This window comes from Mustela nivalis (assembly GCF_964662115.1).
Source record: "Mustela nivalis genome assembly, chromosome: 3".
NCBI classification, from domain to species: domain Eukaryota; kingdom Metazoa; phylum Chordata; class Mammalia; order Carnivora; family Mustelidae; genus Mustela; species Mustela nivalis.
Genome location: NC_139022.1, coordinates 30281610 through 30353698, shown reverse-complemented (window position 1 = coordinate 30353698; position 72089 = coordinate 30281610). Strand labels below are relative to the sequence as shown.

General features: G+C 41.3%; 2 protein-coding genes across 2 annotated transcripts; one reads left to right on the top strand and one right to left on the bottom strand.

Moving 5' to 3' along the window:
• Positions 1-4092: 4092 nt before the first annotated feature.
• Positions 4093-5040, top strand: LOC309861050 (olfactory receptor 2V1-like; the record flags this gene model as incomplete). The annotated part of the gene is made up of 1 exon (XM_082723496.1): positions 4093-5040. One exon carries the CDS (start codon positions 4093-4095, stop codon positions 5038-5040), a length of 948 nt encoding a protein of 315 aa, XP_082579622.1.
• A 20082-nt stretch (positions 5041-25122) lies between these two features.
• Positions 25123-60170, bottom strand: PGBD2 (piggyBac transposable element derived 2). The gene is made up of 2 exons (XM_082723457.1): positions 59716-60170; positions 25123-28592 (listed from the first exon to the last, which is right to left on the bottom strand). The coding sequence occupies exon 2, from the start codon at positions 28304-28306 to the stop codon at positions 26840-26842; it is 1467 nt and encodes a 488-aa protein (XP_082579583.1). The 5' UTR covers positions 28307-28592; positions 59716-60170; the 3' UTR covers positions 25123-26839.
• Between the last annotated feature and the right edge of the window lie 11919 nt (positions 60171-72089).

Below are 72089 nucleotides of genomic sequence, written 5' to 3'. Positions count from 1 at the left end.
TCGCACCCAAAACCATAAGATAGCCAGGAATAAACCCAACCAAAGATGTAAAGGATCTATACTCTGGAAACTACAGAACACTTATGAAAGAAATTGAGGAAGACAGAAAGATATGGAAAAACATTCCATGTTCATGGATTGGAAGAATAAACATTGTTAAAACATCTTTGCTGCCCAGAGCAATCTACACATTCAGTGCAATCCCTATGAAAATGCCATCAGCATTTTTCACAGAGCTAGAACAAAAAATCCTAAAATTTGTATGGAACTGGAAAGCACTATGAATTTCCAGAGGCATGTGAAAAAGAAAACCAAAGCTGGGGGTATCAAAATGCCTGACTTCAATCTATATTACAAAGTTGTGAGCATCAAAACAGCATGGTGCTGACTCGAAAACAGATAGGTCAATAGATCAGAATAAAGAGCCCAGAAGTGGACCCTCAACTCTATGGCCAGCTAATCTTTGACAATCAGGAAAGACTATCCAATGAAAAAGACAGCCTTTTCAATAAATGGTGCTGGAAAATTGGACAGCCACATTCAGAAGAATGAAACTGAACCATTCCCTTACACCACACACAAAGATGAACTCAAAATGGGTGAAAGACCTAAATGTGAGAGACGAATCCATCAAAATCCTGGAGCAGAATGTGGTCAGTAACTTTTTGACCTTGGACACATAAACTTCTTGCAAGACTGGTCTCCAAAGGCAAGGGAAACAAAAGCAAAAATGAACTATTGGAGGGGCGCCTGGGTGGCTCAGTGGGTTAAGCCTCTGCCTTCAGCTCAGGTCATGGTCTCAGGGTCCTGGGATTGGGCCCCGCATCGGGCTCTCTGCTCAGGAGGGAGCCTGCTTCCCTTTCTCTCTCTCTCTGCTGCTGCTCTGCTTACCTGTGATCTCTGTCTGTCAAATAAATAAATAAATAAAATCTTTAAAAAAAAAATGAACTACTGGGATTTCATCAAGATAGAAACTTCTGTACAACAAAAGAACCAGTGAACAAAACTAAAAGGCAAGGTATAGAATTGGAAAAGATATTTGCAAATGATGTATCAGATAAAGGGATAGCATCCAAGATCTATAAAGAACTTCTCAAACTTAACACCCAAAAAACAAACAGTCCAGTTAAGAATTGGGCAGAAGACATGAACAGACACTTCTCCAGGGAAGATATACAAATGGCTAACAGACACATGAGGAAATGCTCCACAACACTTGTCATCAGGGAAATACAAGTCAAAACCATAATGAGATACAACCTCATCCCAGTCAGAATAGCTAAAGTTAACAAGACAAGGAACAACAAATTTTGGCAAGGATGTGGAGAAATGGGAAACTTCTTACACTGTTGGTGGGAATGCAAGCTGGTACAGCTACTCTGGAAAACAGTATGGAGGTTCCTAAAGAAATAAAATATAGAGCTACCCTACGACCTAACTATTGCACTACGGGGTATTTACCCCAAAGATACAAATGTAGTAAAAAGAAGGACACATGCCCTCCAATGTTCATAGTAGCAATATCCACAATAACAAAACTGTGGAAGGAGCTGAGATATCCTTCAACAGAAGAATGGATAAAGAAGATGTGATTCATATTTAACATGGAATATTACTCCGCCATCAAGGATGACCACTTATCATTTACATTGACATGGCTGGAATGGAGGAGATTATGCTAAGTAAAGTAATCAATTGTGAAATAATAAATTAATAATTGTTAATAATTATTAACAATTAATAATTGTGAAAGACAATTATCACATGGTTTCACTCATATGTGGAATATAAGGAATAGTGCAGAGGATCATAGGCGGAAGAGAGGAAAAATTGAAAGGTAAAAAAATCAGAGATGGAGATAAACCATGAGAAACTCTTTTGACTCTGGGAAACAACTGAGGGTTACAGAAGGGGAGGGACTTAGGGGAAGGGGATAAATGGGCAATGGGCATTAAGGAGGGCATGTGATGTAATGAGAATTGGGTGTAATAAACAACTGATGAATCATTGACCATTACATCTAAAACCAATGTATCATATATTGGCTAATTGAATTTAAATAGAAAATAAAAATTTATAAAGCATTAAATGATTTATAAGGCATTTTAGAGGAATAAGGAGAATCTTAAACAACTTTGTGTCCTGGAACTGGTACAAACATGAAGAATTAGACCCACGTGGATTCAAAGTGATTTCCAGCAGCTGATGACAGTTTGTGATAGAGTGGAAAAAAGGAAGGGATTTCCACTAAAGTTACTGAATATTGGTGCGTCCTGTCCATCACCTATCAGTCAGGCTCTCTCCCCCCAAATACAGGTTGCCTTCCCTAGGTTATCCATGTCATAAGACCCTTAGTCTGATCTGATTATGTCTTAGTATATGAAATGGTAACATTTTTTGTTTACTTTCATGAACCAAAATCATCTGTTACTTGTGAAATCTCAGTTAATTCAGGTTAGATTAATATTAGCTATTTTGTGATACACTAGACTTTCGAAAATTCATCATAACCCAATTGTGGACAGGTGAGGTATATTGTTCACACCTTCACATGAATTGTTTCTTTTAACTGACAATAACCCTATGTTATTGTTATGTCCAAGTTGTAAATGAGGAAACAGAAATGAGGGAGTTCCTGGAAACTGCCCAGATCATGCAGGTAGTAAAAGGTAAGTCTGTGTTTAAATTTTGCTTTTCTCCTTAACCACCATGATGCAGAAGAGAGGATTGGGTGATTTTTCTTCCCAATGAATTCAGTCATACCCCCTAAAACCTGAGCTAATTATCTACTGGAGCAGGACAGAAACAAAACACTCCCCAGAGATCTCATGGCACAGCGCTGTATTTAATCTCTGCTTCATGCACCAGCAGAGATACCCTGGGTTGGCTGTGAGTGTGCAGCACCAACTTCACCAAAATCATCAGCCAAAAGGCTTTATTGTAAACAGCTTAATGTCTGACTTAATGAGCCACAGAATACAAAGGAAAATGTTGAAGAATTGAGACTCCTCAGAAGGTGACAAAAATGGACACATGTAATGACCAGGTAGAACACAAATGAAAGAAGTCATTGTCCTAGGCTCCAGTGGGGAGACATAAGGGTTAGAAATAATTTGTGATACTCTATATGTGGTAATATCTTCAAGGCACTTTAGAAAGAAACTCCTAGATGTATGTTTAAACCCTCATAGCTCTGGGTGCCTGAGTGGTTCAGTCTGTTAAACATCTGCCTTCAGCTCAGGTCATGATCCCAGGGTCCTGGGCTTTAGCCTCTGGAAGGGCTACTCAGTGGGGAGAATAGGGAATTCTCTCTCTGCCTCTCCCCATGCTGGCACTGTCACTCTCTTAAATGAATAAAGTCTTCTTTAAAAATACAATAAAACCCTCACTGATAACTTAATAGTTGCATGAGAACTCGGTGAATGATGAGAACCCAGGACAGATTATATTGTTGATTGTTACATAGATCAATTGTGTTTATTGTTACACAGATTATAATGGTACAAAACCTATCAGCTACCAGTCAGTAATTTGTCTCAGCAAGATAGTTACACTCTTTGTGTATAAACATAAATGAAATCCTTGTTTCCCTGAGACGTATTTGAAGGCATCTTTGTGTTTTTAAAGGAAGACGTTCTAACAGGACAAGTTTTTTTTTTCTTTTTCCAAAACATGTCACATTATTCAATACATATCACGAATATTTAAAACATTGGCTGCAGATTGACAGATTAAATGTATTGTTTTTTGTTTTGTTTTGTTTTGTTTTTTTTGTCAGAGAGAGTGAGCACAGGCAGACAGAGTGGCAGGCAGAGGCAGAGGGAGAAGCAGGCTTCCCGCTGAGCAAGGAGCCCGATGCGGGACTCAATCCTAGGATGCCGGGATTATGACCTGAGCCGAAGGCAGCTGCTCAACCAACTGAGCCAAAAAAAAAAAAAAAAAGTTAAATATATTGTGACATATTTGGATTTGCTCAGTAATTATGCAGGTTTCCAGAGTAGATTCAAATCAGTAGTGCATTTATACTAGAAGAGCAGTGACACTCTATGTTTTTCTTCCATGATCCTCCAGATCAAACCAGTAGACTAAGGCATGGAGCAAGGAAATGAATCTGTCACCACAGATTTCATTCTCCTTGGCTTTTTCTCTGACTCCCAGCATCCTAAACTCCTCATCTCCATTGTACTTCTGAGTCTTGGGGTGGCCATCACAGGAAATTCCATCCTGGCCCTGCTGATCTGGGGTCATGCTTGCCTCCACACTCCCATGTACTTCCTGCTCAGTCAGCTTTCCCTCATGGACCTAATGTTAATCTCCACCACTGTCCCCAAGATGGCTGCCAACTTCTTTTCTGGACATAGGTTTATCTCTCACATTGGCTGTGGAGTCCAAATCTTTCTATACTTAATGCTAGGAGTGGCTGAATGTGTTCTTCTGACTCTCATGGCCTTTGACCGCTATTTGGCCATCTGTAGCCCCCTCAGATATCCGGTCATCATGACACCCCGAGTCTGTATGCAAATGGCCACTGGCTCATGGGCTGGGGGTGTGCTCATCTCCTTAATGCACACTATTTATGCAATGCACTTCTCTACTTGTGGCTCCAGAAAAATTCACCATTTCTTCTGTGAGGTAATGGCCCTTCTGAAGCTCTCCTGTGAGGACACTTCAACCTATGAGAAAGTGGTGTTAGTGTCCAGCATTGCTTTCCTTCTTATCCCTTTTGGACTCATCGTGACTTCCTACATCCTCATCTATTTCGCTGTTCTCCACATGAACTCCCCTGAGGGCAAAAATAAAGCTCTAGCTACCTGCTCCTCCCACCTTGGTGTGGTAAGTCTTTACTTTGGTCCAGCCATGATTATCTACACAACTCCACGTTCCTCTCTCCCCTCAGAAGTGGACCAGCATCTCTTTGTGTTTGATGTAATCATTACCCCCATGCTTAACCCCCTCATCTACAGCCTGAGGAACAAGGAGGTGTTGGGGGCTCTGAGGAAGGTTCTGTGGAGAAAGCTGATGTTTAAACAGAAAAGATGATGTCACTTGTTTCTTTAAACACCCAGATTCTTTATTGTTCTCCTAGTTAATGCTAATGCTATTATGAAAAAATAAACTCTAGATTTCAATTTTCAACCCATATTACAAAAGTTATACTTCCTTCCTTTCAAATTTTAAGTAATGTGTACTATACTACAATGGGGTAGGGAGCTCCTATTTAACAGTATTACTTAAACTAACTGTTAGTTCCCCTATAAATCAAATTCTGAAAAGTGACCGAGACATATATATATAAACAAACTTCACATGATTTAAGATATCCTCCTAGATAACATGGTCCTAATGTTCCTTTTTAACCTCATGGTCTACACTCATCATCAGTACACTCAGACATGCATCATTTTGGTTTATTCAGCCTTGGACTTTTCGTATGATTTCATGAGTCATCATTTTTTAGACACAGCTTGGTGTTACCTCTGTCACTTGTGTCCATCTATTGAAATGCCACTCTTCCATGAACCGTCTCAAAACTCTCTCTTTGATTTCCTGGCTTCATTGCAGATTCTGCTAGTTTCCCATTACTTACAACTTAGCAAATTTGTGTCAGGTCTGAAAAAAATATTTATTAATAATATGATTACTTACTCTAGAAATTTTCAAAAAATACAATGAAAGAGGGAGGGAAAGTCCATATTCTGACCAATCAGAGGAAAATACTATCAAGTTTGTATATAAAATCTATTAATTACTTTCTATGTGACATATTTTCTTTTTAAATTATTTTTCTTTTAATCTGAAATATAGTTGACATAAAATTATACTAGTTTCAGGTGTACAACACAGTGATTAGACAATTGTATACATTACAAAATGCCCACCACAGTGAGTAGGGTTATTGTCTGTCCCCATAGAAAGTTATTGCAATATTATTGCATATTTCCTATGCTGTGCTTTTCATCTTAGTGAGTTATTAGTGTTACAACTAGAAGTTTGTATCTCCTAATCCACCTTCACCTATGTTGCCTATTCCTCTCCCATCCCCTCTGGCAATCACCATTTTGTTCTCTGTATTTATGAGTTGTACGTTTTTGGTTCACTTTGTTCATTTGTTCTGCTTTCTGAATTCCAAATATCAGCAAAATTACATGGTATTTGTCTTCTCTGTATGACTTATTTCACTCAGCAAAATACTCTAGGTCCATCTAGGTGATCAGGAATGGCAAAATTTCATTCTTTTTTATGGCTAATATTGCATTGTGCATATATATACACCACTCTTCTTTGTCCATTCATTTATCAATGAACATTAAAGTTGCTTTTGTATTTTGGATATTGTAAATAATGCTGAAATAAACATAAAAGTGCATATATCTCCTTGAATTGGTGTTTTCATTTTGGGGGAGAAATACCCAGAGCAATGGAATTTACTGGATCATATATGGTAATTCTATCTTTAATTTTTTGAAGAGCCTCTTACTGTTTTCCATAGTAGCTACACCAATTTGCATTCCTACCAATAGTGTACAAGTTCTTCTTTCTCATCCTTATCAACACTTGTTATTATTTTTTTTTTATTACCAGCCATTTTGGATGAGGTAAGGTGATATCTCATAGCAGTGGTTTTTATTTGCATTTCCCTCATGATTAGTGACGTTGAGCATCCTCTTATATGTCTGCTGGTCACCTGAATGTCTTCTTCAGAAAAATGTCTTTTCAGGTCTTCAGCTTATTTTTTTAACTGGAATTTTCTGGCATTGGTTGTATGAGTTCTTTACATATCTTTGATATCAACTTCCTATTGAACATATCATTTACAAATATCTTCTCCCATTCAGTGAGTTGGCTTCACTGTGCAAAAGCTTTTTAGTTTGATATAGTCTTAATAGTTTAATTTTGTTTTTGTTTCCCTTGCCCGAGAAGACATATCCAGAAAAATATTGCTAAAGTCAATGTCAAAGAAATTACTGTCTAGGGATCTTTTAAAGGAGTTTTATGGCTCCAGGTCTTAAATTTAGGTCACTAATCCATTTCATTTTGTAGATGATGTAAGAAAATGGGCCAGCTTCAATTAGAGCTTGGAACAATGGTTGTGTGGAAGGACGCTGAGCTCACCTGGTCTCATGTGCACAAGATATCATCCATGTACAAGGCAATAAAAGGGAAAGTGATTAAAGACTGACGGAACAAAGTAAACAACTAAATATAAAGAAGAAGCTGCATCTGAAAGATTTAGGAAGGTCAGAAATGGAAGCAGGCTGCCCCTAGGAAGGAGGAGCTTGCACTTGTGGAAAAGGCAGGAAAAGAAATATGCCCTTGCACCAGGAAGCTCACACAGAGAAGAATAATCCCCATAACGTTTGGCTTTAAAAACCGGAGGGACAGAATTCCATGGGTTTGTAAAACCAGTGGGACATGGAACCTGGAGCTTGAAAAGTCACCCAGCACTGGGTGAGCGGAGAGGGCCAATGAGAGCTGGGTTGCTGCCTTCAAAGACACACCCAACTGCAGACACACAATGCTGGAGGCAAATAGGAGACAGATTGTTCATATTGATTTTGGAGCATATTGAGGGAATTCTTTGAAAATGAGGGAAGTTGCAGGTGCCATTTTCCTGCCCTGCCACTCAGCTTAAATACAGAACAACTTGCAGGAGGCAGGGCTACACAAACACCTGTAGCCTCAAACCAGGGCTCCGGGCAAATTTTGTTAAAGGTGCTATACATGCCATTCAGCCATGCACTACCATCCACCATCATGCCTCCTGCCCAGCTGCTAGGTGCACAACTGTTACCATGTGCAGCACCCAGGGGCAGTATTGAGCCTAGCCACATGCCCTCAACCACTCATGCATGGACCAGACTTCACCCAAGCATCCTTGGGTATTTCACTGAGCCTCATGCTCCCAGCCACACCACACTTCAGGGCAATTTGCATAAGACTAATGACACGACAAATTTTGCCAACGCACTACTGTCCTACTCCCAAGTTATTCATTGGGCATGCCCCCTGAGAGCTGGTCTGCCTGTGTCCCACTAACACCACAGAAGCAAACACAGCCCGTAACAGGCAGAGAATCAGTACAGGCCACTGCATGGGTGGGTTTTTCCTTTCAGGTGACTGAAAGGAAAAACAACTCAGACACAAGGGCAGGGCATGAGCAACACACTTCAGGAGCTCTTCTTCATACGATCGCCACATTCAAGAACAGGAGACATAGCTAACTTCTTAAACATAGACACAGATGCAGAGAGACAAACAAAATGAGACAAGAGAAAATTATTCCAAATGAAAGAACAAGACAAGGCCACAGCCAGCAAGCTAAGCAAAACAGATATAAATAACATGCCTAATAGGGAATTTAAAGCAATGGTCATAAGGATAGTCACTGGATATGAGAAAATGGAAGAAGATGTGAGTGAGGCTCTTAACACAGATACGGAATAACACAGCAGAGAAAAGGTGCACCAAAAAGAGAGAGAGAGAGAGAGAGAATGTTTGAGGAAATGAAGAACGGGATAGTAGAAGCAAAGGAATGAGTTAGTGACCTAGAAGACAGACTAATGGAACATAATCAGGCTGAACAAAAGAGAAAAAAGAATCATGAAAATGAGAATAGACTTAGGGAATTGAGTGATTCCATCAAATGTGATAACATTCATATTAGAGGAGTCCAGGAAGAAGAAGAAGGAGGAAGTGGAAGAGAAGGAGGGGGGGAGGGGGAGGAGGAGGGAGAGAAGAGAGAAAAGGGGACAGAAATTTTATCCGGAAAAATAGTAGCTGAAACTTCCCTAATCTAGGGGAGGAATGGATATCCAGATCTAGAAGGCATAGAGAACTCCCCACAAAATCAATAAAAGAGACCCACACCTAGACATATTGTAATTAAAGTGGCAAAATAGAGTGACTAAAAAAAAATGTTAAAGTAGAAAGACAAAAGAAGTCGGCAATGCACAAGATAAAATAAGGCTAGCAGAAGATTTTTCAAAAGAAACTTTTAAAAAGCCATTAGGGAGAGGCACGATATGTTCACTGTGCTGAATGGGAAACTACTACAAAGGTACCCTAATCAAAGCTGTCATTCAGAATAGGAGACATGAAGAGATACCCCAGAAAAACAAAAACTAAAGGAGTTCATGACCACTAAACCAGATCTGCAAGAAATATTAAAAGGGACTCTGGATTACAGAGGAAAGGAGGAGTTAAGATGGTAAAAGAGCAGGGGGACCATGAACTTGTTTTGTCCATTGAACACAGCTAGATAGTTACCAAATCATTCTGAAAACCTAAGAAATCAATCAGAGGTCTGAGAGAACAAAATCTACAAATCTCTAAGTAGAGAAGTGGCCACCTTCTGGAAGGTAGGAGGTGTGTAAGTTCACTTGGGGGAGATACAGCTGTGGATTTGGTGGGAGGGAGGAAGCCTGGTCACAGAGGCTGTGGCAAGGTATTAGAAGCAGCAGAGCATAAAATCTGAACTTTTGGAAGTCCACTACTGTCTGATATGTTTAAGGTGCTCAGGTGACAAAGAGAGGGGGAGGCAGAATCCCAGGAGTGACAGGGTGGTCTGAGGATCCCCTGGGTTGCAGGAGAAATGGGTGATGCCAACATGGTCTAGGCTCCTGGGCAGAGGAACCAGGAAGCCAGAGGAGAACGGTGGGTCTTGGTGCCAGCCTTCTGCTATAAACCGCAAACAGTCGCAGGGTCGTGTGCCTGTTTTCCTGGCCGGCAATCTTGGCAAGACCCTTTTCGGGAAGAACAGTGTGGGTCCCCCACCTTGGAAGTCCCTGGAATATGGAGTTTTGCAACTTGGTCGGACGCATGAGATTACAAGGCTCAGACACAGGCAGGGTGAATATAGGAATCAGACGGAAACAAGGGACACAAATAGGGTGATGGGTTGCTCTTCTCTGAGGGCTCCCTGAAGAGTAGGGGGCTCAAACTTCCAGCTCTGAGGCTAGAGCAGACAGCAATTTTCATCCCACGCCTCAGTGCTAAGAGCATTCAGGGAGCAAACAGTGCCATCTAGTGGAGGCTAGAGCTCCATACTGGGGGCCCTGCCCCCGCTGCACCCTGGAGCTCTATTTCCAAAGAACAAGAAGTCAGCCTAAGAATCAGTACATCAGGGCCCCCCTACAGAAACTGGCTCAAACAACTAATTTCCACCAAATTTTTTTATCATAAAGTGCTGCACAGCTTCATCTCGAAGGAAAATAGAATCTGCTTCCTTTCTATTTTTATTCTTATTTTTACTTATTTTTTTATTTATTTTCATATATTTTCCAATATATCTTCTACTGTTAATTTTTTAAATTTTATTTTTACATATTACTTTTAACATGTATGTTTTTTCGTTTTCATTTTTAGTTAATTAATTAACTTTTTAAAAGATTTTATTTATTTATTTGAGAGAGAGAGCACAAGCATCACTGAGCAGAGAGCCTGATACAGGGCACGATCCCAGGACCCAAGCTGAAGGCAGATGCCCAATCAACTGAGCCACCCAGGTGACCCTTTATTTTTTAATATAAATTCTATTAGTCAACATATAATACATAGTTTCAGATGTAGTGTTCAATAATTTGTCAGTGACTTGTAATACCCAGTACTCATCACATCATGTGCCCTCATTAATGCTGATCACCAAATTACCCAATTCCTTATCCACCTCCCCTGCAGCAAACCTGTTTGTTTCTTATACTTAAAGGAGTCTAGTTTTTCTCCCTCTCTGAAGACTTCCCATTTAGTTTTCCCTCCCCTACCATATGCATATCCATACCAATACACAGAGCCTTATGTTCCACATATAAGTGAAACCATATGATAATGTCTTTCTCTGACTGATTTATTTCACCCAGCATAATACCCTCTGGGTCCATCCATGTTGACGTAAATGGTAGGTATTCATTTTTGATGGCTGAGTAATATTCCATTCTATATATACATATACCATATCTTCTTTTTCCATTCATCTGTTGAAGGACATCTAGATTCTTTCCGCAGCTTGGCTATTGTGGACATTGCTGCTATAAACATTGGGGGGCAGGTGCCCCTCTGAATCACTAAATCTGTATCACTGGGGTAAATACCCAGAAGTGTAATTGCTGGGTCACAGGGTAGCTTTACTTTTAACTTTTTAAGGAACCATGATACCATTTTCCAGAGTGGCTGTACCAGCTTACATCCCACCAACAGTGTAAGAGGGTCCCCCTTTCTCTGTATCCTCACAGCATTTGTTGTTTCCTGTCTTGTTAATTTTAGCCATTCTAGCTGCTGTAAGGTGGTATCTCATTGTGGTTGTAATTTGTGTTACCCTGATGACGAGTGATGTGGAGCATTTTTTCATGGGTCTGTTGGCCATTTGGATGTTTTCTTTGGAGAGGTGTCTGTTCATGTCTTCTGCCCATTTCTTGGCTGGATTGTTTTTTGGTGTTGAGTTTGAGAAGTTCTTTATTGAACTTACATACTAGCCCTTTATCTGTTATGTGATTATCGAATAGTTTTGTTGACTGTTTCCTTTGCTGTGCAGAAGCTTTTATCTTAATGAAATCCCAAGAGTTATTTTTGCTTTTGTTTTCCTTGCCATTGGAGACATGTCTAGCAAAGAAGTTACTGTGACTGATGTCAGAGAGGTTACTGACTGTGTTCTCTAGGATTTTGATGGATTCCTGTCTCACATTTAGGTTTTTCACCCATTTTGATTTTATCTTTGTGTATGGTGTAAGAGACTAATCAAGTTTCATTCTTCTGTACATAGCTAGCTGTCCAATTTTCCCAACACCATTTATTGAAGAGACTGTCTTTTTTCCATTGGGTATTCTTTCCTGATTGTCAAAGATTAGTTGACTATAGTGTTGATGGTCCATTTATAGGTTCTCTATTCTCTTCCATTGATCTATGTGTCTGTTTTTGTTTTAGTACCGTACTATCCAGATGATTAGAGCTTTGTAAGCTATCATGAAGTCAGGCATTGTGATGTCCCCAGTTTTGGTTTTCGTTCTCAAAATTCCTCTGGCTATTTGGGGTCTTTTCTGTTTCCATCCAAATTTTACGATTATTTTAGTTCTAGCTCTGTGAAAAATGTTGATGGTATTTTCATAGGGATTGCATTGAATGTGTAGATTGTGCTGGGCAGCATAGATATTTAAACAATGTTTTTTCTTTCGATCTATGAGCACGAAATGTTTTTCCATCTCTTTGTGACTTCCTCAATTTCTTTCATAAGTGTTCTGTAGTTTTTAAAATACAGATCCTTTGCCTCTTTGATTAGGTTTATTCCTAAGAATCTTGTGATTTTTGTGCAATTCTAAATGGAATCAATTCCTTAATTTCTCTTTCTTCAGTCACATTGTTGGTGTATAGAAATGTCACTGGTTTTTGTGCATTGATTTTGTATCTGGTCATGTTACTGAATGCTGTATGAGTTCTAGCATTTTTGGGGTGGAGTACTTTGAGTTTTCCACATAAAGTATCCTGTCATTGGCAGAAAGAGAGAGTTTGACTTCTTCTTTGCCAATTTGAAGAAATTTTATTTCTTTTTGTTGCCTGACTGCTGAAGCTAAGACTTCTAGTACTATACTTGACAAAAGTAGTGAGAATGGGCATTCCTATTGTATTCCTGACAATAAGGTAAATGCTCTCAGTTTCCCCCCATTGAAAGTGATATTCCTGGGTGCCTAGGTGGCTCAGTTGGTTAAGTGACTGCCTTTGGCTCAGGTCATGAACCTGGTGTCCTGGGAACAAGTCCCACATTGGACTCCCCCAGCTCTGTGAGGCACCTGCCTCTCCCTCTCCCTCTGCCTGCTACTCCTTGCTTGTGCTCTCTCTGTGTCAAAAAAATAAGTAAAAAATCTGGAGACAAGATGGCAGGGAAGTAGGAGGAGGCACCATTTCAGCCTGTCCCCTAAAGTGAGCTGATTACCTACCAAAGAACTCCAATCACCCATGGTATCAGCCTGAGATCAGAATTATACATGTCTGGATCTCTACGGGGGCAGAAGATGCCAGTGGGCAAGTAAAGCGGAGTAGGAATGTCGGACTGATATAGGAAGATAAACAAAAGGGGGAGGGAGTCACCAGAGGCAAACGACTGGAAAGTAATACACCAATATGAGAGTGCCCTGCGACTGGGGACCAGTATTAACTTGGAGTCTGGTTGAAAGCACTCAAAAGAGCAAAGGATCATGGGGGGAAATTGTGGGAATTGGGGCAGTTATGGACAGGGGCTTATGTCTCTGGACCCAGGACAGCCTCCCCTAGGACTGAGCCAGAGAGAGGGTGGCGGGGAAACAAGGTCTTGGTCCCTGAGCCATCAGCATGCCGGAGAATGCATGGGGTCCAGCTCTTGTGAGGGGCTGGGCGCCTCGCCAGTCACAGAACGCCACGCCATGCTATCAGAGCCTGAGAGGCACACACCCCACACCTTCCCCTGGGAGAGTGCGCACAGGTACCAGCCCAGTGCTCTCGGACCTGGAAAGACCAGGCACTCCCAGCCCGGGCCAGCAGGAAAATCTCAGTGTGTGATCGCTGCTTGGAACCTCTTTGGCCATCTGGAGTTGCCCAGACAGCCGCCGCTGCCGTGGTTTGGGGTACAAGCAGGAGATCCTGCATCCCCAGGGACTGCGACTTGGAAACTGTTCTGCCAGCAGCTCTGCAGCACCCACAGGGGAGCAGACTGACACTTCTCTCTGAGAGGGAGGTCGGGGTGCAGTTTGCTTTCCTCTAAACCTCCAAAAACCATCAAAAGCTGTCAAGGTGAGATGAAAAACAAACAAACAAAAAAATGAACAAACAAACATAAAACCTCCAGAGAACAAAAGCCTGAAAAACTGGTTTCCTCAGAGCCCATGCCTTTGAGGGGGGGGCGGGAGGACTTATCTCAGGGAACATCATTGACTGAACACCCACGTGGCAAGCCCCTCCCACAGAAAACCAACCAGGAAAGAAACAAACAAACAAATAAAAGACGACAAGAGAAAAACCACCACTACTTCATAGATACAACTTTTATTTTTAACTTGTTCCCACTATTCTGGCTCATTTTTTTAATATATATATATAGATAATTTTTTAATCCTATTTAACATCACAGTGAGATATCCAGTACATCAAATTCCATAATAACCTTCTAACCTGAACTTTTTAATACATACACCTGTGTTTTTCTTTTGCTTTTCTTTTTAATTTATTTTTTTAAATTTTAGTTTAGTTTAATCTAGTTTATTCTTTTTTTATTTTTATTTTCTAATATTCATATAGAGTTAAAATTCAAGGTAACCCCCTTTCCCCAATGAATGCTACCCCCTATAGGTAAGCGAATTTTTAATCCTCCTTTATCTTAGGAAAGTTGAGTCCTTTAACAAAGATATCAAGATACATCCAGGAAGAATCAAAATAACCTTCCTCGCCCACACTGAGAATTTATAACCACTCTCCCATCTTTTTCTTCTGCCAGTGTTTCTGTGTATTTGTGTTTGTCCTGATAGTATATAAATCTTATACTTGGGGTTCTTTTGACGAGGTTCTTCCTTTTTTTGCTTATATATATATATTTTTTTCTCTTGTCATATATTTTTATCAGTCTTTTTTTTTTTTTTGTCTGTTTTTGTTTGTATGCTTTATGAATCTTACCTTGGGGCCCATTTGGGTTGAGCCTTCTCTTTTATCTTCCCTTTTTTACCTGGAGAAAGCCATGGATGACCAAATGGAATTGATTAGGACAGAACTGAAAGTCACCAGGGATGAGGTTCAAAATGCTCTCAATGAGTTCCAATCTAATCTAAATTCTCTAAAAGCTAGGATAACTGAGACAGAACATAGAATTAGCGATCTGGAAAACAAACAGAGAGAAAGGATCAGGAGGAGCCTGGAACAAACAGCTTAGAAGCCATGAAAACAGAATCAGGGAAATAAATGATGCCATGAAATGTTCCAACCACAGAATTATTGGAATCCCTGAAGAGAGGAGAAAGTAAGAAGTCTAGAAGATATAGTGGAACAAGTTGTCCATGAAAATTTTCCCAATCTTGCAAATGGAACCAGCGTTCATGTACTAGAGGCAGAACGGTTCCCACCCAAGATTATACATTCTCAAAAGTCCTCGAGACACCTAATAGTAAGAATGAAGAATTATAATTGTAGGCAGACCCTCTTGAAAGCAGCCAGGACAAAGAAGCTCCTTATGTACAGAGGAAAGCCCATCAGAATAATATGAGACCTGTCCACAGAGACCTGGCAAGCCAGAAAGGGCTGGCAAGATATACTCAGGGCACTAAATGAGAAGAACATGCAGCCAAGGATACTTTATCCAGCAAGACTGACATTCAAAATGGATGGAGAGATAAAGAGTTTCCAAGACCAGCAAGGCTTAAAAGACTATGCAACCACCAAGCTGACACTGCAGGAAATATTAATGGGCGTTCTAAAAAGAGGAAAAAAAATCCTAAAAATATCATTGAACAGAAATATAGAGACAATCTACAGAAAGAAAAACTTCAAAGGTAACACGATGTCAATAAAAACGTATCTATCAATAATCACTCTCAAGGTGAATGGCCTAAATGCTCCCATAAAATGACACAGGGTTGCAGATTGGATAAAATGACAGGACCCATCCATATGTTGTCTACAAGAGACCCATTTCAAACCTAAAGATACACCCAGACTGAAAGTGAAGGGATGGAGAAGCATCTTTCATGCCAATGGGCTTCAAAAGAAGGCCTGGGTAGCAATTCTCATATCAGATAAATTAGATTTCAAACTAAAGACTATAGTCAGAGATACAGAAGGACACTACGTAATTGTTTTTTCTTTTTTAAAGATTTTATTTATTTATTTGACAGAGAGAGATCACAAGTAGGCAGAGAGGCAGGCAGAGAGAGAGGAGGAAGCAGGCTCCCTGCTGAGCAGAGAGCCTGATGCGGGACTCCATCACAGGACTCTGAGATCATGACCTGAGACAAAGGCAGCGGCTTAACCCATTGAGCCAACCAGACGCCCAACACTAAATAATTCTTAAAGGGACTATCCACCAAGATGATCTAACAATTGTAAATATCTATGCCCCCAATAAGGGAGCAGCCAATTACATAAGAAAACTATTAATCAAGATAAAGAGTCATATTGATATGAATACATTAATTGTAGGAGATCTTAACACACCTCTCTCAGTAATAGATCATCCAAGCACAAAATCAATAAAGAAACAAGAGCATTGAATGACACATTGGACTAGATAGACCTCATAGATATATACAGAATATTCCACCCTAAAACAACAGAATACTCATTCTTCTCAAGTGCACATGGAACCTTCTCCAGAATAGACCACATACTGGGTCAAAAATCAGGACTCAACTGATACCAAAAGACTGATATTATTCTCTGCATATTCTCAGATCACAATGCTTTGAAACTGGAGCTCAATCATAAGAAGAAGTTCGGAAGGAACTCAAACACCTGGAAGCTAAAGACACCTTGCTTAAGAATGATGTATCAACCAGGAGATCAAAGAAGAACTTATAAATTCATGGAAACCAACAAGAATGAAGACACTTCTGTCCAAAACCTATGGGATGCAGCAAAGGTGGTCCTAAGGGGGAAATATATAGCCAACCAAGCCTCCCTCAAAAAAATTGAAAAACTCAGAATACACCAGCTGTCTCTACACCTTAAAGAACTGGAAAACCATCAACAAATCAAACCAACTCCACACATAAGAAAGGAAATAATCAAGATTAGAGCAGAGATCAATGAGGTAGAAACCAGAGATACAGTAGAACGTATCAATGAAACTAGAAGCTGGTTTTTTGAAAGAATCAATAAGATCGATAAACCATTGGCCACACTAATTTAAAAAGAAAAGAGAGAAAGCCCAAATTCATAAAATTATGAATGAAAAGTGAGAGATCACAACGAACACCAAGGAAGTAGAAACAATCATCAGAAGTTATTATCAACAGTTATATGCCAATAAGCTAAGCAACCTAGATGAAATGGATGCATTCCTGGAAAACGATAAACTCCCAAAATTGAACCAGGAAGAAATTAACAACATGAATAGACCAATATCTAGTAATGAGATTGAAGCAGTGATCAAAAACCTCCTCTGGAAAACAGCATGGAGGTTCCTCAGAATGTTGAAAATAGAACTGCCCTATGACCCAGCAATTGCACTATTGGGTATTTACCCTAAAGATACAAATGTAGTGATCCAAAGGGGCACATGCACCCGAATGTTTATAGCAGCAATGTCCACAATAGCCAAACTATGGAAAGAACCTAGATGTCCATCCACAGATGAATGGATCAAGAAGATGTGGTATATATACACAATGGAATACTATGCAGCCATCAAAAGAAATGAAATCTTGCCATTTGCGACAACATGGATGGAACTAGAGCGTATCATGCTTAGCAAAATAAGTCAAGCAGAGAAAGACAACTATCATATGATCTCCCTGATATGAGGAAGTGGTGATGCAACATGGAGGCTTAAGTGGGTAGGAGAAGAATCAATGAAACAAGATGGGATTGGGAGGGAGACAAACCATAAGTGACTCTTAATCTCACAAAACAAACTGAGGGTTGCTGGGGGGAGGGGGTTTGGGAGAAGGGGGTGGGATTATGGACATAGGGGAGGGTATGTGCTTTGGTGAGTGCTGTGAAGTGTGTAAACCTGGTGATTCACAGACCTGTACCCCTGGGGATAAAAATATATGTTTATATAAAAAAAAAAAAAAAAAAAAAAAAAAAAAAACCTCCTCAAAATCAAGAGCCCAGGACCTGACGGATTCCCTGGGGAAATCTACAAAACTTTCAAAGAAGAAATAACACCTATTCTCCTGAAGCTGTTTCAAAAAATTGAAGCAGAAGGAAAACTTCCAGACTTTTTCTATGAAGCCAGCATTATCCAGATCCCCAAGCCAGGCAAAGACCCTACCAGAAAGGAGAATTTCAGACCAGTATCACTGATGAATATGGATGCTAAGATTCTCAACAAGATCCTAGCCAACAGGATCCAACAGCACATTAAAAAGATTATCCACCATGACCAGGTGGGATTCATTCTTGGACTACAAGAATGGTTCAACATTCACAAATCAATCAATGTGATAGAACAAATTAATAAGAGAAGAGAGAAGAGCCACATAGTTCTCTCAATTGATGCAGAAAAAGCATTTGACAAAATCCAGTATCCATTACTGATTAAAACGCTTCAAAGTATAGAGATAGAGGGAACATTCCTGAACTTCATCAAATCTATCTATGAAAGACCCACAGCAAATATCATCCTCAATGGGAAAAAGCTTGCAGCCTTCCCGTTGAGATCAGGAACACGACAAGGATGCCCACTCTCACCACTCTTGTTCAACAGAGTATTAGAAGTCCTAGCAACAGCAATCAGAAAACAAAGAGAAATAAAAGGTATCCAAATTGGCAAGGAAGAAGTCAAGCTCTCTCTCTTCGCAGATGACATGATTCTTTATATGGAAAACCCAAAGGACTCCACCCCCAAACTATTAGAACTCAAACAATAATTCAGTAATGTGGCAGGATACAAAGTCAATGTACAGAAATCGGTTGCTTTCTTATACACTAATGATGAAAATACAGAAAGGGAAATTAGAGAATCGATTCCATTTACAATAGCACCAAGAAACATAAGATACCTGGGAATAAACCTAACCAAAGAGGTAAAGGAACTGTACTCGAGGAACTGCAGAACACTCATGAAAGAAATTGAAGAAGACACAAAAAGATGGAAGACCATTCCATGCTCTTGGATCGGAAGAATAAACATTGTTAAAATGTCTCTACTGCCTAGAGTAATTTATACTTTTAATGCTATTCTGATCAAAATTCCACCAGTATTCTTCAAAGAGCTGGAGCAAATAATCCAAAAATTTGTATGGAATCAGAAGAGACCCCGAATCGCTAAAGGAAATGTTGAAAAACAAAAATAAAACGGAGGGCATCACGGTACCTGATTTCAAGGTTTGCTACAAAGCTGTGATCACCAAGACAGCATGGTACTGTCATAAAAACAGACACATAGACCAGTGGAACAGAGTAGAGAGCCCAGATATGGACCCTCAACTCTATGGTCAATTAATCTTCAACAAAAACAGGAAAAAATATACAGTGGAAAAAAGACAGTCTCTTCAATAAACGGTGCTGGGAAAATGGACAGCTATATGTAGAAGAATGAAACTCGACCATTCTCTTACACCGTACACAAATATAAACTCAAAATGGATAAAAGACCTCAACGTGAGACAGGAATCAATCAGAATCCTAGAGGAGAACATAGGCAGTAATCTCTTCGATATCAGCCACAGCAACTTCTTTCAACATATGTCTCCAAAGGCAAAGGAAACAAAAGCAAAAATAAACTTTTGGGACTTCATCAAAATCAAACACTTCTGCACAGCAAAGGAAACAGTCAAGAAAACAAAGAGGCAACCCACGGAATGGGAGAAGATATTTGCAAATGACAGTACAGACAAAAGGTTGATATCCAGGATCTATAATGAACTCCTCAAACTCAACACACACGAAACAGGCAAACATATCAAAAAATGGGCAGAAGATATGGACAGACACTTCTCCAATAAAGACATACAAATGGCTATCAGACACACGAAAAAATGTTCATCATCACTAGCCCTCAGGGAGATTCAAATTAAAACTACATTGAGATATCGCCTTACACCAGTTAGAATGGCCAAAATTAGCAAGACAGGAAACAACATGTGTTGGAGAGGATGTGGAGAAAGGGGAACCCTCTTCCATTATTGGTGGGAATGCAATTTGGTGCAGCCTCTTTGGAGAACAGTGTGGAGATTCCTCAAGAATTTAAAAATAGAACTTCCCTATGACCCTGCCATTGCACTCCTGGGTATTTACCCCGAAGATACAGATGTCGTGAAAAGAAGGGCCATCTGTACCCCAATGTTTATAGCAGCAATGGCCACGGTCACCAAACTGTGGAAAGAACCAAGATGCCCTTCAACGGACGAATGGATAAGGAAGATGTGGTCCATATACACTATGGAGTATTATGCCTCCATCAGAAAGGATGAATACCCAACTTTTGTAGCAACATGGATAGGACTGGAAGAGATTATGCTGAGTGAAATAAGTCGAGCAGAGAGAGTAGTTATCATATAGTTTCACTTATTTGTGGAGAATGACAAATAACATGGAGGACAAGGGGAGATGGAGAGGAGAAGGGAGTTGAGGGAAATTGGAAGGGGAGGTAAACCATGATAGACTATAGACTCTGAAAACAACCTGAGCGGGGGTGGGAGGTTGGGGGAACTAGGTGGTGGGTATTAGGGAAGGCATGTATTGCATGGAGCACTGGGTGTGGCTGCAAAAACAATGAATACTGTTACACTGAAAATAAAATAAATAAATAAATAAATAAAAGAAACAAGTAAGAAAAAAATAAGTAAAATATCTTAGAAAATAAAGAAAATTATATTCACTTAAAAGATGGCTTTTAAGATACTGAGAAATGTTCCCTTTATGCCTATACTTTGAGGAGTTCTAATCAAGAAACGATGCCCTATTTTGTCAAGTATTTATGAAATGCTTTTCCTGCATCAACTGAGAGGTTTATATGGTTCTCATCCATTTTTTATTAATGTATTGTATCACATTGATTGATTTGCAGATGTTGAATGACCCTTGCATCCCAAGAATAAATCCCACCTGGTCATGGTAGATAATCCTTTTAATGTATTGTTGGATCCTATTAGCTAGTATCTTGGTGAGAATTTTTGCATCCATGTTCATGAGGGATTTTGGTCTATAATTCTCCTTTTAGATGGTATCTTTGTCTGCTTTTGGAATTAAGGTAATGTTGGTCTCATAGAAAGAGTTCGGAAGTTTTCCTTCCATTTCTATTTTTTGAAAGTGCTTCAGAAGAATAGGTTAATTCTTTTTTAAATGTTTTGTAGAATTCCCCTGGGAAGCCTTCTGGCCCTGGACTCTTGTTTGTTGGGAGATTTTTTTTTTTTATTGTGTTGTATTAGTCACCATAAAATACATCTTTAGTTTTTGATGCAGTGTTCCAAGATTCATTGTTTATGTGCAACACCCATTGCTCCATGCAATACGTGCCCTCTGATGGGAGATTTTTGATTACTGATTCAATTTCACTGCTCGTTATGGGTCTATTGAGAGTTGTTGTTTTTTTCTTCCTGTTTCAGTTTTGGTACTTTTTATGTTTTAGGAATTTATCCATTTCTTCCAGATTGCCTAATTTGTTGGCATATAATTGCTCATTATGTTATATTTGTTTGTATTTCTTCAGTGTTGGTTGTGATCTCTTCTCTTGCACTCATAATTTTTTTTATTTGGGTCACTTCTTTTTGATAAGTCTGACTATTCTTTTAAAGAACCAGCTCCTAGTTTCACTTATCTGTTTTGGTTTTTAATTTTATATCATTTATTTATGCTCTGATGTTTATTATTTGCCTTCTTCTGATGGATTTAGGCTTTGCTTTTCTTTCTCAAGCTCCTTTAGGTGTAAGCTTAGGTTGTGTATTTGAGTCTTTCTTTCCTTGCTTCTTGAGGAAAGTCTGCATTGCTAAATACTTCCCTCTTGAGACTGCCTTTGCTGCATCCCAAAAGTTTAGTGTTACTTTCATTCTCATTTGCTCCCATGTGTTTCTTCTTAATCTCTTGGTTAACCCATTCTTTCTTTAGTAGGATATTCTTTAACCTCCATTTAGTTGTAGTCCTTCCACTTTTTTTCTTGTGGTTGACTTCATTTTATAGCATTGTGGTCTGAATCTATGCATGGTATGATCTCAATCATTTTGTAACTGCTGAAACCCGATTTGTGACTGAGTATGTGACTAATTCCGGAAAATGTTCCATGCGCTGCTTTGGGATGAAATGTTCTGTGTATATATGTTAAGTCCATCAGGTCCAGTGTGTCATTCAAAGTCCTTGTTTCCCTGTTGATCTGCTTAGATGATCTGTCCATTGCTTTGAGTGGAGTGTTAGAATACCCTACTATTAAGTATTATTATCAACGTGTTTCTCTAATTTTGTTATTAATTGGTTTGTATAACTGGCTGCTCCCACGTTAGAGGCATAAATTTACAATTCTTAGAGCTTTTTGGATAGACCCCTTTATTAAACTATAATGTCCATCTCCAACTTGCAATATAAGAGAAGTCTTTCGTTTAAAATAGAGTTTGTCTGATTTTGTCTGATACAGGGACAGCCACTCCAGCTTTTCTTTGATGTCCATTAGCACGACAATTGTTTTCCACCCCTCACCTTCAAGGTAACGATGTCTTTGGGTCTAAAACAAGCCCTTTGTAAGCAGCGAATCAATAAATCTTGGTGGTGGTTGTTGTTTTTAATCCATTCTGATACCCTATGCCCTTTGATTGCATTTAGTCTATTTACATTCAGCATATTTATTGATAGATAAGAATTAAGTGCCATTGTAATACCTGTAAATTTGCTGGTCCTTTAGATTGTTTCTTTCTAGTCTTTGTTGCCTTTAGTCTCTATTTCTGCTCAGGGTCTCCTTTCACATTTCTTGCAGGGCTGGTTTAGTGTTTACAAATTCCTTCAGTTTTTGTCTGTCTGGGAAATACTTTATCTCTCCTTCTATTCTGAATGACAGTATTGCTGGGTAAAGTATTCTTGGCTGCATATTTTCCTCATTCACCACGTTGGTTATTTCCTGCCACTCTCTATTCAAGTTTCAGTGGACAGTTTGTTGCTTTTGTTTCTACCCTCATTGGCTAAGGACCTTTTGTCCTTAGCTGTTTTCAGAATTCTCTTTGTATTTTGCGTGTTTCACTGAACATCATGTCCACCTGTTTTTCTTGACTTTAAAGGGAGGTCTCTGTGCCCCCTTGGACTTGAATGCCAATGTCCTTCCCCAAATTAGAGAAGTTCTCAGCTATAATTTGTGCAAATAAACCTTCTGCCCTTTTTCCCCACTCTTCTTCTGGGACTATGGTATGGAGATTATTGTGTTTTATGGAATTATTGAGTTCCCTAAGTACCTTAGTTATCTAATACTTTTCTTTCCCTCTTCTTTTCAGTTTCCTTATTTTACATAATTTTTTTCTTCTATATTACTTATTCTCTGTGCTGCTTCTTCAATTCCCATACTGATTTTTTTTTCCAGCCTGATTAGTTTTTAGGTCTTTTATCTCTGCAGCTAAGTTTACTCTGGTGTCTTCTATGCTTTTCAAAGCCCAGTTTGTCATCTTATGACTGTCATCCTACACTCTTGTTCAGGTTTTATGTTTTGAGCAAGTCCCTTGCTGTGATTTCTTCTTGACTTCCTTTCAGAGTGAATTCTTCCATCTTGTCATTTTGGCTAAATTTCTGTCTTTGTGTGTTTCTTTGAAAGCTTGTTATGGTTCCTGCACCTGAGTGTAATGCTGTATTAAAAAGGGGTCATACGCTGTCCAGTGCCTGGCATTTCAGGAAGTGTTTCTGGTGTTTGCTGTGTGCACTCTGTGCCTGTGTGGCTGCTCTTTTCCTCAGATCAGTTGTCTGAAGATTCCTTCTTGTTTGCAATGGGGAGTCTTTATCTAGGTGTGCTTGGTTTTGTTTGTGAAAATAAACCTGGGAAAAAAGAAAAGAAAAGAAGCCTAACACCCCACTCCCCCCACTAAAGTCCGACTGTTTTGGTGGCAAGGGGGAGTTTGTACCACCCCGGCACCACAGCTCTCCTGCATTTTATCTTTGGCACATGGCTGAGATTTAAAACTCCAAATCTTAAAGGACCCGAAACCCCATGGACCCATTCCCCTTCCAGAGTAGAGCCTTGTCACTCTGTCCGGTGTCCTTTGTCCCAGAAAAATAGCTCCATGCCTGCTCAGTGTGCAGGATCTATGCTGTAGAAACAAAAAGCAGAGGTACCTGGTGGTTCACTCCGTTCAGTGGCTGAGGTCATGATCTCAGGGTCCTGGGATCAAGCCTGGCACTGGGCTCCTTGTACAGCAGGGAGTCTGCTTGTCCCTTTGCCTCTGCCCCTTCCCCCTGCTCATGCATGCTCTTGAACAAATAAATACAATTAAAAAAAAAAAGGTGTCTGGGTGGCTCACTCAATTGTCTGGGGTCATGATCCCAGGGTCCTAGGATGGAGTGCTGCATTGGTCTCCTTGCTCAGCAGGGAGCCTGCTTCTCCCTCTGCCCACCCCTCTCCTTGCTTGTGCTCTCTCAATCTCTCTCTGGCAAATAAATTTTAAAAATCTTAAAAAAAAAAAAAAAAAAAGGAAGAAGAAAAGCAGCAACCAGGTTACCCCCCTCTGCATGCACCTGTGTCCCCTGCTGATGAAAGGCCATTTGCTAGCACCTGCAGGGTCTTTTGTTCTTGGAGGGGCAATGTAGCCCAGGAAGGGGAACACTAACTAGGATTCTACCAAAGAAAGGAAATGCCCTTTCTCCCTTCTTTTAAATACTTACATCACTATGGACTAAACATCCACTTCACTTTATAGTAATGAACAGGTTTGAAGATTTTTTTTTTTAAGATTTTATTTATTTATTTGACAGAGAGAGAGAGATCACAAGCAGGCAGAGAGGCAGGCAGAGAGACAGGAGGAAGCAAACTCCCCACTGAGCAGAGAGCCCAATGCGGGGCTCGATTCCAGGACCCTGAGATCATGACCCGAGCCGAAGGCAGAGGCTTTCACCCACTGAGCCACCCAGGCACCACAAGTTTGAAAATTTTTGATAGACCTTATCAAATTGCCTCCAGAAATGATGTACAGATTTACACTCCCTCAGGTACCGCATGAGTCTGCCAACCTTCAACAGCCAGTGGTGTTTAAGTAACAAATGCATTTAGTGGAAAAAAAACCCCTACCAATTGCTTTTATTTCATTGCCAACAGAGTGGAACCTCTTGCATGTATTAACTATTCATTTGTTTTTATCTGCCATCATTTTTCTACAGCATTGTACATTTTACCCTTGCTTTCAGTGTGTGTATGATCTTTATTTCCTAAGGATATTACTATAAATGTAATAATTTATTTATTTAAAAATGTTTTATAATAAAATTCATCCTATATTATGGCTGATATTCCATGCTGGGGGGTAAATAATTTAATTTATAACATTTGGAGATAACTTTTTTTTAAGATTTTATTTATTTATTTAACAGAGAGAGATCACAAGTAGGCAGAGCAGCAGGCGGGGGTGGGGGGGTAGGGAAGCAGTCTCCCCGCTGAGCAGAGAGCCCAATGTGGGGCTTGATCCCAGGACCCTGGGATCATGACCTGAGCTGAAGGCAGAGGCTTAACCCACTGAGCCACCCAGCGCCCTAGAGACAACTTATAAAGGCCTAGAATACAAAATTAAATGGAAGACCTGCAGGGATATCTGCTTGGGGCAGAGGAATGTTATTTTTTCATACCATCATTGTATTTATTAAGACTGATAGGAAAATAACTTTTTAAATCCAGCTTTTTAAAATTTTGAGTACTTTTTCTTTTCTTGCTTGAGCAATTAGATGACATTCCTTATGATTACACAGGTTCAATTCCTAACCCTTCAGTTGTAACTGCTTGGCGTGGAGCTGAAAAATCTCAAGCATGGTATAGTGACTTCCCATATACCATTTTACAGAATAAACTTTTTTTACAAATATGCACATTTTTTGCCTTATTTACTATTTTTTAAAAGATTATTTATTTGAGAGAAAGTATAAGCAGGAGGCTGAGGCAGAGGCAGAGGGAGAGGGAGAAGAAACTCCCCACTGAGCAGGGAGCCTGATATGGGGTTTGATCCCAGGACCCTGGGATCAGGACCTGAGCCAAAGGCAGACTCTTAACAGACTGAGCCACCTAGGTGTCCCTAAATGTAATAATTTAGAATGTATTTTCTCCATCTGCATTTTAACTTTGGTAATGAATGACAATGTTAGTTCTGTACAGCAGAATATGTGCCCCCTCTTAAATTTGTGCTGTTGTAGAAAGTTCTTTCCCAAATAAAGAGAAGACATTCAACATCCTTTCTTTGATTTCTGATAGTTCCAAATTTTTACATGTGTTTCTTTAAATCTTCTGGAATATATTTCACTATTTTTCAACATAAAATATTTTCTATGTTTCAAAACTTAATCCCAAACTTCAGAATTTATACAGGTAGAATTTAAATCAATGGGGAAATACACATATATTTTCATAAATGGAGCAAACCATAATTGTGGGGGGAAAACAGATTCCTATCTCACATTAGTTATAAAAATGGATTCCATAAAGCTATACTTGAATTAGGAAAATATTTTTATCAGAAAACACAAACTCTACAAATCTAGCCATCTGGATAAACACAAGGCAGATTATCTATCCCTGGACAGTTTGCTAGTGTTAAAGTGAAATAATGTGACAAAATATCCATCATCATATTAATACCATGCTTATATACTATTGTCCTATCTTAGATTATAATCAATAGCATACAATTATAAAACTTTTTCAGTCTTCATGAAAGTTTCTCTAAGTTTTTGCCTGTATTTGATTTTCTTTACTAGGACTCAGCTATCACCTGGAGCAAGATTTTTTTTGAATAAAAAGGGGCCCATCATTGAAATAAATAACAGTATAGAGACTTAGAAACACTTATAATTATCAATATAAATAGTAACTTATGTTACATGTAGGCACCACAGAAGACAATAAAAATTTAACTGTAATGGACATGATGGGGGGATACAAAAGCACATCATTAGGGATTCAGGTGTTCTCTTTTCCAATGCAAAACCCAGTGCTCCAGGTACTGTATGTAACTGGCTGTGGGCATCTCACGAGCCAAGCTTCCAGAGGGCTCCCTCTGCCCACTGTGCATCACCGGATGTGGTACTCCCTGAAGCACTTGGCGTGGACGCCCTTCTGGCACTTTTCACAGCGGGTGTTGGTCTGCGAGTGGCAGAGGGCACACCGGGTCCTCTTGTCCTGGTGGACTATCCAGTGCCCAATCATGTCAAAGCGGCTCTCAGTTTCCAGCCGCCTGCTTCGCCGCCCCTGGGAGGACATGTCAGCATTGCTCTCCAGGTACACACAGGCCACGTACCTCCGGAAGGCCAGGAGGTCCACCTGGGCGTCGTGGCTGCAGATCCCGTGCAGCTGCCAGGCATTATTGAGAGCGGCATCGATGATGTAGCCGATGAAGCTCGAATACCACTTCATGCCACGGATTTTCACCTTGTACTTGGCAATGTTCTGGTCCATCCGACTAACACCCCCCACCTTCTCCTGGTACAGCTTCACCAGGGAGGGCTGATGGACCTGGGTCCGTGTCTTGGCTGCTCCCCTATGGTGGCCGGTGAGCCCCACGGGCTCTATGCCCACGGCATTGGAGCAGATGTTGACCATGCTGCTATCGTGCCAGCGGCACACGATAATCTCCTCACTCTCATCAACTTTATAATCAAATGAGCCCTTCTTCATTTTCTTCAGTTCTTTGGGATCTTTGAGGGGACATCGCTCAGTCCTGTACTCACGAACAGTTCCTGTGGCCTTCACCCCCTTTTTCCTCAAAATGGACATGAGTTTGACACTTGTAAAAACCTTGTTAAAGAATATGTGGTATGGCAGACAGCCACGCTCTTGCAGCGCGTCCACGAACTTGACCACCATACTACCCCCGAGGTCCAGGCCCCTGTGCGATTTGGTGAACAGCGTGCCCTGAGAGGGCTCAAACCACACCAGGTAGCCCCTGCTGGTTGTCCCACACCAGATCTTGTAGCCTAGCCGTGTGGGCTTCCCGGCACGCAGCTGCTTGGATCCCCGGTGCCCGAAGTACTCACACATGGACTCTCCGAAGCTGTAGAACTCTTCCAGGGGCGCGTGCTTCTGGAAATTGCGATTCATCCGGACAATGAGAGGCCTGACTTTGGCAAACCTGTCGCTTTCATCCAGCTCAGTGTTATCTGCAAAATGCAGGTATGAGAAGATCAGTTCAAATCTGTCCCTTCTAATTGCATCAGCCACAAGATGATGATGTGAATCGGGGGATGTTTCCCAAAACATCCTTCTCCTCGGATAGGATATATACCCACTTAAAATCAAAATGCCCAAAACACACTTTAATTCCTGGGCTGTGAGCCCAAGGTTGACATTTTTCTGCCAAGCATAACGATTGGTTTCATTAACAATGAAATTAATTGTTCCTTCATCAAAGAACAACTCGAAGAGGCCTACAGGACTCAGTTCCTGGCTTCTGAGATCCTCTATGTGAGGATCTGATGCCGTCCAACTGCTGAAGTCAGGTCGGATATCTCTTTTCGTCCAAATACGCTGAGGCTCCACCATGACCTTCTGCCGCTTCGTGGCTGGCAACAGGTCCTCCTCCTCCTCGGTGCCAGAATCCTCGGGCACCACAAAGGCATGCAGGATGCTGCCTGGCAGGTGGGAGCCCCGCCGGCCATCTTCGTCACCGGAGTCCTCATCAGTGAAGTCCCCTGAGGCATTGTCTGGAGGCGCAATGAAGATCTCCTCCCGGCTGTGGCCAGACTCATCCTCCTCCAGTGCATTCAGGACCTCCAGCAGCTTTGTAGACTTTGGCTTTGAACCGGCTCTACTCCCAACAGTAAAGTTGCTGCAACGACATCAAACAAAATGTGGAGCAGAGACAATGCGTCAGCAGAAAACATTGTTCAAGGACCGCCTGAGAGGACAGCGCTCCTGCCAGAGTCCCGAGACTCAACAGTATCCCAGACCCAGCACCCCCAGGCCCAGGGCCAGGTAAGGGGATTTTTCAGACCAGCACACATTACTCTTTCACGCACAAATGTATTTCAAGGGGAGGCATTCTAAAGAGACATTTGGTTCTTTCCTTCTTAAAGTGTTTTGCATAGAGGATGCCCTCTAGGGATAAATTCAGGAACTGTGGCCATCTCCCAGGTAACAGTGATGAGCCCCAGGAGCCTGGGCTATGCAAGTCACACCCACTGGTGTCCTCTGACTCAGTGGCCCCCGGGGCTCTCCTTTCATCCCACCATCTGACCTGGGTCTTCCCTTTCCCTTATTAAGTTAGCAGTTACAAGTTTCCTGTTTCCCAAGTTCTCAAACTCTCCCTACTGGAACTCCCACTACCCCAGTATAGGACCTGAGCAGATTCAGAGAGATTTTCAGATGGCTCCCTTGACATCAGACATCTTACTATCTCCTAGCTACAATTCAGAAGCCAAACAGACTCAGGAAATGTGGAAACTCCTGCTATCCTGACTCTCCCTGCATAGGTGGGAACTAATCGGATGCCAAGAGACACTTTTATTTCATGAGCAGCAACCATGAGGAGGCACTTCCCAGGGACAGGCAGTAGGCACACTCCCCTCCTGACCTGCACAGCAACTGTTCTAACTGGAGGAGGAAGAGGACGGTTCAACAAACAAGTAGCTATGCAGGATGGCACCAGGCTGTGAAAGGGGGATCCTGGATAAGGGACAGAGAATATAGTGGAAGAGGAGGACTGGAGTTGCTATTTTACATGGATGATGAGTCAAGGCTTACAACGTGGGGGCCTGAAAAAGAGAGTGAGGCTTACAGACAGCTAGAGAAAGGGTGTCTCAGGCACAGAGAAAGAACTACAGGTACAAGGCCCTGAGCCTGAAGGCACTTGCTCTCTGTAAACAGCAAGGAGGCTTCAGAGGTAAGAAGAGGAGGAGAGCAGAGCTCTAGAGGCTCTCGTCAGGACATTCTGTTGTATTTGGCTGTCACGGGAAGCCCTCTAGAGTGGAAGGAGCAGGGCAGTGAGGCCTCATCACTGTGGCTGTGAGAGTAGCCAGGGCAGGGAAGGTAGGCACTAAGGCTGCCCTGTGCCACTCTGGCCCAACCTCCTCAGGAGAAGAATTTCAACCAGAGGGAGGACACTGGCTTTACCACAGAAGTGAATTCTCTGCATACCTGCCCTTGGACTTCGGAGTTCAAACCACATTAGAGACTCACTCAAACCTCACGTCCTGGACATTGACTCCATCAGCCTCTGTGCTCGAAGCCAGGGCACAGGAGGTGTGACCTTAGGGGAAGTAAGGTACTTCTCATGCTCTGTGTGGGCCAGGAAGGGAGAGAAAAACTGAAGCCCCAGGTCCCAGGGATCTCGGACAGCGGGTCCTGGGGGACAGTAGCCATTGACACAAGTCCTCTAGCCTCTCCTGGTTTGTAGCAGCAGATTCAGGCCTCCCACCAGTCTCACTACCGAAGCTGCTGTTTGCAGCCCTGCCCACCAGACACCCTCTGCACATGGCTCTTCAGACTCCTGGAGAAGGGGAGGAGGGATAAAGATGAAGGAGTAGTAGGGAGCCCCTATGTTTTCCTTGTCCCTGGAACACAGCTAGATAAATATCAAATCATTCTGAACACCCAAGAAATCAATCAGAGGACCGAAAAAAACAAAGTGCACAACTAGAGGAAGAAAAGAGGCTATACTGTGGAAGGTAGGAAGTGTGAAGACAGGATCTGGGAGAGGAAAGAATTGTGGATGGTGGGGAGGGGAGGGAGCCCTGATCAGGGAGATAGGAGAGAAAGTATGTGAGAGAGTACATGTGGAGGGCACTGCACAAGAAAAACATTTCCCCAAAACCACTGAGGGGAAAAAAACAAGCAGGGCTGATTACAGCAAGTTCTTAGAAGCAGTGGAGCTAAAAGTCTGAAGGGTTAGGGATCCACACCCTCACCAAGGCTGGAGCCTGGCCAGCATAGAGGTGCTCCTGTGGAGAAGGAGGGCAGAAACCCAGGAGTACTCTTTTTGGAGTGCATTTGGGAGAGGTGGAACTGCCTTTCCAGGGACAAAACAGCCAGCAACACCAGTGAGCTGCCCTGCCCATGACCATAGGAGCAGAGGCAGCTTTTGAGTACAGCTAACCTGGGCATTGGCTTTTGTGTTACATCTTACCATGAACTCCAAGTCACTGCACGTTTGGGTGACTGTCCTTCACAGATGAAGCGGCACCAGCCACAGTGTGGCTAGACACTTCCCTGGAGGATTAGTGCAGGTCCATGCTACACTAAATCCTGAAAATGTGGAGTATTAAAACCCAGCCAGCATGCCTGAGATGGCCACTGGGTGGGCCAAGAGCTCAGACACAGGGTGAAGGTAGGGATGTGAGGGAAGCCAGGGACTAATGAGGGGAGATTGTTCCCTCTTCTGTGAGAGTTTCCCTGAATAGCAGTGAGCACGAACTCCCATCTCCAGGGAACAAAGAGTGGGGTGACGCCATTTTTATGGGCCGCCATCTGCCCCAGTCAGCACTGGCGGACTTCAGTGAGCAGTACAGCGCACACAGTGGAGGCCTGACACACTCTCCTAAGCTCTAGGTGCTTTTTCACTAGGGCAAGTGTTATGGAGAACCAGAGGAGGGGCTGGGTCTCTCTCCCAGAAAACCAGTGCAAACTCCCCACACCCAAGTCTACCAAACATAGATTAAAACAAAACCAGCTCTAGTGGATACTGGATCCAGCCTTTTGTCTGTTTTTTCAAGATTTTATTTATTTATTTGAGGGGAAGGGGAGCAGAGCAGGGGGAGGGGCAGAGGGAGAAGCAGACTCCCCACTGAGCAGGGAATCTGATGTGAGACTCGACCCCAGGACCCTGGGATCCTGACCTAAGCTGAAGGGAGCCACTTAACCAACTGACACATCCAGTCACCCCTGGCTCTAGCCTTTTTAACAGGAAGACCACAGCACACCTAGTTCAGACTCACCTCACACTGGACAAGGGTCAAACACTCCTCATTGAAAGTAGGGTGAAACATTGTAGAGAACTGACCTGAGGGAAAAAGCGGTCAAAACACAGCAGCAGGGGTGCCTGGGTGGTTCAGTGGGCTAAGCCTCTGCCTTCAGCTCAGGTCATGATTTCAGGGCCCTGGGATCAAGCCCCGCATCGGGCTCTCTGCTCAGTGGGGAACCTACTTCCCCTCTCTCTCTCTCTGCCTTCCTCTCTGCCTACTTGTGATCTCTGTCTGTCAAATAAATAAATAAAATCTTAAAAAAAAAAAAAAGAAACAAAAACAGCAGCAGAGTGCTCAAAGCACACACCAGAAATACTTCCTGAAGGGCCAGGCCCTGGACAGTATGTGACCTCTTTCTTTTCTTTTTTTTTTTTTTTAAATGACTTCTTAATGTAGTCATTACTCCCATGAGGAGGAAACATAAAGACTTTCCTACACGGAAGACAGAGACTGAGGCAAAAATGCCAAGGAGGAAGAACTCATACCAACAGAAAGAACAAGAAAAAGTCACAGCTAGGGATCTATTCAAAACAGATATAAGTAGTATGCCTGACCCAGATTTTAAAACAACAATCATAAGGATACTAGCTGGGCCTGAGAAAGGTATGGAAGACACCAGAGAATCCTTTACCACAGAGGTAAGACTAAAAACTAGTCAGTATGAAATAAAAAAATACTATAACTGAGATGCAAAACCAATTAGATATAATGACAAGGATGGAAGAAGCAGAAGAATAAATAAGTGATAAAAAAATAATATTATAGAAAATAATGAAGCTGAAAAGAGGGAAAGAAAAATACTAGATGACATATGTACACTTAGGGAATGCAGCGACATCATAAAGCACACAACATTCATATCATAGGAGTCCCAAAAGAATTAGAGAAAGAGGAAAGAAGGTTTACTTGAGGAAATTATAGTTGAAAAATGTCCCTAATCTGGTGAAGGAAACAGACATCCAAATCCAAGAGGCACAGAGAACTTGGAACAAAATTGACAAAAGCAGGGCAACACCAGGATATAGTGTAGTAAAATCTGCAAAACAGAGAGATAAGGAAAACATCCTGAGAACAGCAAGGGAAAAGAAATCTCTAAATTACAAGGTAAGACATATAAAGTTAGCAGCAGACCTACCCACAGAAATGTAACAGGCCAGAAGAGAGATGCATGATACATTCAATGTGCTCAATGGGAAATATATGCAGCCAAAAATACTTTATCCAGCAAAGCTGTCATTTAGAATAGAAGGAGAGAGTGTTTCTCAGACAAATAAAAACTAAAGGAGTTCATGACCACTAAATCAGCCCTGCAAGAAATATTAAAGGAGACCCTTTGAGAAGGAAATAAATACCACAAGCAACAAAAACAGTAAAGAAACAGAGAAAATCTACAGGAACAGTGACTTTATGTAGTAACACAATGGCACTAAATTCATATCTATCAATACTCACTCTGAATGTAAACAAACTAAATGCTCCTGTCAATAGACACAAGTATCAGAATGGATAAAAAACAATATCCATCTCTATGCTGCCTATAAGAAACTCACTTTGGACCTAAAGACACTTGTAGATTGAAAGTGAGGGGATGGAGACCCATCTATCTTGCTGACGGACATCAAAAGAAAGCTGGTGTTACAATACTTAAATGAGACAAGCTAGATTTTAAACTAAAGACTGTAATAAGAGATGAAAAAAGGACACTATTATAAAGGGGTCTTATCAACAAGAACATCTAATAACTATACATATCTATGCCACCCCAATTTGGAGTACCCAGATATAAAAATCAATTAGTACAGTAATATTAAGGGACTTTAAACAGCCCATTTATAACAAAAGACAGATTATCTAAGCAGGAAATCAACAAGGAAACAATGGCTTTAAATAACAAACAGGACCAGATGGATGTAACAGATATATTCCAAACATTTCTTCCAAAAGCATCAGAATATACATTCTTTTTGAGTGCAAATGGAACATTCTCCAGAAGAGATCACATGCTGGGTTACAAAAAACGGCCTCAACAAATACAAAAGGACTGAGATCATACCACACATATTTTCTCACAACAACGCTATGAAAGTTGAAGTTTACCACAACAAAAAGTATCGAAAAACCACATAGAGGTTAAAGAGCACCATAAGAATGAATGGGGTAGAGGAGGAGTCAAGATGGCGGGGGAAGTAGCACGCTGAGACTACTTCAGGAGCAGGAGATCAGCTAGATAGCTTATCTAAAGATAGCAAAATACCTGCAAATCCATCGGCAGATCTAAGAGAAGAAGAACAGCAATTCTAGAAACAGAAAAACAACCACTTTCTGAAAGGTAGGACTGGCGGAGAAGTGAATCCAAAGCGACGGGAAGATAGACACCAGGGGGAGGGGCCGGCTCCCAGCAAGCGGCAGAGAAACGGAGCAACGGAGCACAAAATCAGGACTTTTAAAAGTCTGTTCCGCTGAGGGACATCGCTCCAGAGGATAAACGGGGGCGAAGCCCACGCGGGGTCAGTGTGGCCTCAGGTCCTACAGGGTCACAGAAGGATCGGGGGTGTCTGAGTGTCCCAGAGCTTGCGGGTATTGAAACAGGAACTCCTGCTACAGAGACAGAGCCGACAGTAAGCTCACAGCTCAGGGTTACTTTGAACCGGTCGCAGGCTCGGTGAGCTCGGAGCACAGCCGGAGGTCAGGCAGACGGGAGTTACTGGGCACTGTTCTCTGAGGGCGCACTGAAGAGTGGGGCTCCGGGCTCTCGGCTCCTCCAGGCCGGAGACCAGGAGGCCGCCATTTGTATTTCCGTCCTCGGGAACTCTAAGGAAAGCGCTCAGGGAACAAAAGCTCCTGAAAGCAAACTGAGCGGATTACTCAGCCGGGCCCCTGGTAAGGGTGGTGCAATTCCGCCTGGGGCAAAGACACTTGAGAATCACTACAGCAGGCCCCTCCCCCAGAAGATCAACAAGAAATCCAGCCACCACCAAGTTCACCTACCAAGGAGTGCAAGTTTCAATACCAAGGAGAGCAGCAGAATTCCAGAGGAGGAGAAAGCAAAGCACGGAACTCATGGCTTTCTCCCTGTGATTTTTTAGTCTTGCAGTTCATTTAATTTTTTTCTTTTTCATTTTTTTTCTCTTCTTCTGCTAAAATTTTAACTTTTACCCTTTTCTTTTTTAACGTTTTTTAACTAGCTTATCTAATATATATATTTTTTCTTTTTTATACTTTTGTTTATTCGTTTTCTTTTTTTAATTCTTTTTTTTTTTTCTTTCTTTCTATTTGAACCTCTTTTTATCCCCTTTCTCCCACCTCACGATTTGGGATCTCTTCTGATTTGGTTAAAGCATATTTTCCTGGGGTTGTTGCCACCCTTTTAGTATTTTACTTGCTCCTTCATATACTCTTATCTAGACAAAATGACAAGGCGGTGAAATTCACCACAAAAAAAAGAACAAGAAGCAGTATGAAGGCTAGAGACCTAATCAATACAGACATTGGTAATATGTCAGATCTAGAGTTCAGAATGACAATTCTCAAGATTCTAGCCGGGCTCAAAAAAGGCATGGAAGATATTAGAGAAACCCTCTCGGGAGATATAAAAGTGCTTTCTGGAGAAATAAAAGAACTAAAATCTAACCAAGTTGAAATCAAAAAAGCTATTAATGAGGTACAATAAAAAATAGAGGCTCTCACTTCTAGGATAAATGAGGCAGAAGAAAGAATTAGCAATATAGAAGACCAAATGACAGAGAATAAAGAAGCTGAGCAAAAGAGGGACAAACAGCTACTGGACCACGAGGGGAGAATTCGAGAGATAAGTGACACCATAAGACGAAACCACATTAGAATAATTGGGATTCCAGAAGAAGAAGAAAGAGAGAAGGGAGCAGAAGGTATACTGGAGAGAATTATTGGGGAGAATTTCCCCAATATGGCAAAAGGACGAGCATCAAAATTCAGGAGGTTCAGAGAACGCCCCTCAAAATCAATAAGAATAGGCACACACCTTGTCACCTAATAGTAAAATTTAAAGTCTTAGTGACAAAGAGAAAATCCTGAAAGCAGCCCGGGAAAAGAAGTCTGTAACATACAATGGTAAAAATATTAGATTGGCAGCTGACTTATCCACAGAGACCTGGCAGGCCAGAAAGAGCTGGCATGATATTTTCAGAGCACTAAACGAGAAAAACATGCAGCCAAGAATACTATATCCAGCTAGGCTATCATTGAAAATAGAAGGAGAGATTAAAAGCTTCCAGGACAAACAAAAACTGAAACAATTTGCAAACACCAAACCAGCTCTACAGGAAATACTGAAAGGGGTTCTCTAAGCAAAGAGAGAGCCTACAAGTGGTAGATCAGAAAGGAACAGAGACCATATACAGTAGCAGTCACCTTACAGGCAATACAATGACACTAAATTCATATCTCTCAATAGTTACCCTGAATGTTAATGGGCTAAATGCCCCTGTCAAAAGACACAGGGTATCAGAATGGATAAAAAAACAAAACCCATCTATATGTTGCCTCCAAGAAACTCATTTTAAGCCCGAAGACACCTCCAGATTTAAAGTGAGGGGGTGGAAAAGAATTTACCATGCTAATGGACATCAGAAGAAAGCAGGAGTGGCAATCCTTATATCAGATCAATTCGATTTTAAGCCAAAGACTATAATAAGAGATGAGGAAGGACACTATATCATACTCAAAGGGTCTGTCCAACAAGAAGATCTAACAATTTTAAATATCTATGCTCCCAACATGGGAGCAGCCAACTATATAAACCAATTAATAACAAAATCAAAGAAATACATCAACAATAATACAATAATAGTAGGGGACTTTAACACTCCCCTCACTGACATGGACAGATCATCCAAGCAAAAGATCAGCAAGGAAATAAAGGCCTTAAACGACACACTGGACCAGATGGACATCACAGATATATTCAGAACATTTCATCCCAAAGCAACAGAATACACATTCTTCTCTAGTGCACATGGAACATTCTCCAGAATAGATCACACCCTTGATCAATCAGGACTCAACCAGTATCAAAATATTGGGATCATTCCCTGCATATTTTCAGACCACGATGCTCTGAAGCTAGAACTCAACCACAAAAGGAAGTTTGGAAAATACACAAATACATGGAGACTAAACAGCATCCTTCTAAAGAATGAATGGGTCAACCAGGAAATTAAAGAAGAATTGAAAAAAATCATGGAAACAAATGATAATGAAAATACAACGGTTCAAAATCTGTGGGACACAACAAAGGCAGTCCTGAGAGGAAAATATATAGTGGTACAGGCCTTTCACAAGAAACAAGAAAGGTCTCAGGTACACAACCTAACCCTACACCTAAAGGAGCTGGAGAAAGAACAAGAAAGAAACCCTAAGCCCAGCAGGAGAAGAGAAATCATAAAAGATCAGAGCAGAAATCAATGAAATAGAAACCAAAAAAACAATAGAACAAATCAACGAAACTAGGAGCTGGTTCTTTGAACGAATTAATAAAATTGATAAACCCCTGGCCCGACTTATCAAAAAGAAAAGAGAAAGGACCCAAATAAATAAAATCATGAACGAAAGAGGAGAGATCACAACTAACACCAAAGAAATACAAACTATTATAAGAAACTACTATGTGCAACTCTACGCCAACAAATTTGACAATCTGCAAGAAATGGATACATTCCTAGAGACATATAAACTACCACAACTGAACCAGGAAGAAATAGAAAGCCTGAACAGACCATAACCAGTAAGGAGATTGAAACAGTCATTAAAAATCTCCAAACAAACAAAAGCCCAGGGCCAGACAGGTTCCCAGGGGAATTCTACATTTAAAGAAGAACTAATTCCTATTCTCCTGAAGCTGTTCCAAAAAAACAGAAATGGAAGAAAACTTCCAAACTCATTTTATGAGGCCAGCATTACCTTGATCCCAAAACCAGACAAGGATCCCATCAAAAAAGAGAGCTATAGACCAATATCCTTGACGAACACAGATGCGAAAATTCTCACCAAAATACTAGCCAATAGGATTCAACAGTACATTAAAAGGATTATTCACCACGACCAAGTGGGATTTATTCCAGGGCTGCAAGGTTGGTTCAACATCCGCAAATCAGTCAATGTGATACAACATATCAATAAAAGAAAGAACAAGAACCATAGGATACTCTCAATAGATGCTGAAAAAGCATTTGACAAAGTACAGCATCCCTTCCTGATCAAAACTGTTCAAAGTGTAGGGATAGAGGGCATATACCTCAATATCATCAAAGCCATCTATGAAAAACCCACTGCAAATATCATTCGCAATGGAGAAAAACTGAAAGCTTTTCCGCTAAGGTCAGGAACACGGCAGGGATGTCCATTATCACCACTGCTATTCAACAGAGTACTAGAAGCCCTAGCCTCAGCAATCAGACAACAAAAGGAAATTAAAGGCATCCAAATCGGCAAAGAAGAAGTCAAATTATCACTCTTCGCAGATGATATGATACTATATGTGGAAAACCCAAAAGACTCCACTCCAAAACTGCTAGAACTTATACAGGAATTCAGTAAAGTGTCAGGATATAAAATCAATGCACAGAAATCAGTTGCATTTCTCTACACCAACAACAAGACAGAAGAAAGAGAAATTAAGGAGTCCATCCCATTTACAATTGCACCCCAAACCATAAGATACCTAGGAATAAACCTAACCAAAGAGGCACAGAATCTATACTCAGAAAACTATAAAGTACTCATGAAAGAAATTGAGGAAGACACAAAGAAATGGAAAAATGTTCCATGCTCCTGGATTGGAAGAATAAATATTGTGAAAATGTCTATGCTACCTAAAGCAATCTACACATTTAATGCAATTCCTATCAAAGTACCATCCATCTTTTTCAAAGAAATGGAACAAATAATTCTAAAATTTATATGGAACCAGAAAAGACCTCGAATAGCCAAAGGGATATTGAAAAAGAAAGCCAACGTTGGTGGCATCACAATTCCAGACTTCAAGCTCTATTACAAAGCTGTCATCATCAAGACAGCATGGTACTGGCACAAAAACCGACACATAGATCAATGGAATAGAATAGAGAGCCCAGAAATAGACCCTCAACTCTATGGTCAACTAATCTTCGACAAAGCAGGAAAGAATGTCCAATGGAAAAAAGACAGCCTCTTCAATAAATGGTGTTGGGAAAATTGGACAGCCACATGCAGGAAAATGAAATTGGACCATTTCCTTACACCACACACAAAAGTAGACTCAAAATGGATGAAGGACCTCAATGTGTGAAAGGAATCCATCAAAATCCTTGAGGAGAACACAGGCAGCAACCTCTTCGACCTCAGCCGCAGCAACATCTTCCTAGGAACAACACCAAAGGCAAGGGAAGCAAGGGCAAAAATGAACTATTGGGATTTCATCAAGATCAAAAGCTTTTGCACAGCAAAGGAAACAGTTAACAAAATCAAAAGACAACTGACAGAATGGGAGAAGATATTTGCAAACGACATATCAGATAAAGGACTAGTGTCCAGAATCTATAAAGAACTTAGCAAACTCAACACCCAAAGAACAAATAATCCAATCAAGAAATGGGCAGAGGACATGAACAGACATTTCTGCAAAGAAGACATCCAGATGGCCAACAGACACATGAAAAAGTGCTCCATATCACTCGGCATCAGGGAAATACAAATCAAAACCACAATGAGATATCACCTCACACCAGTCAGAATGGCTAAAATCAACAAGTCAGGAAATGACAGATGCTGGCGAGGATGTGGAGAAAGGGGAACCCTCCTACACTGTTGGTGGGAATGCAAGCTGGTGCAGCCACTCTGGAAAACAGCATGGAGGTTCCTCAAAATGTTGAAAATAGAACTGCCCTATGACCCAGCAATTGCACTATTGGGTATTTACCCTAAAGATACAAACGTAGTGATCCAAAGGGGCACGTGCACCCGAATGTTTATAGCAGCAATGTCCACAATAGCCAAACTATGGAAAGAACTTAGATGTCCATCAACAGATGAATGGATCAAGAAGATGTGGTATATATACACAATCGAATACTATGCAGCCATCAAGAGAAATGAAATCTTGCCATTTGCAACATCATGGATGGAACTAGAGTGTATCATGCTTAGTGAAATAAGTCAAGCGGAGAAAGACAACTATCATATGATCTCCCTGATATGAGGAAGTGGTGATGCAACATGGCGGCTTAAGTGGGTAGGAGAAGAATCAATGAAACAAGATGGGATTGGGAGGGAGACAAACCATAAGTGACTCTTAATCTCCCAAAACAAACTGAGGGTTGCTGGGGGGAGGGGGATTGAGAGAATGGGGGTGGGGTTATGGACACTGGGGAGGGTATGTGCTTGGTGAGTGCTGTGAAGTATGTAAACCTGGTGATTCACAGACCTGTACCCCTGGGGATAAAAATATATGATTATAACAAATAAAAATGTGTTAATCACAAAATTAAAGAAATTAAAGTAAATAATTGGAAGAACAGATCAGTGAAAGTAGGATCCGATTCTTTGAAAAAATCAGTAAGATTAATAAAACCCCAGCCAGATTTACCACAGGAAAAAAAAAAAAAGAGAGAGAGAGAGAGAATGAAAGGACCCAAATAAATAAAATCACAAATGCAAGAGGAGAGATCACAATTAATACCACAGAAGTGCAAACAATTATGAGAATATTATGAACACTAGTATGCCAAAAATTGGACAATCTGGAAGAAATGGATAAATTCCTTGAAACATATAAACACCAAAAGTGAATCAGGAAGAAATAGAAAATGTGAACAGACCCATAACCAGGAAATAAATTAAATCAGTAATCAAAAGTCTCCATCAGGGGCGCCTGGGTGGCTCAGTGGGTTAAAGCCTCTGCCTTCGGCTCAGGTCATGATCCCAGGGTCCTGGGATCAAGCCCCACATCGGGCTCTCTGCTCAGCAGGGAGCCTGCTTCCTCCTCTTTTCTCTGCCTGCCTCTCTGCCTACTTTTGATCTCTGTCTGTCAAATAAATAAATAAAAACCTTAAAAAAAAAACAAACTCCAACAAATGAAAGTCAGGGCTAGATGGTTTCTCAGGGAAATTCTACCAAACATTTAAGGAAGAATTAATATCTATTCTTCTCAAATTGTTCCAAAAAAAAAAAAAAAGAAAGAAAGAAAGAAAGAAAAGAAATGAAGAAAACGTCCCCAAATCATCTATGAGGCCAGCATTATCTTGATCACAAAACCAGAGAAAGACCCCAATGAGGCCAATATCCCTGATGAACATGGATGGAAAAATTCTCAGCATACTAGGAAACTGAATCCAACACTACACTAAAAGAATCATTCAGCACAATCATGTGAGTTTACTCCTGGGCTACAAGGATTGTCTGATATCCACAAAACATTCAATGTGATACATATTAATGAAGTAAAGGTCTGATCCTCTCAATAGATGGAAATAGATGGAATATTTTCCATCTCAATAGATGGAAAAAAATTTTGACAAAGTACAATATCCATTCTTGTTAAAAACCCTCCATAAAATTGGGATACCTCATATCTCAACATCATAAAGGCCATGTATGAAAGACTCAACTAATATCATCCTCAGTAGGGACAAATAGAGATTTTCCTCCAAGGTCAGGAACAAAACAGGGATGTCTACTTTCACCAGTATTACTTAAAATAGTACCAGAAGTCCTAGCCTCAGCAATCAGACAACAAAAACAAATTAAAGGCATTCAATTCTGCAAAGAAGTCCAACTTTCACTATTTGCAGACAACATGATGCTCTCTTTAGGAAACCCAAAAGACTCCAGGAAAATAAATGCTGGAACTGATAAATTCAGCAAAGTTACAGGATACAAATCGATGTAGAAATCTTTTACATTTCTATATACCAATAATGAAGCAGCAGAAAAAGAAATCAAGGAATTGATCCCATTTACAACTGCACCAAAACAATCAGATACCTAGGAATAAACCTAACCGAAGAGGTAAAAGATCTGTAACTCTGAACTATAGAACACTTCTGAAAGAAATTGAGGAAGACACAAAGAAATGGGAAAACATTCCATGCTCATGGATTAGAAGAACAAATGGGAAAATGTTTATACTACCCAGAGCAAACTATACATTTAATGCAATCCCCATCAAAATACCAGAGGTAGTTTTCACAGAGCTAGAACAAACAATAGTAAAATTTGTATGGAACCACAATAGACCCCAAATAGCCAAAGCAATCTTGAAAAACAAAACCAAAGCTGGAGGCTCACAATTTTGGACTTTAAACTATATTACAAAGCAGTAATCATCAAGACAGTATGATATTTGCACAAAAGCAAACACACAGATCAATGGAACACAAGAGAGAACCCAGAAATGGACATAGCCCTATATGGTCAACTAATTTTGACAAAGCAGGAAGGAATATCCAATGGAAAAAAGAAAGTCTCTTCAACAAATGGTGTTGGGAAAATTGGACAGCCACAAGGAGAAGAATAAAACTGAGTCACTTTCTTACACAATACGCAAAAATAAACTCAAAGTGGGTGAAAAACCTCAATGTGAGACAGGAATCCATCAAAATCCTTGAGGAGAACACAGGCAGCAACCTCTTTGACCTGGGTCATAGCAACTTCTTTCTAGACATGTCTCCAAAGGCAAGAGAAACAAAAGCAAAAATAAACTACTGGGTCTTCATCAAGATTAAAAGCTTATGCACAGTGAAGAAAACAATCCCTAAAACTAAAAGGTAACCTACAGAATGGGAGAATATGTTTCTAAATGACATAGCTGATAAAGGGTTAGTATCCAAAATCTATAAAGAACTTATCAAACTCAATACCCCAAAATCAAATAATCCAGTTAAGAAATGGGGCAGAAGGGGCGCCTGGGTGGCTCAGTGGGCTAAAGCCTCTGCCTTCGGCTCAGGTCGTGATCCCAGGGTCCTGGGATCGAGCCCCGCATCGGGCTCTTCGCTCAGCCAGAGGTCTGCTTCCCTTCCTCTCTCTCTGCCTGCCTCTCTGCCTGCTTGTGATCTCTGTCAAATAAATAAATAAAATCTTTAAAAAAAAAAAAAAAAGAAATGGGGCAGAAGATGTGAATAGACATTCTTCCAAAGAAGGCATCCAGCTGGCTAACAGACACATGAAAAGATGCTCAACATCACTCAACATCAAGGAAATACAAATCAAAATCATGAGGAGATACTATTCACACCTGTCATAGTGATTAAAATTAACAACACCAGGAACAGATGTTGGCAAGGATGCAGAGAAAGGGGAACCCTCTTGCACTGCTGGTGGGAAGGCAAATTGGTACAGCCCCTCTGTAAAATAGTATGGAGGTTCCTCAAAGAGTGAAAAATAAAACTACCCTATGATCCAGCAATTATACTACTAGGTAAATATACAAACTACTAGGTAAATATACAAACTACCAAGTAAATATACCCAAAGGATACAAAAATACTGGTCTAAGGGGCACATGATCCCCAGTATTTATAGCAGCACTATCAACAATAGCAAAACTATGAAAAGAGTCAAAAGTCTATGGATTGATGAATGGATAAAGATGGGGTGTGTTGTAATGGAATATTACTCAGCCCTCAAAAAGATGTCTTCTCATTTGCAACAATGTGGATGGAACGAGAGGGGATTATGTATGCGAAGGAAAGTCAGAGAAAGACAAATACCATATGATTTCACTCATATATGGACTTTAAGGAAAAAAAAAACAGATGAACACAGGGGAAGGAACTAAAAAAAAGAGTGGGAAATATACCACAAGAGATTTTTTATTATAGAGAACAAACAGGCTTGCTGGAGGGGAAGTGGGCGGGGGATGGGGTAACTGGGTGATAGGTATTAGAGAAGGGTACTTGTTGTGAGGAGCACTGGGTGTTATATGTAAGTGATGGATCACTGAATTCTAGTCCTGAACCAATATTATAGTATATGTTAACTACCTAAAATTTAAAGATTTTATTATTTATTTATTTGACAGAGAGAGAAATCACACGAAGACAGAGAGGCAGGCAGAGAGAAAAAGGAAAGCAGGCTCCCAGAAAGCCAGATGACCTGAGCTGAAGGCAGAGGCTTAACCCACTGAGCCACCCAGGTGCCCCTTAACTACCTAAAATTTAAATAAAAACTTGGGGGGGAAAAAAAAAGCCTTGTTGAGTGGCAAAGCTTACAGGGACTAAGGCAGTCCAACAGCAACCACCTTGTGGATTATAAGGTGAGGAAGGGGTGTGGGGGTGGCGCAGTCAGTTAAGCGACCAACTGTTGGTTTCAGTTTGGGTCCTGATCTCAGGTTTGTGAGAATCAGCCTGGAGTGTGCTCTCCCTTTCCCCCTGCCCCTCCTGCTTGTGCTTTCTCTCACTCAAAAAATAAATAAATCTTTAAAAAATTAAAAAAAGAAGAGGAAAGTAAATCACATTTTTAGATACAAGGTAGACACTGGAGCTACAGAACAATACCCATACCACATACACTACCTTGTTCTGTCTCATCTTCTCTCCAATCTCCCTTTTCTCTTCTCTCTTCCTCCTTTTTCCTTCCTAGACACCAAATGCTTAGTGAGGCCAGCAGGGCCAAGAGCTAAAACTTTCATGGGCTTGGCCTTTCAAAAAGAGAGGCGTAATTACTTGCATAAAGCCATTCATCAAACACACTTACCTTGAAGTTGAAGCCATGATGAACTGGAAACATAGAGTTATCTATATGTGCAGTCAAAGAACCTGTAAGACAACAGAAGTTGATTTTCAAAAAAATCGTATCTTAATTAACAAGGCAATGGGACCTTTTCCACACTTTAAAGGAAGAAACATCTCTAGCTCAAGGTTCACCAGCAACCAGAGGGGGATGGACTGAGTATACACAGGAGATGGTATCGTCAACTGGCTAACTGGGGGTATAAACAATGAGCTCTCTACCTCACACCAAAATATATTGTAGGGCACAGTCTTCACCATCAGAGCTATTGGCATGTGGGCTGGATGAGTCTTTGTTGTGGGGGGCTATCCTCTGTATTATGGGAAGTTTAGTAGTTTTCCAGGCCTCTACCCACTAGATACCAGTAGAACACCGATCCCCCAGCTGTGGAATTCAGTTATGTTTCTAGACATTGCCATGTGTCCCATAGGGGACAAAACTGCACCTGGTTGACAACTATTATTCTCTATCAAGACTACCAAGAGAGGGACACCTGGGTGGCTCAGTGGGTTAAAGCCTCTGCCTTCAGCTCGGGTCGTGATCCCGGGGTACTGGGATGGAGCCCCGCTTCGGGCTCTCTGCTCAGTGGGAGGCCTGCTTCCTCCTCTCTCTCTCTCTCTCTCTGCCTACCTCTCTGCCTACTTGTGGTCTCTGTCTATCGAAAAGATAAATAAAATCTTAAAAAAAAAAAAAGACTACCAACAGAACCTATTGTAATAATGGAAATATTTTCTACCAATGCTGCCCAATATGGTAGCCATGAGCCACATGTCGTTATTAAACACCTGATATATATGGTTAGTGTGACTAGGAAAATGAATTTTTAATTTTATGTAATTTTAATTAATTTCAATGAAAACAGTCACATGTGCTTTGGTCAGTGGCCACTGTATTAGATAGTGAAGTCCAAGATATATAAAGAACTAACTATGAAACAACATTTTCTTAACAACCAAGGGATCAACGAAAAAATTAAAGGGGAAGTTAAAAAGTACCTTGAGGGCTACCTAGGTGGCTCAGTTGGTTAAGCATTCAACTCCTGATTTCGGCTCAGGTCATGATCTCAGGATGGTGAGACTGAGCCCTGCATTGGGCTATGCACTGAGTGTGAAGCCTACTTAAGATTCTCTCTCTTGACTATGGACTCTGAAAAACAATCTGAGAGTTTTGAAGGGGCGGGGGGTGGGAGGTTGGGGGAACCAGATGGTGGGTATTGGAGAGGGCACGGATTGCATAGAGCACTGGGTGTAGTGCAAAAGCAATGAATACTGTTATGCTGAAAATAAATAAAATAAAATAAAAAGATTCTCTCTCCCTTTCTTTCAGCCCTCTCCCGCGCCCCCACAACTCGTGTGCTCTCTTTCTCAAATAAATAAAATTAATAAATAGTATCTGAAACAAATGAAAAGGGAAACACAACATACCAAAACATTTAGGTTGCAGCAAAAGATTTCTAGGAGAGCTTAACGCTATAAACACATACATTAAAAAAAAACCAGAATGATCCCAAATAAAAAACTTAACTTTATACCTCAAGGAACTATAAAAAGAACAGATGAATGGATAAAGAAGAAGTGGATAAAAGAAGAAATGGATCAAGAAGAAATTCAGAAAGGATGAACACCCAACTTTTGTGGCAACATGGACTGGACTAGAAGAGATTATGCTGAGTGAAATAAGTCAAGCAGAGAGTCAATTATCATATGGTTTCACTTATTTGTGGAGCATAGCAAAAAGCATGGAGGACATGGGGAACTAGAGAGAAGGGGGTTGGGGTAAATTGGAAGGGGAGGTGAATCATGAGAGACTATGGACTCTGAAAAACAACTGAGGGGTTTGAAGTGGTAGGAGGGTGGGAGGTTGGGGTACCAGGTGGTGGGTATTATAGAGGGCACAGATTGCATGGAGCACTGGGTGTGGTGAAAAAATAATGAATACTGTTTTTCTGAAAATAAATTAATTAATTTAATTTAAAAAAAGGAAAGAAGTGTGTGTGTGTGTGTGTATGTGTGTGTGTGTGTGTATATATATATATATATATGAATATTATTCGGCCATAAAAAATGAAATCTTGCCATTTGCAAAGACATGGATGGAGTCAGAGAATATAATGCTTAGTGAACTGAGTCAGAGAAAGACAAACCATACAATTTTATTCATATGTGCAATTTAAGAAAGAAAGAGAGAGAGAGAGAAACCAAGAAATGACTCTTAACTATAGAGAACAAACTGATGCCTATCAGAAGGGAGCTGGGTTGGGGATGGTTAAAATAGGTGATGGGGATTAAGGAATGGACTTATGATGAGCACAGGGTGATGTATGGAACTGCTGAATCACTATATTGTGTAAAGGTTTTCCAGCGAGAGAAACACACCAGGTGAGGTAGGCACAAGGCAAGATTTATTAAAGGCACTCTCAGGCACAGTTTCAGGGCCCAGGAGAAGGGGAGCCAGGAAAACTGCGGAGGAGGGCACCCTCGGGCAAGGTTCCGTGACTCCAGAAAGGGGAGTCGGGGAAGTTGCGCCGGAGGCAGGGAGAAGGGGGCTTTTAAGGGGTCTCGAGGGGAGTTCAGGGGTTTTTTGGCAAGTTTCCTTTATTTGGATGTTACGCCTGCTCGTCGGGGTCCCATTGGTCCACTGGAGCCCAGAGCGGGGGTCTCAGATTCCCACTTGTCAGGGTCCCATTGGTCCATGAGGGCCCAGAGCAAGGGTCCTCAGATTCCTGCTCAGGTCTTTGTTCTCCTGTCTGAGCTCAGGTTTTGTGGTGGGAACTTTCGCCATCTTAAGTAGCCCTTTCTTTCAGCCAGCCCAACATACTGTACACCTGAAACTAATATAACATGTATATTAACTACACTGGATTTTAAAATTGAATTAAATTTTTTAAAAAAGAATAACCTAAGCCTAAAGTTAGCAGCAGAAAGGAAATAAAAGACTGGAGCAAAAACAAGCAAAATAGAGAACAAAAAAATAATTGGTGAGCTAAACAAAACTAAGAATTAGTTTTTTGAAAAGATGAACAAAATAAACAAATTTCTAGCTATAGTATCCAAGAAATAGAGAGAACCCAAATCAACAAAATTATAAACGAAAGAGGGGAAATTAACTGATACCACAGAAACAAAGGATCACAGAGGCTACAATGAATGATTATTGATTATACGCCTATAAACTGGACAACCTAGAACAAGCTGATAAATTCTCAGAAACACACAAGCTACCGACTGAAACAGGAGAAACAGAACATTTGAACAGTCCAATTACTAGTAGAAAGACTGAATCAGTAATGCCAACTCTCCCAATCAAAAAAACAAACAAAAACAAAAAGACAAGAACAAAGAGCAAAAACCCAACATCAAATCCACTCACTGGTGAATTATACCAAGCATTTAAAGAACAATTAATGCCAGTTATTCTAAAATCCATCCAAAAAAAGACAAAACAAAGGGAAAGAACACACTTTGATTAGCATTTGATGATTTGATGAGCATTACCCCAATACCAAAGCCTGATAAGGACATTACAAGAAAAGAATGGAATGTGAGGACAATTCAAAAAACAAATATAGAGGTGACATCACAGATGGTGGACTATTGAGCTCCAGGCCTTCATTCCCCATGGAAATGCAAGTTAACAATATATGAACATGAATACATTTGTGAGAACTCTAGAGACCACTTGAAATGGTGTGGGACCCAGGCCAACAGAAAAATAAGATGGGATTCCATTTAAAAGGATAGAAAAGTTCATGGCATTTTGTGCACAGACAGATCTCTTCCTGTCAGATCAGTAAGGGACAACTAGGGTAAACACAGCGACTCTTTCCTTGGGATGGAAATCAGAGCAGACTAGGAGTTCAACATTTTAGCTTATCTGGCGGCTGCCTGAGGGATAGATTTCTGCCTCACCAGACTTGCAGCACTGATGGGAATGGCAGCAGTTTGGAGGTTACTGAAAATGTAGGCTGTGTCACAGTACACTAGAGCTAAAGAAATTCTACAGTTTTACATGCAGATGCCAGGGAGAGATAAAGATTATACACTTCTGAGGAGAAATTAGGGACAAGCCGCTCGTGGTAATTGAAACAATTAAAAGTACAGAAAATGTTGATGAGGTTCGAAACTTCTAGGTAGGCTGACTAGTGAAGTATTCCCCTGAACAAGGCCAGGCCATAAAGATTGAGAGAGGAGAATGGGTTTTTTTGTTTGTTTGTTTGTTTTGTTTTGTTTTTTGAATGGCCAAATCCCAACAACAGATCATGAGCATACAAAAAACTGGGAAACATGGCCCAGTGACAGAAACAAAATAAAACTCCAGAAATGGATCTGAAAGAAAGTCAGACTGCTGAATTTCTTGGTGAAGAATTTAAAACAATTTGTTAAAGACAGTCAATGAGCTAAAAGAGACCACAGAAAGACACAAAATCAGGAAATGTATAAATGAGAATATTAATAAAATGAAGCAAATTCTGGAGCTGAAAAATATAATAAAGGAGCCAGCATTACCCTGATATTTGAGCCAGATAAAGATACTAGAAAAGGGACGCCTGGGTGGCTCAGTCAGTTAAGCGTCTGCCTTCGGCTCAGGTCATGATCCCAGGGTCCTGGGATCAAGCCCCATTTTGAACTCTCTGCTCAGAAGGGAGTCTGCTTCTCCCTCTCCCCCTGCTCTTCTACCTGCTTATGCTCGCTCTCATTCTCCCTCTCTCTTTCAAATAAATAAACAATATTTTTAAAAAAATACTAGAAGAAAACTAAAAACCAATATCCTTGACAAATATTGATCCTCAAGAAAATATTATTAGCAAAATAAATTCAATGTACACTGAAAGGATTCTATACCACAACAAAGTGGGATATATTTCTGGAATGCAAGGATAGTTCAACTTGAGAATAAAAAAATCTACCAATGTAATATACCAAGTGAACAGAATGAAAGGCAAAAGCCGTATTTTCCCACCAAATAATGCAGAAAAAACATTTAACAAGATTCAACACTCTTTTATTATAAAGAAACTCTTAATAAACTAGGACTAAAAGGAAACTAACTGAACATAATAAAGATGAAATAGAAAAAAAATCACAGCTAATATACAAAATAGTGAAAGACTGAAAGCTTTTCCTCTAAAAACAAGATCAAGATAAAGTTGTTTCTTCTGGCCTTTCTGTTAAACATAGTACTAGAAGTCTTAGCCAGAACAATTAGGCAAGGAAAAGAAATAAAAGGCATCCAAACTGGAAAGAAAGAAGTAGAATTATCCATTCACAGGTAACATGATCTTACATGTAAAGATTTTTTTAAAAAGTCAGAATAAGTAAGTTCAGCAAAGCTGCAGAAGTCAAAATCAACATATCAAAAATTAGTTGCATTTCTATACATTAACAATGAACAACTTAAAGTAGAAATTAGGAACACAACTCCATTTACCACAGCATTGAAATGAATAAACATTTAGGAAGAATCCTAACCAAAGAGGTTGCAAGAATTATACACTGAAAACAACAAAACATAAAGTAATTAAAAAAAAAAAAATAGAAAGATATCTTGTGTTTATGGGTTTGTATACTTAACATCAAAGACCTCAATACTGCCCAAAGTAATCTACAGGTTCAATGCAATCTCTATCAAAATCCCAAAATATTGGGGATATATATATATATATTTTTTTTTCTAGAAATAGAAAAATCCATCCTAAAATCATTTGGTATCAAGATACTCCAAATAGCCAAAATAATTCTGGAAAGGAAGAACAGAGTAGGAGAATTCACATTTCCTCATTTCAGTACATATTACAAAGCTAAAGAAGTCAAAACAGTGTGATACTGGTATAATGACAGATACAGAGACTAGTTAATTGTAACAGAGCCAGAAATAAACCCTCACATATATGGTCAGGTTATCTTCAAAATGGATGTAAAAACTACTCGATAGGGAAAGGACAGTCTCTATAATAAATGGTGTTAAAAAAAAAAAAACTAGGTATCTACATGCAAAAGAATAAAAATGGGCTTTTACATCATATACAAAGATTAACTCAAAATGTATCAAAGACCTAAATAAGGGGCGCCTGGGTGGCTCAACTTTTAAGCATCTGCCTTTGGCTCAGGTCATGGTCCCAGGATCCTGGGATAGAGCCTCCCTGTTGGGTGGGAAGTCTGCTCTTCCTCTCCCACTCCCCCTGCTTGCGTTCCCTCTCTCGCTATGTCTCTTTCTGTCAAGTAAGTAAATAAAATATTTTAAAAGGAAAGACCTAAACATAAGAGTTAAAATTATAAAATTCTTCAAAGATAACACAGTGTAAAGATTCAGAATATTGTATCTCTCAATGATTTCTTGACTATGAAACCAAAGCACCAGCCAAAAAGCAAATATTAAATGTGCATCAAAGGATATAATCAAGAGAGTGAAGAGACAACTAATGGAATGAGGAAAATATTTGTAAATCATATTATTTGACAAGAAGTTAATACACAAATAACTCCGACAACAGCAAAAAAAATAAGTGACCCAATCAAAACACGGGCAAAGAACCTGTGTGGACATTTCTCCAAAGAAGATATACAAATGGCCAATAAGCATATGAAATGACGTTCAACATCACTAATCATTAGTAAAATGCAAACCACTACCACAATAAGGTATCACCTCACACCCACTGGGATGATCACTATTAAAAAGAAAATAAGAAATGTTGGTGAGGCTATGGAAAATGAGAACACTTGTGCTTTGCTGATAGGAATGTAAAATGGTGCAACCACTATGTAAACAGTCTGGTAGTCCCTCGAAAAATTAAAAATAGAGAACTACCATATGATCCAGCAATCTTACTTTTGAGCATGCAGTTTAAAGAACTGAAAGCAGGACATCCAAGAGACATCCATCTTCACAGCAGCACTGTTCATCATAGCCAAGAGGTAGGGGCAACTCAAATGTCCATTAAAGATGAATGGAAGAAAATGTGGTATATACTTACAGTGGACTATCATGTGAATTCTCCTATCATTCACCCACACAGTGGACTATCATTCACCCATACTTACAGTGGATTATCATTCACCCCAAAGGAAGGAAATCCAGTCACGTGTTACAGCATGGCTGAAACTTAAGGACATGCTAAATGATATGAACAGGCCATGAAAAGACAAACACTATATGATTCTATTTACATGAGGTTTCTGTAGTACTTAAATTCATAGAAACAGAAAGTAGAATGGTGGTTACCAGTGGAGGGAGGAGAGGGAAATGGGAAGATGATGTTTAATGGGGACAGAGTTTCAATGCTGCAAAACAAAAATATTCTGAAGATTGGCTGCACAGCAAGGTGAACATACTTAACACTACTGAGAAGTAGTTAAGATAGTACATTTTATTTTATGTTAATTTTTATAATTAAAAATAAAGAGAAGCATTAGCAGAGGAAAAGAAGGTTACTTCACGGGAAAGAGTTTTTGACTCACTATAAGGATAGAATAATTTTAAATTGTATGCATTTAATAACCACTTCAAAATAGAAATTAACTGTAGACACCAACAAATCTATCACAATAATATAGATTTCAATATACTCTTCCAGAGATTAATGATCAAGCAGACAAAATTACTGAGACTTGAACAGCAGAACTGACATGAGTCTATTCTAAATAAACAGCAGTGATATCAGCAAGATGGCAGAACGGAAAGGCCCCAGCTTGTCTCCCTACACTATGATATAGCAGCCAACCATGGAAGAAGTGCTTTTGTATGAGCTTTGGGATCCAGGTAGGAGGCTTCAAAACCTGAGTGAACCCCAAGACTAAGAAGCACTTCTTTGAAAAGACAGGCCAGGACTCTGGTGGCAAGCTCTCCAAAAGTAGCCCCAACTCTCTAGGGACTTAGCTCCAGGTCTGCTTGGCACTACTCCTGCAACCAGTCCCATGGACCAAGAAACTCAGGAAGAACCACACTGTACACACCTCAGTAACAGGCCTGCCAGCCTTGGATTAGACTATGGATTCCAAAGCAGCTCTGTGTCCAAGCTCCTAGCCCTGCCCTTAGTCCTGCTCACCTAGGGACCCAGCAATCCCCATCCATGCTTCTAGCATTAGGCCCACCAACAGCAGTGTCTGCTACAGACCCTTACTCCGCCCAGAGACTTGGTTTCAACCTCTCTCTGCCTCAGTCTAAGAGGAAGCCCAGGGAACCAAGAGGAAACACACTTATCCAAGACTCCGGAGGCCGACCTGCTCACCTTAGTCCCAGCTGTGGACCCTGAAGGAGAACTGTAATCCAGTTCCTGTCTTGCCTGGATGTGGTCCTAAAGGGAGTCACATCTCCCTGGAGAACCAGCAGGAACCACATCTATCTGCAGAAAATGTTAACCATAAGAAAATGATTGACAAATTATACCACATTTAAATGAAGAACTTTTTGGTTCATCAAGAGAAACTCATAAATAGAATGACTTATCTGTAACAGATATAAGGAGTTAGTATCTAGGAGCTATAAAGAACTTAAGACATAAAAAGAAATCATAGGAACAATTAAGAAAAACACAATTAACACAACAGGGAAATGGGCAAAAGAATATCAGGACACACCCCTCAAAGGAAATACAAACAGCACACAAACATGAAAATCTCATTACTATACATGAAATAAAAAATTTAAAAACAATTGAGATACCATTTCACATATACTAGGCTGGCAATTTTGTTTGTTTCAGAAGTAGATTTAGTAATTTACCAGTTGCATTAAAAAAAAATCCTTAATGCCCATCACCCAGTTACCACATCCTCTCACTTACCTCCCCTCCAGCAACTCTCTGCTTCCTAGAGTTAAGAGTCTCTCACGGTTTTTCTCCCTCTCTGATTTTGTCTTATTTTTTCCCCCTCCTTTCCCCTATGATCCTGTTTTCTTTCCTAAATTTGACATGAGTGAAATCATATAATTGTCTCTCCCTGATTGACTTATTTCACTTAGCACAATACCCTCTAGTTCTATCCATGTTGCTGCAAATGGTAAAATTTCATATTTTGGTGGCTGAGTAATATTCCATTTTATATATATATATACACACACACACTACATGGTAAGATTTCATATTTTGATGGTTGAATAATATTCCATTATATATATATATATATACACACACACACACACACATATATATATACACACTACATCTTCTTTATCCATTCATCTGTCAATGGACATCTGGGCTCTTTCCACAGTTTGGCTATTGTGGACATTGCTGCTATAAACACTGGGGTGCATGTGCCCCTTCGGTTTTGGGGAAATACCTTTAGTGCAATTGGTGGGTCATAGGGTAGAGTTCCATTTTTTACTTTTTGAGAAACATCCATACTGTTTTCCAGAGTGGCTATACCAGCTTAAAAGGAGTGTAAACAATGCATTAGTATCCAATAAAGCTGAACACCACCTAAACCAGCAGTTCGGCCCAGGTATCTCTCTGGAGCCCACGTTCTCAGCCTTAGCACTGACACCTGAAGCTGAACAATTCTTTATTGCGTGGGAGGGGTGGAAGAGATGGGAAGCTGTCCTGGACATCATAGAATGTTTAGCAGCATGGGTGGTCTCTACGGGTTAGATACAGTAGCTCCCCCCCTGCTAGGTATGACAACTCAAAGTATCTCCCTGTCTCCTTGACAGCATTTTCCCCTCCTCATGCCCCCCCACCCTACTAAATAACCACTGCTCTAGTAGAACTACCGTCTCTGTGCACAAGGAGACCGGGACAAGAACGCCCACTCCAACACTGTTTATCTGTGATAGCAGAAACCAGAGATGGCCCAAATGGCCATCACTGGAACAGATGCAGTAGAATACGACAGAAAAAGTAAATGAAGAACTGTAGCCACACACACCCATGAACAAATCCCAAAAATACACTGAGCAAAACAAACCAGAAAGCTTGCTACATGCTTCGTTTTACAAGGACCAAAAAGTTAAACAAAACTAATATATATTATGTAATATATATTAAATATATATTAAATATATAGAAATATATAGAATATAAACTAAATATATAGAATATAAACTAATAAAATATAAACTAACATAAAAAAACTAATATATATATATATATATTATAAATATACAATCTGCAAACACATATATACACATGGTAAAACTTTAAAGAAAAGCAAGGAAGTGATTAAAAGGAGCTTGAGGATAGTGATTACCTCTGGAAGAGAAAAGATACAATTTGCAGACACACAGAGGATTTCTAAGGTTTTAGTAAGGTTCCATTTTTTTTTTTTTTAAGATTTTATTTATTTCTTTGACAGAGAGAGGGAGAGCCAAGCAGGGGGAACAGCAAGCAGAGGAAGAAGCACTCTCCACAGTGCAAGGGGAGCCTGACGTGGGACTCGATCCCAGGACCATGGCACCATGGCCTAAGCCAAAGGCAGAGCTTAACCAAGTGAACCACCCAGGCACCCTATAAGGTTCTATTTCTTAAACTGAGTGGGATATTCAGTTGTTTCATTATTCCTGCTGATATATAATGCATGCAAAATATGCACAAAATGCATATTTTATATATAAATATATATATATTTGCACGCTCACACATGCACACACAAAGAAACTGAGATACTAGCACACACGTGAGCAAATACTACCAGGGTGACCTGCTCAGTGCCCCCAGGTGGGCAGCGGTCTGCAGAAAGTGTTCATCTGGGGTGTTCCAGAACAATGTATCTTGCGCAGCAGGTGGAAGAAAATTAGAGAACAGTCATCTCCCCACTCTAGAGTCTCAAGAAGAATCTCCTTACAGAATCCTTATTTCTCAAAGCCCAGCCTGCCCACATCGCAGCTTATGCACAGCGGCTCTCACCATCTCACCTCCTCCTCTCTCTGCTCTACTTGGCGCCTCATGTAACTTCCCCTACAGCTTTTGAGGAAAACTCACTGCCCAACCAGACCACAAGATACAGCATCATGGAAAAGAGTCCCCATGGGCCCTCGGTGAATCTGAGTCCACCTCTAGGGGGCTCCCACCTCCTTTCCCTTCTGACCTTCCTGGACATTTGGGCAGGCTGGTTATAGGTGCCAGGTGACTGAAGAGTGGGAGAAAGACCTGGTCCTTCAAACCCTCTCCTCACGTCCCATTCACAAGTTAGCAGCCTGGTAAGAATGTAGACGACAAAGCCATGAGTTGTGGGCTCTGTGACTATAGGCAAGTCGCTGACCCTGTCTGTACCCTCATTTCACCTCTACAAAGGGATCTTCCAGGTACCGAGTAGGGTTGTTATGAGGACAAAAGTCAGTGCATGTGAAGCTCTATAAGCTTCACATAGAGTGGATGCTCTATAAACATTTGCTATCATTTCAAATCCACAACCCCTCACCCACAATTCCCACAAGTCAAAAATGCTGGGAAAACTGAACATTTCTTCAAAATTTGGCAACACTCTGACAGCAAAATCTAAAATGATGGGAGGCTCTTTGGAATGTCTATTTCTATTCCTAACTGCAGATATCCATACATTTTGCTGCAGAAATTCTGTGTTTGATTGGGGGTGCTTTAGTATGACTTTGATAAAATTCAAACATGTGTGGCTGGTTTGGGGTCAGAGAGTGTGAACTGTGCTACCACTTCAGCCACCCCCTCCTCAGCAATAGTTTATCTCAATACCTTTTTCTCTGTTGTGCCCCAGGCGGCCCTCTGTCCTCTTCCATTCACCAACACTCAGTGACAGCCCCCCCCCAGTCACTGTGACGCAGGCCCATCCTCACACCCTGCTGAGAACCTCCCCAGGTCACAATTGCAAGAGTCCTGGAATTAGGTCAAGGCCACCACCCAGACTAGTCTCCAGGGCTCCCCCACCTAGCCCCTGCCTCAGCTGGCTGGGCGACGTCCTTCCCCAAGTCAAGGGTGCCTCTCATATGGTTTTCACCTTATCACATGCTGACCCCACCATGTGCTCCCTGGCCAGGCAGCTGCAGAATTTGTTCACCTTTCTATCCCCAGAAGCCAACACAGCTCCTGGCATGCCCCCAGTGAGTACTTGCTGAACTGAACAACTCACACCACAGAGCAAACAGCCATCATTCCGGCCACCCAACCCAACTCCTCCTTCATCAGGCCTGGCCTTCATTTCCACTTCACCTTCTGACTCTGAGTCAGCTGTTTAGAACAGAACTAGGACTACTGACATATCATTGACCCTAACCAAAATACATTTGTAAAGATTCTCTAAAACATGCATAGGAAATGGAAGAGTAGGAGAGAGTCAAGTCTGTCAATAGAGTCAGGTAAGACAGCGGATTCAACCCTGACGGAAAGGGAAACTAAGCAAGAAGGGCAGTAGAAGTCACCTCTCCTTTTCAATGCTCCTCTGGCTATTCTCTCTAGGCTCTCCATCCCCTCTTGTATGTCTCCTTCTTGCCCTGCCTGACAGTACCAGCAGAGAAACGGAACAAGGGTACACAGTGCCCCTATATACTATGCAAATTCCCAACAATGTTCAGACAGAGGCTGTTGAGTAACCAGATTGCATACCCCTACACGTCCTCATTGATTTGGCAAACATCAAAAGTGTCTACCAGGTCCTAAGCATGTCTGTCTAAAACGGCTACTTTAACAGAGCTACCAAGGAGAGAAGATGATAGAGATTAGGATCTGCACAACAGGACCTAGTTAGGGAGGTCACAGAAAACTTCCCTAAGGAAGGGATGACTAGATGGGGATCTATAAGGAAGAGTAAGAACTCCCTGAGCACACAGGGAACAGAATCCCCGTAGGCAGAAAAGCAAGTCAGGAGAGAAGCAAAGCCAGTCAGAGCAGAGCAGGGAACCTGAGGAAGAGGGTACAGGAAGAGACTGGACCAGCAATTCTGAAATGAGGCCTTGAAGACTTAAGAAGTCTTACCTTTGTCCTACAACAAGGGGAAATTTTATTTACTTGTGCGTCGTTAATTTTGTTTTTATGTTAATCCTAGTTAGTTAATAGTGTTATACTAGTTTTACATACACAATATAGTGATTCAGTAATTCCGAATAGATCATCTGATACTCATCACAACTGCTCTCCTTAATCCCCATCCCCTACTTAACCCATGCACCTACCCCCATACCTTCTGATAACCATCAGTTTGTTCTTTATACTTAATGGTCTTAATTTATCTTTCTTTCTTTCTTTCTTTTTAAGTAAAGGGAAATTTTAAAAGATTATAGGCAGGGGCGCCTGGGTGGCTCAGTGGGTTGAGCCGCTGCCTTTGGCTCAGGTCATGATCTCAGAGTCCTGGGATCGAGTCCCGCATCGGGCTCTCTGCTCAGCAGAGAGCCTGCTTCCCTCTCTCTCTCTGCCTGCCTCTCCATCTACTTGTGATTTCTCTCTGTCAAATAAATAAATAAATAAATAATCTTTATATTAAAAAAAAAGATTATAGGCAGAGTATGGACAATCACATATACATTTTAATAAGCTTAGTGTGACTCTGGTGTGGACAACTGAATGAGGGCACCAAAGAAAGCACAGGGAGACGGGTTCCCAAGGAGAAAAGTGGGCCAGCCCAGGGAGGGTTCAAAAAGTAAACCAAGTCTGGATTGACTGGGGTAGTGAAAGAGCTCATCAGGGAGGCCTTCCCCAGGAGTGGCTGAGTGGCTAGGGTAGGGTGGCATCATTCACAGAATCTGGGGGCACTAGAAGAGGACCAGATGTGCGTGAGTTCAAGCTGAGATATGCTCATATCAAGGCAGAAATGCTTTTGAGATAGCCTGTAAAGCCACTGCGTAGGCCACAGGCTATCTGAGTTTGGAACCTAGAAATGGCCTGGGCCGCAATCATAAACAGGTGAGTATTCTGAGGATTTGTGGTATGCTCAAAACCACAAGAATCCTGGAAGCCACAAGAGATCACCCAGGGAAATTGTCCAGATGGTAAGAGAAGATGGCCAAGGACGGGATCTTCAGAGATACCAGGACAGAAGCAGGTAGGTCTGAGAAGTAGGAGGAGAACCAGGATGGGCTACGAGGCTAGGACTAGATGGGTCAGGGCACAGAGGGTGACCACCAGTGCCAAAACTACCCAGATGTCTTGCCGGACATTGTCTCTTGGGCCTGGCACGAAGCAATTTGAAAAGACCCTTTGATTTGAGACTTGGCGCTTCCAAGGCCACAGTGAAGGGTCTTGGGGAGTTACAAGGGCCTCCCCTGTTTAAAATGTAATTTTTTCGGGGCGCCTGGGTGGCTCAGTGGGTTAAGCCGCTGCCTTTGGCTCAGGTCATGATCTCAGGGTCCTGGGATCGAGTCCCACATCGGGCTCTCTGCTCAGCAGGGAGCCTGCTTCCTCCTCTCTCTCTGCCTGCCTCTCTGCCTACTTGTGATCTCTCTCTGTCAAATAAATAAATAAAATCTTTTAAAAAAAATGTAATTTTTTCAGGGAGACAAGACAATGCAACTAAATGTATTTAATGCATTTAAATGCAACTAAATCCTGACTTGGATCCTGTACCACAAAAAAGGAACAGAGAGGAGACAGGAGCAGACATATCTGAATAAAACCTGTCGATGTGACTGAGTGTCCTCGTCTTCCTGGTCTGTTAAATTAGACGTTAACATCTGGGGAGTCTAAGGGAATACTACTGAGAAAACTTTCGTACTCGTTTCTCAACTTTTTTTTTAATTGTGAAGTTATTTCAAAAAGAATAAAAAAAAAATAAAAATAAGACATTTTATAAATGTAAACGCCTCCAAGTTGCGCCACGTGCCAGCGGGCTCCGGAGAAGCCTATAGGCGACACCGCGCCCCCAGCTCTGCCCACCACCGGCCGACGAAGAAGGGAAGAAGGAAACAAAGGACAGTCCACTCGCAGAGGCAGGCAGAGGCGGCAGGAGCGCCAGCGATGCCCGCATCCGGCGGGTCGCGCAGCCACCCCTTCGCTGGGCGGGGGTGGGGGATGTGGCCCGAGATCGGCGCCCAGCAGGCCCCACCGCAGCCCCGACGCGGCCCGCAAGTTCCGGCCACCGCTGCCCGGTGCACCCTGCGTCAGAGCACCCGGCTGCCCGCAGGGTCTCGGGTCGCCTCGGCTGAGTCCGCCCCGCAGCGGGAGCGCCTCCGTTCGGCTCCGGCAGCTCGGGGGCCCGGACGCCCATTGTCCCTGGACCAGTCCCTCCAGCCCGCCCCCCGCGCGCGAGGCCGCGTAGGCCAGTGCCTCGGGCACCGTTGAGAAAACGCAACGCCAGGCCCTGCCGCTCACGCACCCAAACCGGGGCAGGTCAGCGACTCGGGCGGGCCAACGCCTACCTGAGCGCGGAGCAGCCGAGGCCTCCCACCGCGGGGCAACCAGTCCGGAGCGCCCCGCCGTGCCAGCCCGGGGCGTCGCGGCCGCGCAACGTCCGGCACAAGAGCGCTCGCGGCGCCTGGGCTCGCCTTCTGGACCACGCCCCCAGCCACGCCCCCAGCCACGCCCCTGTTCCGAGCAACCACCGAGAGGCCGGGGCCTCCGCGGAGCCTAGAGGGAACTGCAAAGTTCCTCGGCCGACTGGGAAGTACCGGCTCTGCCCGCCCCGCTCGCTCGCAGTGCGGCTTCGACGCTGCTGTCGCAGCGGCTCGCAAGGCGCGAAACCGTCTTTCTGTCTGGGAGGTGAGGTCTGCCGACGGAAAGACGTCGGGGGGGGGCGGGGAGGACTCCGGGAAAAGTCAGCCTTCCGCTTCTCAGCGTGAGACGGCCATTCGAGGTCGCTGGGCCATCTCGCCGGACCACGTCAGCGGCGACCGCGACGCACCCAGTCGTGCAGGGCACAGCGCGTCGGTGGCCGGGAAGGCCGCTGGGGCGCCCGTGCCTGAGTCGCCCTTGCAGGGTCGGAGCGCTCCGATGCAGGACCGAGGGCACCGGCCCCGCAGGATTCCCGCAGAGCCAACGGTGCCGGCCTGGGTGGCCCGCGGGGCTGACCTGCACCTGTCGGCTCGGCACGGCTTGTGCCCGCTGCCGCGCCAGGGGCCCTGCGAAATCCGCTTCACGAATGTGCGCGTTCCCGTCTCTTCACGCTTGCCGGGTTGTGCTGTCCAGAGACACCCGGTTTCCTCCCGGTTGCGAGTGAAACCCTGCCTCTGCCTTCCCTATTCTTCGGCTTCACGGTGTCCTCTGGCTCCACACCCGCCCCTAGACGAACCGCTTCGGGTAGCGGTGGGCCTGTGCGGGCCCCAGACCAGCGGCGGCTTCACCTGGGAACTCGATGGAAGAGCAAATCCTAGAGCTCTGTGGGGGGAGAGACGGAGGGGCCCCGCAATGCGCGCCCTGCCTCCCTGGGGCGGTGTGGGTGCAGACCAGGTTTCCAAGACAACTGCTCTGTGGCGGGGTCTCCTAACCCCTGCTGTCGGGACGTGTTGGCCGGGAGAAGTCTTTGTGGTGGGGGCCTGTCCTGTGCATGAGGCGTGAAATCACCGGATAAAACTCGTTAAGTTTGATTTCCAGGTAAACAAGTGTTGATTTACAATTCATCACTTTTAAAGATTGTATTTATTTGACAGAGAGAGACCTCAAGAGAGGGAACACAAGCAGGGGGAGTGGGTGAGGGAGAAGCAGGCTTCTCCCAGAGCAAGGACCCCTCCCAGTGCGGGGCTCCATCCCAGGACCCTGGGATCATGACCTGAGCTGAAGGCAGAGGCTTAATGACTGAGATATCCCAGTTCTGTATTTTATTTGGACACGCTACCCCATGTGTATTTTTGTTTGCTAAATCTGGCCATTTTGATGGTAGTATATTTGAACACCCCTTGTCTCTGCCCACTCAATGTCAGTAGCACTACCCCCTTATCCCTCCAGTTATGACCACTAAATATGTCTCCAGTGTCCGCAGTGTTAAATAAAAAAGTCAACTGAGTTCATTTGAAAGATGTACTTGGCTTTATTAAATAATTCACAAATCGGGCAGCATACCATCTAGCAAATAGAAGAACGTTATGAGAAATTATGCAAAATGGAAGGCCGTTATAGAAGGAAAGTGGGGCAAGAAAGCTTTTAGAAAAAAAAAATAAGGATTGTTCTGGGAAAGACTTCTTTTCCTTGTGAGGGAAAAGGCAAGGACTCTATCTGCAGTGGACCTCTCCTGCCTTTGAGGGATGGAGAGAAGGCCCATGGAGAAGACTGGCACTGATCCAAGAAATTCCCAATTTACTGGTAAAGACTACATTTCTGGGGGAGTTGAAACTGCAAGTTTTGTTTTGTTTTTAATATTTTTTGTTTGCAATTTCTTTTTTTTTTTAAGATTTTATATTTTTTTAAGTAATCTCCACACCCAATGTGGGGCTCGAACCCACAACCCTAACATCAAGAGCCCTACCGTATGCTCTACTGGCTGAGTTAGCCAGCTGCCTCTAAACTGCAATTAGATTAGTATTAATCCCCAATTTAGGGACTCAATCTAAGTGAGCCTGTAGCTTTCTTTTTAACATTGGGGAAGCAAAATCCCCCCCCTCACCCCAACCCTCCCTTACCTTCACACCTTGAGAATCACTGCTTTATAAGATACATGGGACAGTGTACTTCACAGAAAAGGATGACTTGGCCTTAAAGAATTTCTCTAAACACAGATATTCTTGGGAATGACCTATGTTAAACATCCAAGAAAGCCAGGTAGCAGAGGTTTTATATTCGCTTCTCTCCTTAAGCTGTTTATTGTTTGTTTTGTCATTGTTGTTAAAAAGAAAATCATAGGCTCAATATGGTGTCATTTAGGTTGAGGCCTCAAATCAGTAAAGCAATGCTCAATGCCTATCCTAATTGTGGTTTCAATCACAGAAATAGAGCCTTCAGCCAGTCGACAATGGGGATTTCCTGGTCAGCACTAGGAAATATACTGACCGATCCCTTCAGTTCTCCTTGGAAGGACGAGTTTGCTTGAAACAATGGGTTCTTAGCTAATAGTTCCCTTTTTTTCCCCACTCCCTCCTTATCTTTGAAAACATTTCCTTTTCTGTAGCCCTTGGAGCTCCCCTCTACTTACCAGATGGGATGCTGCCTGATTCATCGATCAATCAATAAAACCAATCAGATTTTTAAAATTTACTCTGTTGAGTTTCTGTTATTTAACAGATTTGGTAGCAGCAGTGGGATTGGAAGCAAGTTTCTGCAGCTTTCAGGGACAAGACGAAAAATGGGCAAGCTCTCTATCACCCCTTTGACGTCACTGTCTTTCTCATATTTCCAAGGACTATAGGTAAGTGCTTCTGAGTTTTGAGTTCCACTCCTTTTTGCGTTTGAGCTCCCAGTCTAATTGGCAGTCTTTTAAAGGGCACATCAACTTGAGCTGGCAGACAGTTATCCCCAGAGCCAGTTGAGCTTGTGTATTTGCCTGGAACACAACTGAACTGGCAGAGGGTCAGCCCAGAGCCAAACACCTGACCTTTCAGACCACGATTCCATGGGAATTGATGATGGTGTGCACACAATGTCTGCCCAGGATGCACTAACATCTCTTCGTTACTGCCAATACATTAAGGTGCACGTGTTTGTTTGTCTTGTTTTATGTAGATAAGGGCTATTGCTAGTGGGGATCTCAGAAGCCAAAAAGCTGCAAATATTGGTAGGCATGGGTTGAGCACTTAAAGTCTATTATAGCACTTTCCACCTCAAGAAGACTTCTGTGATAGGATAGGTGGGTCATGGAAAGGGTTAGATTGGTACTAGGTTGCCCACCGATGTCAAGAAAAATTCCATGCAACAAGGTACCCTGTAAAACATGCACAAACATTAACCATGTAGCCCATCCCTGTTAGGTATTAGTTCAGGTCTGAGAAACCCAAAGACTTAGCTAATGGGATTTTTAAATTCTAGAGTCAAACGTCCCACTTTGCAGCACATCTGCTTATTTTATGTCTAAGAATGATAGTCCTAACAGTTGCAGATATCTAGCAAAAACAAAATCTTACTAAGCTTATTTTGTGTCCTGAGCAATTTGGGTTGATAACCATCAGGTTGGGAGCCCCCAAATAAGGCAGGACATAAAAGTGAGTTTCCAAAATGAACAAGCCTTTAGAATCTCTAACAGAAAGAAAGTTTTATTTGATCCCAGGTTAAGACAGCTGCCCAGGAAACATGATCTTCACAAAGAATAAAGTGCTCTGGAGAATGAACAGTTTTTTATAGGGTTATATATTTTTTACATCTTGTAAAAGCTCAAAAGATTCAAGATCAACATACAAGCAGAAATAACAAGTTGTTATATCAAAGAATGCAGTAACAAGAAGCATTGTCCTAAGGACAAGGTAGTTTTCCTACTCATTTACCCAGCAGATATACACATGCTTGAAGAACTTGAGTACAGTTTCAAACCTCGCCCCCCACCCCAAGATATGTAACCTTTAACCAGTCACCATGGGGATTTCTTGGTTGGCATTAGGAAATTTAATGATACACACCCTCTTTTCCCCTTAGGAGGGCAACCTTGCCTAAAACAATGAATTCTTTGACAATAATTTTCTTCTTTCTACTCTACATTTAAAAACTTTTTTCCTACAGCCTCTTGGAGCTCATGTCTATTTGCTAAATGGGATGCTTCCTGATTCATAAATAAATTAATGAAGCCAAATAGATCTTTAAAATGTACTTGGTTGAGGGGCACATGGGTGGCTCAGTGGGTTAAGCCTCTGCCTTCGGCTCAGGTCTTGATTCTAGACTCCTGGGATCAAGCCCCACATCGGGCTATCTGCTCAGCAAGGAGCCTGCTTCCTCCTCTCTCTCTCTGCCTGCCTCTCCGCCCACTTGTGCTCTCTGCCAAATAAATAAATAAAATCTTTTAAAAATATAAAATTTACTTGGTTGAACTTGTGTTATTTAACCCTGTAAAGTATGTTCCAAAATACTGGGTCAAAAAAATAAGTTCTGCCAATTTGTGAGGTTCTTCAGCCAGTGGTGCACTCAACTTTGTCATTGTTCATTCTACATGTATGCAGGAGGTCCTAGACACTGGAAACAGTAGAGAGCAGAAAGGGTTTGTTCTTGGGATGCCTGGGTGACTCAATGGGTTAAACTGCTGCCTTTGGCTCAGGTCATGATCCCAGGTGGGATGAGTCCCACATCAGGCTCCTTGCTCATTGGGGAACCTGCTTCTCTCTCTGCCTACCTGCCTCTCTGCCTGCTTGTGCTCTCTCTCTCTCTGACAAATACATAAATAAAATCTTTTTTTAAAAAAGTGCTTGTTCTCAGGGAACTCACTTCCTAATAGGGGAGACACTCAAGAATCAAGTAACATGTAATGTGTCAAAATGGGATAGATACTGTGAAACATAAAGCCAGTTAAGGGGATAAAGGATGAACCCTAGAAGGGTGGGGTTCACTCTTTTAAGTAAGGTTACTATTTTAAGTGACGTAGTGGCAGTGTTTGTTAGATTGCTTTGTTCCCCAGAAATTGTGTCTCATTTGTTTCTTCGTTCAACAAGTGTCTAAGGAATACCCACTCTGTGACAGTCACTGCCCTACCCTAAGCACTGTTGTTAGAACAGCGAGGGAAAAAAGAGACCAAAATAAGCCTCTTGTCTTCATGGTGCTTACACTGTAGTAAGAAAAACAATAAACAAGGAAGTGAAATATACATGAGAGAATGCTATGAAGAAAAGTGATGTGGGGAAGGGGGAAAGTAAATCCAGTTTTATTCTATTTTTTAAAGATTGAATTTATTTATTAGAAAGAGCACAAGCAGTGGGTGGAGGGACAGAGGGAGAGGAAGAAGGAGACTCCCCGCTGAGCAAGGAGCCAACCCAGGGCTCAGTCCCAGGACTGGGGATCATGAGCTGAGCCAAAGGCAGAGAGCTAACCAAAATGAGCCCCCAGGAGGGCTATAAGTCCATTTTTAAATACTGCAGTCACGGAAGGCCTCATTGAGAAGACTATATCTGAGGGAAAATTCTAGAGATAGGAAGAACAAGGAATTTAGCAATCCAGGGGGAAAATAATTGAGGCAAGGAAAATGGCATGTTCGAAAGCTCTGCGGGGAGGGTGAGCTTAGTGAGTTTGAGGAACAGCATAATCTGAGCTGAGTGAATAAGAGAATCAGAGAAATAAAGCCAGAGAGGTAATAGACAGTGTACCTGATGTGTGGTAGGCCATTGCCAGCTTCACTGCTCACTCGGGGTTCAAGCAGAGGAGTAATGCAGTCCAATGTAGCTTTTACAAATCCCACAGGAGGTGAAGTAGAGCTAGAAGCCAGACTGGATGCTGCCATAGTTGTTCCGATCAGACATAATGGATAGGTCCCTAGACCAGGGTGCTTATGATAGAGAGGGGGAGAGAAATAGACATTCTGGATATATTTTTGAAGGTAGAGACGAGATTTCCTCATAGATTAGATGGGTTGGATACAGAAAATGAGAGAAAGGGGTCAAGGAAGACTCAAGGTTATTGGCCTTCACAGTACGACAGCACTGATGTCAACTGAGAAAGGAGGGATGGCAGAAGGAGCGGGTTAGGTGTGAGATCAGAGGTTTGGCACTGGACATGTTAAATATATACTGGAATCCTCATTCTTTTGAGACCTTACTTAGCAAGTTAGTGGATGTGACTCACTTGTCTTTTTGAGGTGGAGAAATCCCTATTAGATCATGCCCAACCTTTGTCCAAATTAACAGGTAGGATCTCTATCTAAGCCATTTTTCCTGTGTAAGTACTCAGTTGAAAACCTGAGGTTTTCCTTGGTTGGCAGGATTGCTCTACTCAGAATTAGGAAATGGAAATATTGACAACCTCTAGCTAAATCATAGAGTATAACTCGGGGAGGGATTACACAGAGGCCTCCCCCCTTTGCTCAGCTTGCCACTTCTGTCCTTCTCAGATAATACAAGGGCATATGGAAGATTTTTATTATTCATATGGCAATAGGTGTGCTGGAGACCGTCTTCATGAATGGGCTCAAATAGAGGATGGAAGAATCTGAGAATGAAAGGCTAATACTTCTCCAGAATAAACAGCACACAAACCAACAGAAACATCAGGTCCCTACTGTGGTGTATTGAAGATTATAGAGATATGGAGGAGGGGGGGATCTAGGATAAAGGGATAAATAGGTATGATCAGAAACAGAGAGAAAAATGGTAGTCATGGAAAGATGGGCTGTGGTGAAGAAAGGAAAGAGGGGCATGACAGAGGGGTGGGTTCCAGATTCCCCTAGGTAAACCCATCTAGTGGATCTGGTGTTCTCTCTTTGTCTGAGCTGTTTCCTTAGAGGGCCTTCAGAAGTTTTCTTGTCCCTAGCAAGGGGCAGTGCCACTCTGCCCAAGCAAAGACACATGATAATTAGTTCAACAGGCCCCTTCCTCAGAAGACCAGCAGGAACATCAAGCTAATACCAAGTTTATGGATCACACAGAAATGAAAAACTCCTGCCCTAGGGCAAAATAACATATAGAATTCCAGGTTTTTTTCTCACGATTCTCTGGTTTTTCAGTTTAAAATTTTCCTCTCATTTTCCCCCCTTTCAACTAGTTTCTTATTTTATCAACTCTTTTTTAAGTCTTTTTTTATGTTTCAGTTTTACATTTACATTTTATAGATATATTCTTGATTTTTGGCTTCCTTTCATGGCATTCAGTGTTATTTTTGTTTATATATTTTTTCTTTACAATTCTGTAAAATTGTAGGAAACCACAAAAGATCCTGAATAGCCAGAAGAATGTTGAAAAAGAAAACCAAAGCTGGAGGCGTCACAATACTGGACTTCAAATTATATTAAAAGCTGTGATCACCAAGACAGTATGGTACTGGCACAAAAATAGACACATAGATCAATGGAACAGAATAGAGAGCCCAGAAGTGAAACCTCAAGTGAAACCTTTGTCAACTAATCTTTGACAAATCAGGAATGAATATACAATGGAAAAAAGACATTCTCTTCAACAAATGGTGTTGGGAAAATTGGACAGTAACATGCAGAAGAATGAAAATGGAAATTTTTCTTACATTGTACACAAAAATAAACTTAAAGTGGGTGAAAAACCTCAATGTGAAACAGGAATCCATCAAAATCCTAGAGGAGAACAAAGGCAGGAACTTCTTTGACCTAGGCTGAAGCAACTTCTTGCTAGACATGTCTCCAAAGGCAAGGGAAACAAAAGTAAAAATGAACTATTGGGTCTTCATCAAGATCAAAATCTTCTTCCCAGCAAAGGAAACTGTCAACGAAACTAAAAGATCACCTACAGAATGGGAGAAGATATTTGCAAATGACCTATCAGATAAAGGGCTTGTATTCAGGATTTATGAAGAACTTACCAAACTCAACACCCAAAAAACAAATAATCCAGTCAAAAATGGGCAGAAGATATGAACAGGCCTTTCTCCAAAGAAGACATACAAATGGCTAACAGACACATGAAAAAATGTTCAACATCATTAGCCATCAGGGAAATACAAATCAAACCGCAATGTGACATTACTCCACACCAGTCAGAATGGCTAAAATTAGCAAGACAAGGAACAAGAAATGTTGCTGAGGATCTGGAGAAAGGGGAACCCTCTTGCACCTGGTGCAGCCTCTACAGAAAACAGTATGGAGATTTCTCAAAAAGTGAAAAAATAGGACTTCCTTAGGACCCAGAAATTGTACAACTGTGTATTCACTTAAAGGGTACAAGAACGCTGAGTTGAAGAGACACATGCACCTTGATGTTTATAGTGGCATTATCAATAATAGTCAAATTACAAAAAGACCCCAAATGTCTATTGACTGATAAATGGATAAAGAAGCAGTTGTATGCATATCCAACGGACTATTACTCAGCCAACAAAAAGAACGAAATCTCCTTATTTGAATGACTTGGATGGAGATAGAGTGTATTATGCTAAACTAAACTAATCAGTCAAGGGAAGACAAATACCTTATGATTTCACTCTTATGTGGAATTTAAGAAACAAAATAGATAATCATAGGGGAAGTGGAGGAAAAAGAGAAGGTAAGAAATCATAAGAAGGTAAGAAATCAAACTATACAGAACAAACTGAGGGTTGATGGAAGGAGGTGGGTGGCCGATGGGCTAAATGGGGTCATGGGGACTGAAGAGGGCACTTGTTTTGATGAGCACTGGGTGGTGTGTAGGTGTTGGATCACCGAATTCTACTCCTGAACCCAGTATTGCACTGTATGTTGACTATCTGGAATTTAAGTAAAAACTTGGAGATAGATGATGATGATAAATACATAGATAAATAAATAACAAAAGAATGAAAGAACAAACAAAAGATGGAGGTATATGTACAATGGAACCAGCGAAAAGAATGAAATCTTTCTATTATCTGCAATGATGCAGATTCACCTAGAGTGTATTATTCTAAGAAAAATAAATCAGTCAGAGAAAGGCAGATACCATATCATTTCACTCACATGTGGAATTTAAGAAACAAAGCAGTTGCACATAGGAGGAAAAAAGGGAGAGAGGCAGTCTCTTAAAATAGACTCTTAAATATACAGAACAAACTGAGGGTTGCTTGAGGGGAGGTGGACACCAATGGGCTAAATTGTTGATGAGTTTTAAGGAGGCCACTTGTCATGAGCCCTGGGTGTTATATGTAACTATTAATCATTAAATTCTGCTCCTGAAAATAATATCTCACTATATGTTAACTAATGAGAATTTAAATAAAAACTTGAAACAAATAAATGAAAAAAGGAAAACTGGGGAATTGGCAGAAAGATATACATAGAGATCAGTAGAATAAAATTGAAAGCCCAGAAATAAACCTGAGCATCTGTGGCCAATTGGTTTTTGACAAAGTTGTCTAAACCATTCAACAGGGAAAGAATAGTCTCCAACAAATAGTGCTGGCACAACTTGATAGCCTCATACAGAACAATAATATTAGATACCTACCTTACATTGTATATAATATTAACTGAAAATGATCAGTTACCTAAATAAAAGAGCTAAAACCATAAAGCTCTTTGAAGAAAATATAGGGGTAAATCTTCATCACCTTTGGTTTGGCAATGGATTCTTTTTTTCTTTTCTCTTTTCTCTTTATTTATTTATTTGACAGAGAGAGATACAGCAAGAGAGGTAACACAAGCAGGGGGAGAGAGAGAAGGAGAAGCAGGCTTCCTGCTGAGCAGGGAGTCTGATACATAGCTCAATACCAGGACCCTGGGTTCATGACCTGAGCTGAAGGCAGACACTTAATGACTGAGCCACCCAGGCACCCCATAGCAATGGATTCTTAAATATGATACCAAAAGCACAAGTAACAAAAGAAAAAGTAAATAAATTAGATGTCATCAAAATCAAAGTCTTTTGTGCATCAAAGAGCATTATCATGAGAACGAAAAGGCAACACAATATTTTCAAATCATGTATCTCAGTATCTTTATTTCCAGAATATATTGAAAAAACTATTATAATGCACCATTAAAAAAAACACAACTTAAATGGGTGAAGCAATGAAAGTTTTGAATCAGTATATTTTATACCTGAAACTAATATTACACTGTGTTAAATAACATTTATTTATTTATTTATTTATTTATTTATATTTTTAAATTATCTTCACATAGCCAGCATCTAGCACATCATTAAGCTTTGATGTAGTGTTCAGTGATTCATTAGTTGTGTCTAACACCTAGTGTTCATCACATCATGTGCCTCCTTAATATCTATCACCCAGTTAACCCATCCCATCTCCCTAGCCCGGTAAACCCTCAGTTTGTTTCCTGGAGTCAAGAGTTTCTCATGGTTTGTCACCTACTCTGATGACTTCCATTCAGGTTTTCCTCCCTTCCCCTATAATCCTCTGCACCATTCCATATGTTCCGCCCATGTGTGAAACCATATGATAGTTTTCTTTCTCTGCTTATTTCACTTAACATTATCCCTCCAGTTCCATCCATGTTGATGCAAATGGTGGGTATTCATCCTTTCTGATGGCTGAGTAATATTCCATTGTATATATGGACCATATCTTCTTATCCATTCATCTGTTGAAGGACATCTTGGCTCCTTCCACACTTTGGGTATTGTGGACATTGTGCTATGAACACTATGATGCAGGTGCACCTCCTTTTCACTACATACGTATCTTTGGAGTAAATACCTAGTAGTGCAATTGCTGAGTCATAGAATAGCTCCGTTTTTAATGTCTTTGGAACCTCCACACTGTTTTCCAAAGTGGCTGTACCACCTTGCATTCCCACCAAGAGTGTAACAGAGTTCCCCTTTCTCCACATCCTCACCAAAATTTGTTGTTTCCTGTTTTGTTGGTTTTAGCCATTCTGACTGGTGTAAGGTGGTATCTCATTGTGGTTTTGATTGTATTTCCCTGATGGCTAGTGATAATGAACATTTTTTCATGTGTCTGTTGGCCATTTGTATGTCTTCTTTGGAGTAGTGGCTGTTCATATCTTCTGCCCATTATTTGACTTGATTATTTGTTTTTTGGGTGTTGAATTTGAGAAGTTCTTTATAGATCTTAGATACCAACCCTTTATCTGATATGTCATTTGCAAATATCTTCTCCCATTCTATTGGTGGCCTTTTAGTTTTTTGGCTGTTTCCTTTGCTGTACAGAAGCCTTTTATCTTAATGAAGGCCAAAAGTTCATTTTTTGCTTTGTTTCCCTTGCCTCTAGAGATGTGTCTTGCTAGAATTTGCTGTGGCTGATGTCGAAGATGTTACTGCCTGTGTTCTTCTGTAGGATTTTGACAGATACCTGTCTCACATTTAGCATTATCATGAGAGCAAAAAGACAACATACAGAAAGGGCAAAATATTTTCAAATCATATATCTCAATATCTATATTTCCAGAATAGATTAAAAAACTCTTATAATACAATATAACAAACAACACAATTTAAAAATGGTTGAAGGAAGGGAAGTTTTGGATCAGTATGTTGTACACCTAAAGCTAACATCACACTATATGTTAAATAACCATAATTTATTTATTATTTACTTATTTATTTTAAATATTTGATTTATTTATTTGAGAGGAAAAGATAGTCAAAGAGCATGAGTGGGGGTGGGGAGAGGGAGAAGCAGGCTGTGCAGTGATCAGTGAGCCAGATGCAGGGCTTGATGCCAGGACCCTGAGGTTCATGACCCGAGCTAAAGGCAGATGCTTAACTTACTGAGCCATCCAGGTGCACTAAATAACCATAATTTAAAAAAAAAAAAAAAACTTGTAAGAAATGGACAAAGGACTTGAGCAGCCATTTCTCCAAAGAAGATGTACAAATGGCCAATAAGCATGTGAAAAGATGTTCAACACCAACAATCATTAGGGAAATGAAAATCAAAACAAGATACTACTTCACACCTTTGAGAGTGACTTTAGTAATAAAGCAACAAGCCAATAAAAGATGGAGAATGGTAAGTGTTGGTGAGGACCTGGAGAAACTGGAAAACATATCTGTTGGGAAGGTGAAATGGTTCAGTTGCTGTGGAAAATAGCTTGGCAGTCTCAAAATGTTAAACATAAAATTACTATATGATCCACAATTCCACTCCTAGATGTATACCCAATAGGACTGAGAACAGGGGCTCAAACAAATACGGGTACACAAATATTCATAGCAGCACTATTTACAATAACCTGAGTGTAGAAACAATTCAAAGATTAATTAATTGTTGAATTGATAAACGTGCTCCTGTATGTGTGTGTGTGTGTGTGTATTAGTTAGCCATGAAAAGGAATGAAATA

Excerpts from the sequence above, each read along its gene's own strand:
- PGBD2 (XM_082723457.1), bottom strand. The coding sequence starts at position 28,306 with ATGGTGGAGCCTCAGCGTATTTGGACGAAAAGAGATATCCGACCTGAC.